General features: G+C 36.1%; 6 protein-coding genes and 1 long non-coding RNA gene across 10 annotated transcripts; 2 read left to right on the top strand and 5 right to left on the bottom strand.

The window, feature by feature from the left end:
- Positions 1-31,140: 31,140 nt before the first annotated feature.
- LOC140183842 (uncharacterized) lies at positions 31,141-34,332 on the bottom strand. Of its 2 annotated transcripts, none has more exons than XR_011880202.1 (3): positions 33,839-34,332; positions 33,645-33,737; positions 31,141-33,550 (listed from the first exon to the last, which is right to left on the bottom strand). It is a non-coding gene; the product is annotated as an uncharacterized lncRNA (long non-coding RNA). The 2 variants fall into 2 exon arrangements; XR_011880203.1 differs by having other exon boundaries at positions 31,141-31,829.
- Positions 34,333-36,234: 1,902 nt separating this feature from the next.
- LOC112791081 (uncharacterized) lies at positions 36,235-37,972 on the bottom strand. Its single transcript, XM_025833786.3, has 2 exons — positions 36,978-37,972; positions 36,235-36,651 (listed from the first exon to the last, which is right to left on the bottom strand). The coding sequence occupies exons 1-2, from the start codon at positions 37,411-37,413 to the stop codon at positions 36,611-36,613; spliced, it is 477 nt and encodes a 158-aa protein (XP_025689571.1). The 5' UTR covers positions 37,414-37,972; the 3' UTR covers positions 36,235-36,610.
- A 98-nt stretch (positions 37,973-38,070) lies between these two features.
- On the top strand, positions 38,071-41,845 carry LOC112791079 (uncharacterized). The gene is made up of 10 exons (XM_025833781.3): positions 38,071-38,720; positions 39,707-39,804; positions 39,934-39,979; positions 40,132-40,214; positions 40,304-40,368; positions 40,571-40,632; positions 41,040-41,099; positions 41,307-41,339; positions 41,480-41,545; positions 41,636-41,845. Exons 1-10 carry the CDS (start codon positions 38,202-38,204, stop codon positions 41,678-41,680), a joined length of 1,077 nt encoding a protein of 358 aa, XP_025689566.1. The 5' UTR covers positions 38,071-38,201; the 3' UTR covers positions 41,681-41,845.
- A 2,262-nt stretch (positions 41,846-44,107) lies between these two features.
- On the bottom strand, positions 44,108-52,442 carry LOC112791080 (uncharacterized). 3 transcript variants are annotated; one of them, XM_025833785.3, is made up of 3 exons: positions 51,736-52,442; positions 51,432-51,645; positions 44,108-44,822 (listed from the first exon to the last, which is right to left on the bottom strand). In XM_025833785.3, the coding sequence occupies exons 1-2, from the start codon at positions 52,363-52,365 to the stop codon at positions 51,436-51,438; spliced, it is 840 nt and encodes a 279-aa protein (XP_025689570.1). In that variant the 5' UTR covers positions 52,366-52,442; the 3' UTR covers positions 44,108-44,822; positions 51,432-51,435. The 3 variants fall into 3 exon arrangements, with proteins under 3 accessions (XP_025689570.1, XP_025689567.1, XP_025689569.1); XM_025833782.3 differs by lacking the exon at positions 44,108-44,822 and adding an exon at positions 50,538-50,682; XM_025833784.3 differs by lacking the exon at positions 44,108-44,822 and having other exon boundaries at positions 51,274-51,645.
- LOC112791076 (uncharacterized) lies at positions 47,525-50,436 on the bottom strand. The gene is made up of 2 exons (XM_025833779.3): positions 49,671-50,436; positions 47,525-49,590 (listed from the first exon to the last, which is right to left on the bottom strand). Exons 1-2 carry the CDS (start codon positions 50,281-50,283, stop codon positions 47,780-47,782), a joined length of 2,424 nt encoding a protein of 807 aa, XP_025689564.1. The 5' UTR covers positions 50,284-50,436; the 3' UTR covers positions 47,525-47,779.
- Positions 52,443-54,820: 2,378 nt separating the features above from the next.
- Positions 54,821-60,361, bottom strand: LOC112791075 (beta-galactosidase 6). Its single transcript, XM_025833778.3, has 18 exons — positions 59,954-60,361; positions 58,593-58,688; positions 58,389-58,501; positions 57,995-58,061; positions 57,782-57,874; positions 57,562-57,705; positions 57,378-57,472; positions 57,154-57,262; positions 56,984-57,068; positions 56,776-56,894; positions 56,512-56,682; positions 56,191-56,372; positions 55,981-56,072; positions 55,787-55,896; positions 55,581-55,685; positions 55,390-55,500; positions 55,156-55,301; positions 54,821-55,069 (listed from the first exon to the last, which is right to left on the bottom strand). Exons 1-18 carry the CDS (start codon positions 60,131-60,133, stop codon positions 54,946-54,948), a joined length of 2,142 nt encoding a protein of 713 aa, XP_025689563.1. The 5' UTR covers positions 60,134-60,361; the 3' UTR covers positions 54,821-54,945.
- Positions 60,362-68,263: 7,902 nt separating this feature from the next.
- Positions 68,264-70,292, top strand: LOC112791074 (protein ATAF2). The gene is made up of 3 exons (XM_025833777.2): positions 68,264-69,232; positions 69,320-69,597; positions 69,682-70,292. Exons 1-3 carry the CDS (start codon positions 69,073-69,075, stop codon positions 70,024-70,026), a joined length of 783 nt encoding a protein of 260 aa, XP_025689562.1. The 5' UTR covers positions 68,264-69,072; the 3' UTR covers positions 70,027-70,292.
- Positions 70,293-71,304: the final 1,012 nt, after the last annotated feature.

The raw sequence follows: 71,304 nt of genomic DNA, 5'->3' as shown, positions 1-71,304 counted from the left end.
GGACTCAACAAAAACGGTAGGAAGAAATGGAAAAAGGATGATAACATACCTGTGAATGTAGCGACTACCAATGCCACCGATATACCCGTTGCACCAACCCGCTCCCGACACCTTGATGTTCAAATCCACACGCACAACCTTCTTCAATTCGCACCTAACAGGTGAGATGCCAATGACCCATGATGCTTGTTTCCCAATTTCACTTCCGAAAAGTGCCATTCAATGTCGCCCATGATATAGCCCCCGCTTCCGAAACCTTGATCGAAGAATCCATGCAAATCACCTTCTCCGATCAATGCCTAACAGGTGTCGCGCCAACGACCCAGAACGATTGTCTCAGATTTCACCGAACAACCGCCAGCCACAAAAGGAGGTCAAGAGCCTTCAACAACAACCACTTCATCTGACTCCCTACACCACCCTTAGATTAAGTCTCCTGTTTGAAGTTGAAACCCTAACTGTATCTTTTATTTTTTTATTTTTTCTCGATAATTTTTTTTTTCAAACAGAAATTTCAATTTCATAATTTTGCCCTTCATTCATTTTACCAACTATTGTTATTTTTACTGTAATTAGTAAATTCACTTGGTCATAATGCTGGTCAACCCCAAGTTTTTACGGCACGTGTGTACAAAAAACACAGCACACATTACATGGTCACCTTAGCCACCTTAATTTTTTGGCCACCAAAGAACTCCCCTTTATATAATTGTTTTATTCCTTCGTATTTTTGTGATCTTTTATACTGATATGATCTCTGACTATAATATATTTCTCATAGGTTACCACTTTAATTTTTAGTTATTCTTGAATTCATGGTTAGCATTTATGATAGTTAGCTTAGCCATAAAAACTAAAAGATTCACCATTTGAAAACAACAATTTATATTAATTTTTTATTATTCTGTACATAATTTAGTATATAATTATTAATAATTAGTCTTTTTATTTATAATTATTAATAATTAGTTTATTTAGTATATAAATATCAATAAAAATATTTATTATAAGCATATGTTATATTTTAATATTTATGATTTTTTAGTTTACTTTAATTCCTAATCCTCTTCTCTCATTACATCATAATAATAGTTTAATCCAATTTAAAATATTCATACGAAAGTGTTAACATTCCCTTGCATGACATAGGTGATTAAACTAATATTTATCTATTTAGTCGATTTTGATAAATATATGCAATTTCAATTAAGTAATTGGCTGACCATAATTTGGTGTTTGGGTAACGTATATAATTAAAATATTTTTCCACAGGATATTATATTATAAAATAATTTTACTATAAAAGTTAACATGCAATATTTTAAAAAATTTAGTCGAAAAATGATTTATAGACTCAATATCATAAAATGTTTAAAATGAAATGAATAATAGTAAACAGCAAAAAAACAACGTAATTATGCTAAAAGACAATAACATCGCCCATGAAAAATGAATACAAACGAGTATGCAGAATAGCAAAAGATTGGATGAATAAATTTTTTGTATTTTAATATTTACCGTATAGGTTTATTAAATACTGTAATCTGTAAAAAGTTGTATATTTTTTGCTTTTTAAATATATTACTGATTTGGTAAAATTTTTAACTTTTGAAAGTATCTTACTAAAATTAACTTTTGAAAGATAATTTTTTAAAAATTGTAGTATATAAATTTGATAAATTAAATAAAAAATATTTTTTAATAAGTATAAATAACAATAATTATATTTAGTAAAATAATTTTAAAATTTAAAATATCATAATAGGCACAAATATAAGGATAATTTTTATATTTTTTTAATATATAAAGTGATTTTAAATTTTTAAATTTTAATAAATAAAATTAACTTTTAAAAACTACAAATATAAATATATTATCTTTTTTTAGTTTACTAAATATAATATTAGGTTTTTAAATTTTTGAAAAACATAAGTACCTCTATTAAACCACACTATAATTTCTGAAAAACAAGTTGTACCATTGTATTTTAGAAAACAAAATAGAAGTAATTTGTGATAATCATAATTTACAAAAATTCTTTCGTAAAATTAATTTGTGATAACCATAATATACATTCATTACAAATTCTTTATTATTCCGTGACCTGCATTTCGGTCCTTTTTTATTTTTACTCTAATATACTGCTGGAATAATAATATTGTAGGCCTATTAAGATTATTAGTCATTTTTGCTATCTTAATATATTTTTGCTAATCACTACAATAAGCTATAATATGCCAGCCCTTTTTACTATTGCTGAACCATCAATCAGTCACAAATGTCCACATGTCTTTCCCCTTTTTTACTATGTGATGTGTGGAAAACGATCCAACACAAAACTCACCGGCAAGTGTACCGAGTCGCATAAAGTAATAATAACTCACATGAGTGAGGTCGATCCCACAGGGATTGAAGGATTGAGCAATTTTAGTTTAGTGGTTGATTTAGTCAAGCAAATCAAGTATTGGTTGAGGGGTTTGTAATTTGCAGAAACTAAATTGCATGAATTGTAAAGGGAGAGGAAAGAATTGCAGTAAATTAAAGAGAACAAGGGGTAAAAGTGCTGAATCTTAAAGAACAAGTAATTTAAATTGCAGAAGCTTAGATTGTAAGAAATGTAAATGACTGAAACTTAAAGTGCAAGAAATGTAAATTGCTTGAATTATAAAAGGTATTGGAAATTGGGATTGCAGAATTTAAACAAGCAAAAGTAAATTGAAATAAACAGAAAGGCAAAAGATGAATTGAATTGAAGTAGATCTCAAACAGAAGAGTAAAATGCTTTGAGAAATAAAACAGAAAATGACTTGTGCTTAATTGCAGCAAATTAAAAGAGGTTGAAGATCTCAGGAATGGAAGAGACTAGAAAACAAGTCTAGATCTCAAATCCTTCCTTGATCCAACAAGAACAATTGCAATAGAAATAAAGAAAAGTAAATTGCAGAAAGAGTAGAAGAATGAAGCAGTAAACAGAAATGGAAATTCAATTATGCAGAGAAAGTAAATAAGAGATCTCAAGGTGAGATTGAAACAGAAATTCTTCAATTCTCCACCCAAGATCCAAAGCAAGAAAATTAAAGAGTGCTCAAGCAAGAACAAGGAAGAAGAGAGATCAATTCTCCTTCCCAATTCTCTAAGAACTCAGCTCTAAATTACAAAAGAAAATTCAAAAGTAAGTAAAAGATGTATAAAAAAGAAGGTTAAAAAAAAAGTCTTTCACTAAATTAAACTAGCTCCTATTTATACACTTTCTATTCTTGGATTTTAGAATTTGGATGGACTCTCAAATTTGGTGAAGAAATGAATTAAATTGGATTTTTAATGAATTTTTTGCCCAAGTGCACCTTCCAGGGGCAAGCTCAGTTCAAATACCAAACTGAGCGCCCAACTTGCATTGATTGACAATTTTGGTGCGCCAGCCTCCCTTGGTCATGTTGCGTGACACTAGAGCTCAGTTAGAATTTTGAACTGAGCTCTCCATGTCCTGGCCGTGTCAAAAGTGCGCATCATAGCCCCTTGGTGTGTCAAAGTTGTGCGCCAAAGTGTGGGGAGCTTGGGGAGAGTAGCGCTCAGTTGGGAAAACCAACTGAGCTCTCCATGTGCAGCGCCTTGCTTGGGACCTCAATCTCCCAAGTTCGAATCCTGGTGGAAGCAAGTGGGGGCTATTTTTCTTGGAAGAGTTGGACGCTCCTCCCTTGCTTTTCATGGAGTTCCCTGGTTCGATCCTCTTGGAGTGCATCTTGGCTCATTTTCTTGCAAGCTAAGTAGCGCTCCTCCCTTATGTTCCAAAAAGTTCCCAGGTTCGAAACTTGGCCCAAGCATCTTGTGTTATTTTCCTTGCAAGCTTGGTAGTGTGTGGTCCCATGTTCGAACCTTGGAGGAAGCATTTTGGCTAATTTCTCTTATTTTCCTTGCAAGGAGCGTTCCTTTCTCTTCTTTGGGTCATGAGTTCGACAGCTTGAGGTTTCACTCCTTGGAATTGTATCTTGAATTGATTTTGAGAAGTCCTCGATAAAGCTCACTTAGTGAACTGAGCTTTGTATCTTGCCTTCTCCTTTTATTCCTTGTGAAGCTCAGTTCATTTTCCCAACTTAGCCTTCCTTCTTCTTCAATGTTGCCATGCTTTTTCTTCCCTTGGGCACGCTTTTTGCTTCCTTTGGAACGTCCTTTATGCCACGCTTTTCTTCTTTTCTTCTTTCTTCACCTACAAGTAATCAAATCAACCAATCAAAGTATCACCAAATTCACAAGGTTTATAAATCAATTAATTATCAATTAAATTTAGCTTAAACCTCATGATTTTTTATCAATTAAAGGGTGGTTGATTGATTCAAAGGAACCATGCAATTCCACTCCAAATTACTAACTTAAAATGCAAGAAAGTGCATAAAACCTAATAAAATCAAAGAAAAAGACTAGTGAAACTAGGCTAAGATGACTTGTCATCACTATGTCACAAATATTTTATAGGTATAGAAAAATATTCTTGTCTACACCCTACCATTCACATTATCTTAATTTTTGTCACTTTTTTAATTTTATTGGGATCATTATGGTATATGGCGCGTTTATTGGAGTGCAAGATGTATCACCAAGGTGTGACGACACTGAGTAATAAATCGGACGGTCCGATTTGAGGGAAGAAAATCGAACGCTTTGATTTAAGGCATCGCAGGTACACAAATCGGACCGTCCAATTTGTGCACTGCATGCCACGCGTCACACATGCAAAGCTTCCCAGCCCTAGCTTGTATCTATGCCAAACACAAATCGGACCATCCCCTTTCACTCTCCCTTTCACCCGTGTCTCCCTCGTCCCCAACCCCACCTTCTTTCTTCTTCTCCTATTGTTGAAGCAGCATTGGTCCAGGGAGCAAAAACTTGGACCACCACCATCATCAACCTTCCTTCAACAATGCCAAGGAGACGAAGAGTAAAAGACGTCAATCGTCCGGAACTTCATATTGCTAATTATTTTGATCATCCTAATTATGTAAGTTTTTATTATCAAATATTTTGATTTAATAAAAATAATATTAATAATGTTAGAATTTAGTAAAAAAATATTGTAATAATAATTATTAAGATTATGATATGATAAAATGATTAGGTTATTAATTGTTAGAAATAATCAATAAAATAAAAAAATTTAGAAAATATTTAAAAAATTAGTGAATTAATTATTATGAGTATATTATTTAAATATTTAATTAAGGATTAATGATTTGATTTGTTGTGTGTTGTTAGATTATAATAGAATGGTATAGTTACTTGAAATGTTTGTTTATTATGTTAGAAGTGAATTTGCTTTTGAATTAATAATATTTTTATTGTCGGACGTTTGCATTTTCATGGCTGCTTTGTTAACGTAAGTAAATTTTGAACAACCGAGTTATTAACCAATTCTATCTATGGCTCTTGAAAGCCAATCTACCGACGTTGAAAAAAGATCCCCAGAAGAGAAAGATCTTCTGGACAGAAGCACAAAGAAAGTTAAGATGAACGAGGAAGGACACGTGGATTGTCACATGGAGGAGGAGAAGACCCCTCCGAAAACACAGGAGAACAATGTGGTATCAATACAAGATATGCAAGATGCTGATATAGTTCCAGAAACCGTTCCTTAGCAACCTTAGAAAGCCTCTTATAGAGATAGGTTGATGAATGATGGTTTTGAAAAATTAAACCCTGAAGAAATTGTTGAAATGGTAACAGAAGAGTACCTTTCTGATGATGATGTGATGGTCCATGAGGAAGTTTCTAAAGTTCCTTTCAATCCAAAGCCTAATATTGAAGTTACACTGGATGAGTATGATGAGTGGTGCAGGCCTTGGAAGCAATCTCTGATAGTGAAACCATTGGGAAAGAAGCTCAGCCTCCAAACTATGGAGAGATGGGCTAATTGAAGGTGGACAAAGAAAGGCAGGATCAAAGTTATGGATTTGGAAGGTGATTTTTTTCTAATTCGTTTTTCGAATCAAGGGGACTATGGATATGCGCTTTTTGAGGGACCATGGATGATTGCAGATCATTATCTGCTCATACAGCGATGGTGCCCTCTTTTTCTTCCATAGGAGACTGAAGTCAAGAAGGTAGCAATTTGGGTGAGAATACCAAACCTTCCAACAGAGTTGTACAATAAGTATTTCCTATGGAAGGTGGAGAAAAGTATTGGAACCATGCTCAAGGTAGATGAACACACCTCTATACACTCTAGAGGCAAGTTTGCATGAATTTGTGTGGAGGTTGATTTGAAAAAACAACTGGTACCATCCTTCTCAGCTCTAGGAAAGGATTTTTATTTGGTCTATGAAGACCTCCATCAAATTTGCTTCAATTGTGGCCGATATGGCTATCAGCTTGAAAGGTGTCCAGAAAAGGAAAATGAAGTGGCTGCTATTGGAGGAACAAAGAAAATGGTGAATGAACTAAACCACCATGAAGGGGTGGCAGCAGACGTCGTCCAGAACCAGCCGGAGTCTTGTGTTCAGGCAAACCAAAAAGGGAAAGAAGTTATTACAAAAGAAGATCAAGGAAAGAATCAACAGAATCTGACCGTTGCAAATGCAAGAATCAATCAACCTTCAATAATTGGCACAGAAGATCAGGATTCTAGAGTTAATACGGAAGAGGGCCCATTTGGACCATGGATGATAGTCAAGAAAAATAAAAAAGAAATAAGCAGAATTTCAGAAAAGTGAATGATGAGTGGAAAATCAGCGCTAATACTAACAGATTTGATGTGCTAATCAATGAGACATCAAATGAAAAAGGAAAGAATTCTGAAAAGGAAACAAATCAACAAGATAAGTCAAAGGAAACAAGGATTACGGATAAAGATAAGCATCATTATGCTAGAATAGCTAACATTGTGAAAGGCTAAACATCTAGAGTAAAAAATAATCAAATGCCTAAATCCCAAAATGGAAAGTCTATTGAAGTACCCAAGAAGAATGATGCTAGCAAATCATATATGGAGAAGAAGGAATTAGCTCAACAGGGGGGAGACTTAAATGAAACTCAAACTTATAAAAGAAATGACGGAAATGTAGATCAAGAAAATTTACCAACAAGTTGTTGAATGACATTCATAAAAGTTACCAACAAGAAAATTACCTTAACTTAAATGATCCTTAGGACCCAAAGGTTAGTGAGCTTATCACCATAACTATAGGAGGAGGAATAGTGGAAGAAAAGAACAAAGGTTATGGCAAGGATAAACCACCAGAAAAAGATCTTTCTCGTGAAAAAGATACTACCATGCTAGACAAGGAAAATAACCAGTCTTCACTTACTCCTAATGGAGGCGACATAGAGGAAGGGGCTCGAAAGCCTATGGAGACACTAATCCATTTATTTGTATAGAACAGGGAGTTCTTATCCTTAGCTCATGATTTTTTATTATATTTATTTTAATTATGAATATTATTACATGGAATTGTAGAGGAGCTTCATCAAAAGGGCTTCAATCTATTATTAAAGATTTAACTCAAAGATACAGAAGTTATTTTTGTATCCTTCTTGAGACTTATATTTCAGGTTCTAAAGCAGAATCAACTATCAAAAGGTTTGGTTTCAATGGCTGGTGCATTAACGAGGCTGATGGTTTTTCTGGAGGAATTTGGTGTTTGTGGGAAAAGGATGAATGGAATATTAAACCTCTCCATATACATAGCAATTTATTCACCTTGAAGTGAAATGGAAGGATGAAGCTTGTTGGAACTTCACTGCCATTTATGGTAGTACGCAAGTTAGTAAAAGAATGGAGCTCTGGCAATGTTTGGTGGATATAGCTGAAAGCATAAATGGACCTTGGTGTTGTGGAGGAGATTTCAACCTTATTACCAATCTTAATGAAACACGGGGTTCTTCTAACTTTCTCAAGATACAAATAATTGTATAAATTGTCTTAACACTTGTAATTTACATGATTTAAATTTTGGTGGCCCTCCTTTTACTTGGCAAAGAGGGAATGTTAAAGGACGTTTAGACTGTATGTTGGCAACCTAGAATTCTTTGCTAGATTTTTAGATGTGGGGGTTAAACACTTACCTAAACTTAAGTCTGATCATTTACTTGTTCTCCTTTATTTTCAGATGGCCGAAACCAAGGTTGGTCCAAAGCCTTTTAGATTCTTGGCACCTTGAATCCTCCACCAAGATTATAATAATATGGTGAACTAGTTTTGGGACAAAAATAGCAGCCTTTTGCAAAATATTCAAAGCTTCACTGACAATGCTAGAATCTGGAATAAGAAAGTCTTTAGACACATTTTTTGGAAAAAACAAAAAATTCTGAATATAATGGAAGGAATTAATAACTAGTTATCTTTCACTGTGAACCTGTTCCTTGAAAAACTACAAAAGGAGCTCTGGAAGGAGCATGAAGCTATAAATGTTCAAGAAGAGGCTTACCGGATCCAAATGTCAAGATTTAATGATATAAAGTTCGGAGACAAAAACTCTAGATATTTTCATCAAAAAGCCAATGGAAGAAAGAAGAGGAATAAGATTGTGGCCTTAAAACAGAGCAAGGAGAATGGGTAGAAGATGTAGTTTCTCTGAAGAATTGGGAAATTACTTTCTTTAAGAATCTCTACTCAGCAGACTCAAATCCTTCTGCTTTCCCTATTACTTGTTGCTTTGCGAAACTACAGGAAAGATTACATGGATATTTCCAGAAATGTTACAACTAAGGAGATTAAGGATGCGGTTTTCAGTTTGGAAAGTTGGAAAGCACCGGGCAGCGACGGACTATCGGCAAAATTCTACCAACATTCATGAAATATTGTTGCAAACTCCATAATCGGCTAGGTTAAGTAGATTTTTTGGGATCCGGATAACATTACTGAGGTTAATAGAACTCTGATTGCTATTATTCCAACAATTCCCTCCCTTGAGAATTTTGGGCATTTCAGGCCTATTAGCCTCTGCAATGTATGCCATAAAGTTGTGACAAAAATTTTAGCTTTTCATTTGAAAAAGTATATGCCTACTCTTATCTCCAATACATAAGCTAGCTTTGTGCCTGGAAGGATTAGTGTAGACAATATCCTAGTAGCTCAAAAGGTGGTTTATACAATGAGAAATAGGAGTCATGGTAAAGGAAAGATGGCTATCAAAATTGACATAGAGAAAGTAGTGCACGAAATCGTGATCACACTTTTCACAACTCCGCACAACTAACCAGCAAGTGCACTGGGTCGTCCAAGTCATACCTTACTTGAGTAAGGGTCGATCCCACAGAGATTGTCGGCTTGAAGCAAGCTATGGTCATCTTGTAAATCTCAGTCAGGCAGATTTAAATGGTTATGAGGTTTTGATAATTAACAGATAAATAAAACATAAAATAAAATAGAGATACTTATGTAATTCATTGGTGGGAATTTCAAATAAGCGTTTGGAGATGCTTTGTTGCTTCTGAACCTCTGCTTCCATATTGCTTCCATCCAATCATGTGCACTCCCTTCCATGGCAAGTTGTATGATCCTCTCGGTGAAAATGGTCCGGCTATGGTTTCTGTACGGTTAATCAACTGTCGAATTTCTCGTCTCGAATGAAAAATACCAGGCACAGCTACCGCAGGGCTAATCATCTATCGGTTTTCACTTGTGTCGAAATAGGATCCATTGATCCTTTTGCACACTATCACTGCGCCCAACATTCGCGAGTTTGAAGCTCCTCACAGTCATCCCTTCCCAAATCCTACTCGAAATACCACAGACAAGGTTTAGACTTTCCGGATCTCAGGAATGCTGTCTATTGATTCTACCCTATACCATGAAGATCCTAATCACGGGGTCGGATGCTCTGTTGTCAGCAGAGACGATGCGAATCCGTGGATCAGAGACCTAAGAGAGTATACTCCGGCTGGCGTCCAATGACTACGTTGAACATCATGTAGACCGCTTTGTGGTTGTCAGGCACGCGGATCTTGGCTAAGCAAGTACTGAAGATAGTGGGTGATTGTCACGAGTCACCCCTTCAGTCTGACTTAACTAAATTAAGTACAAGAGTATATCTTGAAGAAGAAGTAGGCGTGAATTAAAGGAAAAACAATAGTACTTTCATTAATTCATGAGGAACAGTAGAGCTCCTCACCTTAATCTATGAGGTGTAGAAACTCGACCGTTGAAAACACATAAGAACAAAAGGTCTAGGCATGGCTGAATGGCCAGCCTCCCAAATGGCATAAGAATTAGAAAACAGGGGCAGAAGACCTTATCAAAGGATCGAAAAGCCATCCAAAGATAAAATACAATAGTCAAAAAGTGCTATTTATACTAAACTAGTAACCTAGGTTTACAGAAAATGAGTAGATAGTGCAGAAATTCACTTTCGGGGCCGACTTGGTGTGTGTTTGGGCTGAGATTTGGAGCTTTCATGTGTACAGGCCATCCTTAGAGTTAAACTCTAGCTTTGGTGCCAGTTTGGGCATTTAACTCCAGCCTTGGTGCCAGTTCTGGCGTTTTACTCCAGAAAAGGGTCTCTGGTGGGCGTTTGAACGCCAATTTGGGCCATCAAATCTCGGGCAAAGTATGGACTATTATACATTTCTGGAAAGACCAAGATGTCTACTTTCCAACGAAATTGAGAGCGCACCAATTGGGCTTCTGTAGCTCCAAAAAATCTACTTCGAGTGCATAGAGGTCAGAATCCAACAGCATCTGCAATCCTTTCTCAGCCTCTGAATCAGATTTTTGCTTAGGTCCCTCAATTTCAACCAGAAAATACCTGAAATCACAGAAAAATACACAAACTCATAGTAAAGTCCAGAAATATCAATTTTTCATAAAAACTAACAATAATATACTAAAAATAACTAAAATATACTAGAAACTACCTAAAAACAATGCCAAAAAGTGTATAAATTATCCGCTCATCACAACACCAAAATTAAATTGTTGCTTGTCCCCAAGAAAATAAAAACAAAATAGGATAAAAAGAAGAGAATATACAATAAATTCCAAAATATCAATTAAGCTTAGTTCCAATTAGATGAGCGGGACTAGTAGCTTTTTGCTTCTGAACAGTTTCGGCATCTCACTTTATCCTTTGAAGTTCAGAATGATTGGCATCCATAGGAACTCAGAGTTCAGATAGTGTTATTGATTCTCCTAGTTCAGTATGTTGATTCTTGAACACAGCTACTTATGAGTCTTGGCCGTGACCCTAAGCATTTTGTTTTCCAGTATTACCACCGGATACATAAATGCCACAGACACATAACTGGGTGAACCTTTTCAGATTGTGACTCAGCTTTGCTAGAGTCCCCAGTTAGAGGTGCCCAGAGTTCTTAAGCACACTCTTTTTGTTTTGGATCACAACTTTAACCACTCAGTCTCAAGCTTTTCACTTGGACCTTCATAACATAAGCACATGGTTAGGGATAGCTTGATTTAGCCACTTAGGCCAGGATTTTACTCCTTTGGGCCCTCCTATCCACTGATGCTCAAAGTCTTGGATCCTCTTTACCTTTGCCTTTTAGTTTAAAGGGTTACTGGCTTTTTCTGCTTGCTTCTTCTTTTTCTTTCTTTTCCTTTTTTTTGCCATTTTTTTTCGCAAGCTTTGTATTTTTCACTGCTTTTTCATACTTCAAGATTCAATTTTATAATTTTTCAGATTATCAATAACATTTCTCCTTTTTCATTATTCTTTCAAGAGCCAACAATTTTAACATTCATAAACTTTACCATAAAAAATATGCATTGTTCAAGCATTCATTCAGAAAACAAAAAGTATTGCCACCACATCAAAATAATTAAACTAATTTCAAGATAGAATTCGAAATTCATGTACTTCTTGTTCTTTTGCAATTAGAAAAATTTTTCATTTAAGAAAGGTGAAAGATTCATGGAACATTCATAGCTTTAAGACATAGACACTAGACACTAATGATTATGTAATAAAGATACAAACATAGACAAAACATAGAGCATAAAAACCGAAAAACAGAAAAATAAGAACAAGAAAATTAAAGAACGGGTCCACCTTAGTGATGGCGGCTAGTTCTTCCCCTTGAAGATCCTATGGAGTGCTTGAGCTCCTCAATATCTCTTCCTTGTCTTTGTTGCTCCTCCCTCATGGCTCTTTGGTCCTCTCTAATTTCATGGAGGATAATGGAGTGCTCTTGATACTCCATCCTTAGTTGCTCCATATTGGAACTCAAATCCCCTAAAGAGGTGTTGAGTTGCTCCCAATAGTTGTGTGAAGGAAAATGTATCCCTTGAGGCATCTCAGGGATTTCTTGAGATGAATCTCTCCATCTCCCATGACTCAGAGGTGAAAGCCACTGCCTTCCCTTTCCTCTTTCTAGAGGTTTCTCCGGGCTTAGGTGCCATTAATGGTTATAGAAAAACAAAAAGTAACACTTTTTCCCACACCAAAATTAAAAGGTTTGCTCGTCCTCGAGCAAAAAAAGAAAGAAAAGAGGAGAAGAAGAAGAAATAGAGGAGATGAAGGTGTGTGGGAATTCGGCCAAGGGGGTTAAGTGTTGGAGATGTGTGAAATGGAAGGTGGTAAGGAGGGTTATTTATAGGGTAAGGGAAAGAGGGTAACCGTGTGGAGAATGGATGGGTTTGGGAGGAAAATGGTTTGAATTTGAATGGTGAGGTAGGTGGGTGTTGGGGAATAGTGTTATATAAAAGTGTGAAGAAGAAGGAGAGTGAGGTGGGGTAGGTGGGGATCTTGTGGGGTCCACAGATCCTGAAGTGTCATGGAATTCTCATCCCTGCACCTTCCTGGCGTTTAAACGCCCACTGTGTGCCAAATCTGGCGTTAAACACCAGTTCTGCTACCTTTCCTAGCGTTAAACGCCAGGCTGGTGTCCCTTTCTGGCGTTTAACGCCAGCCAGACACCAAACAGTCCTTTCTGGTGTTAAACGCCAGTCTGGCTGCCAATTCTGGTGTTTAACGCCCATAATGCTGCCAGACTGGGCGTTAAACGTCCATTCTGCTATCCTTATTGGTGTTTAAACGCCAGTAAGCCTGTCCTCCAGGGTGTGCTATTTTTGATGCTGTTTTTCATTCTGCTTTAATTTTGCAGTTATTTTTATGACTTCACATGATCATCAACCTATAGAAAACTTAAATTAACATAGATAAATAAAATTGAGTTGCCTCCCAATAAGCGCTTCTTTAATGTCAATAGCTTGACAGGAAGCTCTTACAGAGCTTCACAGATACTCTGAGCATGATTGTGGCCTCCTAACACTAAACTTAGAGTTTGAGTGTGGGAGTTTTGCTTGACTCTGTATTAAGAGAAGCTTTTCATACTTCCTCTCCAAGGTTACAGAAGGAGATCCTTGAGCCTTAAACACAAGGTAGTCCTTATTCAATTGAAGGACTAATTCTCCTCTGTCCAGATCAATCACAGCCCTTGTTATGGCTAGGAAGGGTCTTCCAAGGATGATAGATTCATCCTCATCCTTCTCAGTGTCTAGGATTATGAAGTCAGCAGGGACGTAAAGGCCTTCAACCGTCACTAAGACATCATCTACAATTCCATAAGCCTGTTTCATTGATTTGTCTGTCATCTCTAGTGAGATTTTTACAGCTTGTACCTTAAAGATCCCCAGTTTCTCTATTACAGAGAGTGGCATGAGGTTTATACCTAACCCCAGGTCACACAGAGCCCTTCTCAAAGGTCATGGTGCCTATGGTGCAAGGTATTAAGAACTTTTCGAGATCCAGTTTTTTTTGAGGTAATGTTTGCTGAATCCAGGTATTCAGTTCATTGATGAGCAATGGAGGTTCATCCTCCCAAGTCTCATTACCAAATAACTTGGCATTCAGTTTCATGATTGCTCCTAGATACTGAGCAACTTTCTCTTCAACAGTGTCTTCGTCCTCTTCAGAGGAAGAATATTCATCAGAGCTCATGAATGACAATAGTAAGTTCAGTGGAATCTCTATGGTCTCTGTATGAGCCTCAGATTCCATTGGTTCATCAATAGGAAACTCCTTATTGGTCAATGGATGTCCCTTGAGGTCTTCCTCACTGGGAATCACTGCCTTTTCACTCTATCCATGTTTGGCCATTTTGGTTATAGTTATGGCCTTGCACTCTCTTTTGGGATTCTCTTCTGTATTGCTTGGGAGAGTACTAGGAGGAGTTTCAGTAACTCTTTTACTCAATTGACTGATAAACCCCATTTGTAAGGTTTATCTTGTAGTGATTTTTGGGGATTTTATCACATTTTACCCACATTTATTCAACGAAATAGCATGGTTTTGTATATTCTCCTTTAATTGTGCTTGAATGTGAAAACATATTTTTTAGGTCTTAAAATAGCTAAATTTAATTCACCTTGATTCTATTAGATGCCTTGATATGTTTGTTAAGTAATTTCAGAATTAGGAGGCAAAGATTGGATCAAAGGGAATGGAGAAAAAGCATGTAGAAATGGAGAACTCATGAAGAAATGAAAGAATCGCAAAAGCTGTCAAGCCAACCTCTTTGTACTTAATTGATCATAACTTGAGCTACAAAGGTCCAAATGATGCAGTTTCAGTTGGGTTGGAAAGCTAACATCCGGGGCTTTGAAACGATATAAGATTTGCCATAGTTGCATCACGCATAGGGGTGCGCACGCGTATGGTATACGGATGCGCTGATGGTGGCACATGACCCACTTAATGCAATACGTGGCCAGGGATTTTAGAAGCCTTGTGGGCCTAATCCAACTCATTTCTGATGCTATTTAAGCCAAGGATTGAAGAGGAATTAACATACTTTTTTCATTAGTCATAGTTTAGTAGTTAGAGTTAGTTTCTAGAGAGAGAAGCTCTCACTTCTCTCTAGGATTAGGATTAGGATTAGTTCTTAGATCTAGGTTTTAATCTTTGCTTTCTTCTACTTCTACCTTTCAATTCTTTGTTGTTACATTCATCTTCCTCTATTCTTTTGTTGTAATTTCCTTTATGTTGTTCTTATACTTTGTTGTAGATCTACTTTTGTTCCTCCTATTCTCTTTAAATTCAATTAGAGGTAATTCATAATAATTGTGTTCATTTGATTTGTTGTTGTTTAATTCCTTGCAATTGAGTAGTGTAGATTTACTTTTCTTGCAATTTTACTATGCTTTCCTTTTATGCCTTCCAAGTGTTTGATGAAATGCTTGGTTGGATTTTAGTATAGATTTTGTTCCTCTTGGCTTTGGTAGAGTGATTAGTGACTCTTGAGTTATCTAATTCCTTTGTTGATTGTTAATTAGAGATTGCTAATTGATTTGACTGCCTCTAAAGCTAGTCATTCCTTTAGGAGTTGATTAGGACTTGAGGAATCAAATTGATTCATCTACTTGACTTTCCTCCATGGTTAGAGGTTAACTAAGTGGGAGCAATGAACAATTCTCATCACAATTGAGGAGGATAACTAGGATAGGACTTCTAGTTCTCATATCTTGCCAAGAGCTTTGTTAGTGTTAGTTTATTTCCTTTACCATTTATATTTCTTGTATAAAATCTCAAAAACCCCAAAATAACTCACAACCAATAACAAGACACTTTATTGTAAGTCCTAGGGAGAATGACCCGAGGTTCCAATACTTCGATTTATAAATTTTAGGGGTTTGTACTAGTGACAAACAACTTTTTGTATGAAAGGATTATTGTTTGGTTTAGAAACTATACTTTACAACGAGAATTCATTAGTGAAATTCTAAACCGTCAAAAATCCAATCATCAAAATGGCGCCGTTGCCGGGGAGTTGCAATGGTGTTGTGTTATGTTATTGGTTATTGTACATATGTGAATAGTGTGAATAGGATTGTCGTTTGCTTATTTTCTAGTTTTTGTTAGTTTTATTTTGTTTTTCCACTATGAATTCTCACTTTGGCTATGAGTTTGGTTCTAATTGTATTGTAGGAAATGTGAACTTCAATGATGACGCTCATTGTGGATGGAACACTCCAAGATGGGAGGAGCCTCAAGGAATTGATCACTCCTATTGGCAACAACCTCCAGACACTTATAGGTATAACTCTCATCCTAATGCATGTCAATTCAATAGCTATGGTGACTCCTTTTATGATAATCAAACACCACCATATGCCTATGAACCTTATCCTCAACATGAACTTCAACCATACTCACAAGCCTCTCCATACCAAGCACCTTCCTATAATCCATATCCACCATATGACCAATCACCCATACCATATTCTTATGACCTTTATGAGCAAAAACCTATAGAACCACCACAACTCTATCATGATTATTACCAAGAACCACCTCAATACTCACCATCTCCACAATTCTACGAAGAAGAACCACCTTCCTACCATGAACCCTCTCTCCAAAATAATGAACCTTCTTACTCACCCCAAACCCCAATAGACGATCCTCTCACTTTGTTACTTCAAGGACAAGAAGCCATGAAGCGGGATACACTTGAGTTTGTGACCAACTTGACTAAGGTAGTGCACGCTATAGCCTACCAATGTTTGAACACTCAAGGTACTTCCGTAGCCACATGCGAAAAACCTAAAGAAGAGCAAAGTATGAAGGAGAAATTGGACAATCCGATAGAGAAGGGAGAACCAAGTTTTGTGTTGGAACAATTGGAGGAGCCTATGATCATTGAAGAAAAGGAAGGAGTGGTCGAAGATTTAGGAGATGTTGAAAGTCCAAGGGAATGTAGCATCATGGAGCACTCTTCCAAGAAGCTTGATATTGATGTTGAGGAGGGTGCGCAACCTCCAAGGCATATCATCGTTGGAGACTTGGAAGAGGCTTATCAAGAGATGGATTCAATCATGAATGAATTTCTCTCTACAATGGAATCCTCTCCCATTGGACATGAAGTTGAAATTATAAAAGAATGTGCACAACCTCCCGTACCCTTGGTGAGCAACGAAAAAGAGAGTGAATTGGAGGAGAGCTACCAAGAGGGAAAAGTTAGCTTAGTGTATATTGAAATTGAAGAATATGAAGAGGTTGATCTAGAGATGGATTCATTCATCAATGAATTCCTATCCAAAATTGACTCACCTCCCATTGGGCAAGATGAAGTTCTTGAAGACAACACCAAGCCAAGTGAAAAAGGGGAAAAGGTTAAAATTGAAGAAGCTTGCGAAGAGGTGGAAACAACTAAAGAAGAGCCTAAAGAAGTAGATCTTGCATTGTCTAAGTGTGGGGAGGTCCCCCTCCCCAAGTCACCATCCAACACAACATTCAAGTGGGTAAAACTCTTATCCCTAAGCTTTACTTTCTCACTTGAATATGGTTTAATTGAAAATGATGGTCAACTTAGAGCTCTTTGTGGAGTTAAGAGTAGGAAAGAGTTGTGTAGTGGTTGGAAACATCATTCTAAGCTCATGACGGTTGTAAGCTCAAAATTCAAGAGCAATGGTTGGTGTAGAACCAAATTGCATGGGTCTAGGAAGTTATTTGGAAGCTTCTTTGAGAGTTCTAAGGTCATGCCACCCACATGGACTAATAATGATCAACTTAAAGATGGGTGTAGAAACAAGATATGGGATCCCGGTATACATGAGGATCAACTTTGGGAGCCCCAAGCTTGTGAAGAACTCCATCAACACTTGGTGCAACAAATAAGAAGTCTTGAGGCATAATGGAGAACCAAACATTGGTGGGAGTTCCAAGATGAGTACAAGCACAAGCCACCTTGAGAGGAGCTCCCCATAAGTCCAACTTAAGGACAATAAACAAAAGTGCTAGGTGGGAGACACCCTACCATGGTAACATCTTTTCATTTTCTTTCTTTGTAAATATTGGTAGAATTAGTTTAATTTCATGTTTTTATTAGTTTGTTAAGTTTAGTTAGAAGTATAATATGAAAAATAAGGTTTTAGGGTATTTTGGTAGCTGTTTGGAGGATTGAAAGGCTTGGATTGGTGCAAGAACTTAGAAAAAAAATTTTGAAAACAGAACACCATCCACGCGAGCGTGCACATGACGCGTACACACACCTGAGCATTTTTCAACCATCCACGTGGATGCGCACTGTACGCATACGTGTGGATGCAAAAATTCTACCTCAGCCAAAAACCCGAGAGTTAGGCCTGCACTATGCGAACATTGGGCCTAAGGCACAAGTCTGTGCACGCGTGCGCGCACTTGGCGCGTACGCGCACACGATCTTAAGTTCGCAATAAACGCGCACGCACACTGTGCGCGCGCGCGTCGATTGCACAATCTGCACCCCCGGTACTTTTACCCGAGAGTTGTGCCACTTCTGGGCCAACATTATGCCTCTCGCCTAACTCGACGCACGCGTGCGCGCATCTGGCGCGTACACGTCCTTAAGCCAATATGCACATCGACGCGTAAGCACGCATGACGCGTACGCGTCGGTAAAAAAAAAGAGTTTTTTTTTCTCCCCTTCCATTTTCTTTTGCTTATCACATTCGCATACTTCTACTCTTCCCATTTTCATTTAGTTTTTGTAGCATGTTTTCGTTTTTTTAAGTCATTTTAATAATGGTGTTGCATCTTCCTACTCAATTGTTGAGGATTCCTTGCATTACTTTGGTGCCTCTTGACTTGTTTCATATTGTTGGGTGATGTTTTTCTTCAAATCAATGCTCATTCTTTTGTGCACTTGTGTTCTTTGTGCATTGATAGGACCTTATATTGTCTTTCATGGCCCACTCTCTGTTGTTCGAACTTGATGCTCATCATGCTCTTCATGCTTTGACCTTACTCTTGCATCAAGTATCATTGATATGCCATTTTCTCTTATTGTTCCCTCCTCTACATGTTGTAGCTACCATGTAGTAGAGAACCATACTCCTACTTGGCATTAACCCCCGCCTATGTTCTATTTGCTTTGATGTCTTTGTCATGGGCTTAATATTCCTTTCCTTTTCGATCCTTTTAGGTTGGCCACCAAGGAGGGAGAAAGGAAAAGCTTTTAAATGGGGCAACAAACAAGTCCTCCGCACAACCTTTTGAAGGAGCTCATCAATTATAGCAACCCATCCACCTTGCTTTTCTTTGCATGCACCGAGGACGGTGCAATCTTCAAGTGTGGGGAGGTCGTCCGACCGATCTCCATGGGTAACAATTTCCTTTTCAACACCAAATTTTTATTTTCTTTGTTAGAGTAGCTATTGCATTTCATGATAGGTTGCATGTTAGTTAGAATTTGTACATATTTTTACCACTTCTTTCTTATTAGGACTACTTGGCTAGGGTGATGATTTCCTTTCCAAGAAACTGTTTTAGGGCACCCTACCAATTTGAAAAAGAAAATTCGTGGAACTTGCTTGAAAGAATTTATTTTGGAACATGGTTTTTGAGCTAAGAACACACAAGCATGTGAGTTTTGAGCCTAATTGCGTGGTTACATCTTATAACCACTTATCGTCCTTCTTGTGTGCATTATTCTCTTTCTATGATTGTAATCTTTGATTTGTTTGATTCTTTATGTCCATTATTTTGTGTATTCATTCATTTATATGATTGAGGCCATCACTTCATTAGCTCACTTACCCAAATGGCCTTACCTTTTATCTTCCTTTGTTAGCCAAATTTGAACCTACGATTAACCCACTTTGTTCTTAATTTAGCACATTACAAGCCTTAAAGCGAAAAATAATAAATGTCCTTAATTTGGATCTTTGATTGGCTTAGGCTAGTGTGTGTGAGTATCATTCAAGTATGGGAACCTTGGGACATTGGGTGAATAAAATGGTAGTTTTGTATTATTAGTGTAAATATTGAGAATTGGTACATACTCATGTATTGATCAAATGTAAAACCTTATGCATTGATGCTCTTGTATATAAAAAAATGAGAAAAAGAAAAGAAAAAGAAAAAAAACAATATGAAAAAAAATATAGAAAAAAGAAAGAAAAAGAAGAAAAAGAAAGAAATAAAAAAAGGGGACAAAATGCCCTAAAGTAAAGCTCAAATAAAAGTCAATGCATATGTGTTGTGAAATGAAAAAGAGAATGCATGAGTATGTGGAAAAGTGAAGAATGGGTAGTTAGGTTAGAACTTAATTGTATAGGATGTCATAGGTTAGGTGGGAAGTCTAAGCCTATCAAAGATTCAAACTTCAAGCTCACTTGACCAAATATGCATCCTACCTTAACCCTAGCCCCATTACAACCTAAAGAAAAGACCTCATGATACATGTATGCATGCATTGAATAATTGTTGATTGTTAGATGAAAAACAAATCTTGGAAAGCATGATTAGAGGAGAATTGAGAGAATCAACCCCAAACACCGAGCGACTAGAGTGCAAACACTTCCGGTGAGGGTTCGATGCTCAACTCCTTGATTCCCGACTTTCATGAGCGTTCTTTTTGCAAGTCTATTTGAACTTCATTTCCATACTTGAATTGGTAGGATTCATGAATCGTCATATGACCTTAGCCCTACCCGTTTATACATGCACTTGGAGGATTGATTTATTTTTAACCAAGTAGGTAAAACCATTTTGCATTTAGTTACATCCATTTAGATAATTACATATAGTTTAGGTTGCATAAAGTTTATTAACATTGAATAAATGTTGATACCCTTTGTTTCTCTCTTGGCTTAAGCATGAGGACATGCTTGGTTTAAGTGTGGGGAGGTTGATAAACCCCATTTGTAGGGTTTATCTTGTAGTGATTTTTGGGGATTTTATCACATTTTACCCACATTTATTCAACGAAATAGCATGGTTTTGTATATTCTCCTTTAATTGTGCTTGAATGTGAAAACATGTTTTTTAGGTCTTAAAATAGCTAAATTTAATTCACCTTGATTCTATTAGATTCCTTGATATGTTTGTTAAGTAATTTCAGAATTAGGAGGCAAAGATTGGATCAAAGGGAATGGAGAAAAAGCATGTAGAAATGGAGAACTCGTGAAGAAATGAAAGAATCACAAAAGCTGTCAAGCCGACCTCTTTGTACTTAATTGATCATAACTTGAGCTACAGAGATCCAAATGATGCGGTTCTAGTTGGGTTGGAAAGCTAACATCCGGGGCTTCAAAACGATATAAGATTTGCCATAGTTGCATCGCGCATAGGGGTGCGCACGCGCACGGTACGTGGACGCGCCGATGGTGGCACATGACCCACTTAATGCAATACGTGGTCAGCGATTTTAGAAGCCTTGTGGGCCCAATCCAACTCATTTCTGATGCTATTTAAGCCAAGGATTGAAGAGGAATTAACATACTTTTTTCATTAGTCATAGTTTAGTAGTTAGAGTTAGTTTCTAGAGAGAGAAGCTCTCACTTCTCTCTAGGATTAGGATTAGGATTAGTTCTTAGATCTAGGTTTTAATCTTTGCTTTCTTCTACTTCTACCTTTCAATTCTTTGTTGTTACATTCATCTTCCTCTATTCTTTTGTTGTAATTTCCTTTATGTTGTTCTTATACTTTGTTATAGATCTACTTTTGTTCCTCCTATTCTCTTTCAATTCAATTAGAGGTAATTCATAATAATTGTGTTCATTTGATTTGTTGTTGTTTAATTCCTTGCAATTGAGTAGTGTAGATTTACTTTTCTTGCAATTTTATTATGCTTTCCTTTTATGCCTTCCAAGTGTTTGATGAAATGCTTGGTTGGATTTTAGTATAGATTTTGTTCCTCTTGGCTTTGGTAGAGTGATTAGTGACTCTTGAGTTATCTAATTCCTTTGTTGATTGTTAATTAGAGATTGCTAATTGATTTGACTGCCTCTAAAGCTAGTCATTCCTTTAGGAGTTGATTAGGACTTGAGGAATCAAATTGATTCATCCACTTGACTTTCCTCCATGGTTAGAGGTTAACTAAGTGGGAGCAATGAACAATTCTCATCACAATTGAGGAGGATAACTAGGATAGGACTTCTAGTTCTCATATCTTGCCAAGAGCTTTGTTAATGTTAGTTTATTTCCTTTACCATTTATATTTCTTGTATAAAATCTCAAAAACCCCAAAATAACTCACAACTAATAACAAGACACTTTATTGTAAGTCCTAGGGAGAACGACCCGAGGTTCCAATACTTCGGTTTATAAATTTTAGGGGTTTGTACTAGTGACAAACAACTTTTTGTATGAAAGGATTATTGTTTGGTTTAGAAACTATACTTTACAATGAGAATTCATTAGTGAAATTCTAAACCGTCAAAAATCCAATCATCATTGACCCACTTGTACCTCCAAATTTCTGATAGAGGACCTTGTTTCATTCATGAAACTGAGAGTGCACTACAAGAAAATGGAACATTTGTAACAAAAAATTTGTATCAAATTTAAAATTATTACAAAAAAATAGTATTTTGTAATAATAATATGTGATTGTTACAAAAGAATAATGTTTTGTAACAACATTACAAGTTGTTGCAAAATATGATACTATTTTGTAACAACCTGTTTTATTTTGTTACAAATTATGTTAGCTTTTGTAAGGAGACGGTGTTTTGTTACAAAATATTGTAATATTTTGTAACAAAAAAAAATAATCTGCAAAAATTCAAAATATTTTGTAACAAATTTTGTTTTTTGTTTCAAAAACTCTAATTGTTTTGTAACAAAACAATTTTTTGTTTCAAAAACTCCAATTATTTTGTAACAAAAAATTAATTTGTCAGAAAATTCAATACTATTTGTAACAAATTAATTATTTTCACAAAATATAAATATATTTTATAACAATTTTTTTTCAAAATGTTAAACACTTTAAGAGTAAAAAAATTGTGTATATATTTTTTTTCAAAATAATTTTATTTTATAACATCCTGCATTTTTGAAAATCTAAATATAAATAAATTGTTATTTTATTTTTTAAGTTTAAACTTTATAATTTTAGAAATTATTTTATTAGAAATAATTAAATAGATTCGGAGATAATTTCATTATAAATCAATTAAGATTCTTAAGTAATTTTATTATAATTGAATATTTTGAGTAATTTTAGTAATTGAAAAATAAGAAAGAATTATATAGCTTAATTTAAGTAACTTTTATCATGAAAAAGTTATAACTTATTATTAATTTAAACTTCTTATTTTATAAACTAATCTATTAAGAGTAATTAAATTAGTTTTATTAATATTTAAAGTTAAATTAATTAATATTTTTGTGCAAATTTTATAATTTGTTATTTGAAATTAAAATTCAATAATAGAAGTATTATAGAATTTGTAAGACCTAGAAATTTTAGAAGTATTATAGAATTTGTAAGACCTAGAAATTTTAGAAGATTTTATTAAGAGCTAATTTAGATTTATTTATCATTAAGTATTTAATCTCTGAAATTATTTTATTAAAGATAATTAAAACAAATTTTGATTAATTGAGTTTAAAGTAATTTAAGGTTTTATCTGATTTTATAATTATCGAATTATTTTCTATATTTAAATTATAAATTTTAGCAAATGAAAAATAATAAAAAAATTTATATAATTTGATTTAAATAATTGAGATTTCAGAATTTAATACAAATAATTTTATAAATAAAGAAATTAATTATATTACCTTATAATTTCAATTAGATTATTTCATTTCAAATCAATTAATATTTTAATATAATAAATAATATTTTAGAGTAATTTTAGAGATTCAATTAGATTCTAGATTAACCTAAAATCCCTAATTTCACACACACAAAACCCTATTTTACCCTAAATTAAATCCTAACCTCACAGCCATCCACTATCCACCGCCCCCAAGGCCTATACATCCACATACAGAAGAAATGAAGAAAGGGAAGAGAGAAGTGGGAAGAACTGAGTGGGGAGGAGGAAAGGGAGAGCACAGAGAGCAGAGGGAGGATAGAGAGAGAGGACGTGCTACTGCCGTCGTCCAGTCGCCGCGCCATGGCCGCTGTTCATACGCCACCGGCATTGACAAGGGGAGAGACAGAGCTCGTGATGCAGGAGGAGAAGAGAAGCCATCGTCCCGCGTTGATTCCGGTTTCGCCGCGTCATCTCGCCGTCGAGGTCGCAACCACCATCGCCGCCGAAGCCGCGCGTTCGTCCCTGGTCGCGCCGCCGCTGTCGTCCAAGGAGCCGTCACCTCTGTTCATCGACATCGTTCAGGGAAGAAGGAAGAGCCGTGCGAGCGTCAGTGGAGGAGAGAGCCTCTGCTGCGTCACCACTGCGCCTGGGTGCTGCTGTCGAAGCCACTCCTGCCACCGCTGCTACTAGGGTTTGTCGTCGTCAAGCCCCACGTTGCCGTCGTTGGAGGAGCCGCCGCCGGTGTGGTCGGAGCCGTCGTTGCTAGTTTGGTCGGAGCTACTATCGCTGGTGAGAGAGAGAGGCTAGCCAGTTCTGCTTCTGGTTTCTAAAATCTGGCAAGAACTCCACTGCAGCTGCTGGAGTTGCTGTTGCTGTTCCTCTGGCTCCGTTTTGAACCGTTAAACCGCAACTGTTTTGGTAAGCCCTACCTTGTTTCTGATTCTACCTTGTTCTACCAATTTGTTTTATCTTAAAGCATGTTGCTGAAACTATTTGTATTGAATAAAGTGCTTATAATAAGTTACGTTGCCATTGCTGCCACGGTCGCCGGTGAGTCATGCACCGCCATGGTTAAGAATTTCTTAATTGACATGAATGACTTGAAATACATTTGAAATTAGTTAGTTGTTGTGATTATTCTGAGCTGTGATTGAATTTAGATGCTGTTGTGAACAATGATTTAGTTTAATTTATTAAATTGAAATATGCCAAGTTAATTATTGAAAAGCTCTCGTATGGATAATTGATGAATTGAGTTTGGATTATTGCTGTGAATGTAATTGGGTTTGTTGTTATGAGAGACTAATTGATAGAAATAAGCTTGGTTTGAGATTGTGAAATTTGTATTAAGTTTGATGATGTTTTAGTGTTTCAATTGGAGTATTGAATTCAGGTTATGGCTGTGAATGTTTTTGGGCTTTGTTGTGAGTGTTTGAAGCAGAAATTGATATTGGTTTTTCTGATTTTGATGGAATTGTTGAAAAGTTCTGACTCTATACTGAATTAATTGAGTTGTGTGGCTGAAATTATGATTGGAATAATTGAGATTTTTGAGTGGAACTTTGGTTGAATTTGTTGATTTTTTGAAATTGAATTATAAATTGTTTGATGAGAGATTATTGTGATTTATGTATTTTGATGGATCAAATTGAATATGCTGTTGAACATTACATAAGTGTGGAAATATAGATGTGATTGTGTCAAACGCAGCTGCAAATCCTGCTCAATAGTGCCTGTTTTTAGGGTAAATAATTTGATTATGGTGTTAAGATCTGAACTTCTGATTGTAAAGTTAATTGTTTATGGCTTCAGTCCTTGAATTCATTTAATGTTATCATAGTTTCAATTGGTGTAATATGTTGTTGGAAATGACATAAATACCTTTCGAATAGTTACTTGTGCTTATAGTGATTGCATTGTGTGTGCATTTGTTGTTGAATAATTTCTCACATTAAGTTGTTATTGTTGCTCTATACTTGCTGTTGGTTGCTGCTGATTTTTCCCCCTCATTGCTTGCTTGTTAAATGATTCTTAAATTCAATGAGAAGGGAAATGCTGCTGAGTTATTGTTGTTTGTGTTGGAATAGATGATGGTTGCTGAACTGAGATTGGTTTTATTGATAAATCTGTTGCTGAAATCGTTTAGTTTGGCTTGATTGATTTTCTGTTGAATTAATGGATAAACTGATGTGCCCCTACTACTTGCAAGTGTAATGGTTATTGACTTCAATGAATAGAATGCTACCTGAATCCATTACCTTTGTTCATTTTACTGTTTTGGGTGCTGTATGATGGGTCATTGATTGCTGTTCTGTTGAGTGCTGCTCTGCTTCTTACTGGTTGGATTGGTTTTAATTGTATCCTCATGTTTTCTTGCTGAAATTTGCTTATTTACTTGATTCTTATGAATTCATTATGATTTTTTGTGTTTTTAACTGTCAAAGAATTCATATGAAATTTGAATTGATTGATTGAAATTGTGAAATAGGCAAATTTATTGCTGAAATGCTGCCGGAATTTATCTTAATCTATTTTCAATATTCATCTTTGATTCAATTAATTGATTGAGTTGGTATTTAATTGCTTTTGGTTTTCAACTATTGCTAAGCTCAATTGATTGATTATCCGGCTAAGTGCTTCACTGTTTTGGTTGTTGGAAGCTGGAAGCTTCGGGTTTTGTTATTCACTATTTGGTTGTTGTCCTATTTGGTTGATCAATTAAATTGCATTGTGTTGTTTGAGCAAACAAGTTCTATTTGACGAATTTCTGTGTCAAAATAGACCCTTGTTTGCTACATGATTTCTGATTGCCTCAAGATATTTCTTTGCAAGTTGTGGTCATGCCTTTAACATTCTTTGCCCTTTTTTTCATACTAAATTACTCATATGCATTGAATAGTTCAAGTGAATTTTCAAATTGAACACGAACTTGAAATTCTTTTAAAAAAAGAGCCTCTTTTGCATGCTCTCACAAGGTTAAAGATTTATTTCTACCAATGTGGCTAATTTGATTTATTTTATTCATGCCTAACTTACCTTGAGTCACATAGGGCATGAATTTTTCAAGTCTTGTCTCAACCTTGTGACTTTTATGCTTCATTGGAATTTGGTGTTTGAATGTTCTTTGGCTTACATGTTTCTTTATGTTTCTAACTTAGTCAATACCAAATTGTTTTAATTTATGCCACTTACTTGTGATTGATATTTACTTGATTATGTGCTCTACACATACATGTGTATCTCTTATTTTGGCATTTTGAATTGTTGAGAAGTGAATACAAACTTGCTTGTTTTGAAAATTTAGAAACTTTTTGAACTTAAGGAACTTTTGACTATGCACCTAACTTTTTGTTTCGGTTTTTCTTATTTACAGGAGTGCTGAAATGGTGACCACATGCTACCTTGAGGGCTCAAGAATATTTTGATTCATAGAGACACTAATCTATGTTAGAACTTTTAACTTTTGGTTGAACTTGTGTAAGACATATAACTTGTAGAACTAATCAATGTACTCACTAATGTTATTTTGTTTTAAAACAATGTTAGATAAATAAGGCATGTTCAAATTATGTATGTTTTTATATATTATATAAATGTAGACTTGCTTAGTAAAATAGTTAATATATTAGTTAATTAAAAAAATAATTTAGTAAATTATGCATGTAATTTGTAATAAAAAAAAAGTTGTTACAAAATAATTAATTTGTTTTCGTAACTAAAGAAAAAAATGTTACAAAATTATGTTACATTTTGTAACAAAATTTTTTGATAGGAAAAAAATTTACTGTTACGAAAAATACCTTCAAGATCAAAATTTGTTACCACTTTTGTAACGGCTTCTAGTTTTTTGTATCAGAAAAAATTGTTACAAAATATGGTATTGAATTGTAACAGTTTCATTTTTCGTTACAAAAACTTTTTGTAACGGGACTTACTGCAATGGACCATTTTTTTGTTACAAAAAACTTTTGTTTCAAAATTTTGACGTTTTGTAACAATATTTTTTGTTACAAATGTGCCTTTTTCTTGTAGTGGTGGTCTTAGATAGATCAGAGACTATGTTTGCTAAGCCAAAGAGGCTCTGCTCAGAATTCTCTATCTGTTGCTGAGAAGATGGTGGAAAAGGCTTGTTATTGCCAAACCTATTTCTCCCACCATTATTGTTATTGAAGCCTTGTTGAGGCTTCTGTTGATCTTTCCATGAGAAATTTAGATGATTCCTCCATGAAGGATTATAGGTGTTTTCATAGGATTCTCCCATGTAATTCACCTCTTCCATTGCAGGATTTCTCAGGGTCATAAGCTTCTCCTTCAGATGAGGCTTCTTTAGCACTGCCGGATGCAGCTTGCAATCCAGTCAGGTTCTGAGAAATCATATTGACTTGTTGAGTCAATATTTTGTTCTGAGCCAATATGGCATTTAGAGTATCAATCTCAAAAACTCCTTTCTTCTGAGTCATCCCATTATCCATAGGATTTCTTTTAGAAGTGTACATAAACTGGTTATTTGCAACCATCTCAATGAGTTTCTGGGCTTCTGCATGGGTTTTCAGATGAAGGGATCCACCAGCAGAATGGTCTAATGACATCTTAGACAATTCAGACAGACCATCATAGAATATGCATATGATGCTCCATTCTGGAAGCATGTCAAAAGGACACCTTTTGGTTAATTGCTTGTATCTTTCCAAAGCTTCGTAGAGGAATTCACCTTTCTTCTGTTTGAAAGTTTGGACTTTCACTCTAAGCTTGCTCATCTTTTGAGGTGGAAAGAATTTGGTCAAGAAAGCATTGACCAACTTGTTCCAAGAGTTCAAGCTTTCTCTAGGTTGTGAGTCTAACTATATCCTAGCTCTGTCTCTTACCGCAAAGGGGAAAAGCATAAGTCTGTAGACCTCGGGATCAACCCCATTGGTCTTAACAGTATCACAGATTTGCAAGAATTTAGCTAAGAACTGATGAGGATCTTCCGATGGAAGTCCATGAAACTTACAATTCTACTGCATTAGAGAAACTAATTGAGGCTTAAGTTCAAAGTTGTTTGCTCCAATGGCAGGAATTGAGATGCTTCTTCTATAGAAGTTGGAAGTTGGTGCAGTATAGTCACCAAGCATCTTCCTTGCATCTCTTGCATTGTTGTTGGGTTCGGCTGCCATGTCTACTTCTTTTTCGAATTTTTCTGAAAGGTCCTCTCCGGAGTGTTGTGCTTTAGCTTCTCTTAGCTTCTTCTTCAGAGTCCTTTCAGGTTCAAGATCAGCTTCAACAAGAATGTTTTTATCCCTGTTTCTGCTCATATGAAAAAGAAGAGAACAAAAGGAGTAGTGGAATCCTCTATGTCACAGTATAGAGATTCCTTGAAGTGTCAGAGGAAAAGAAGAATAGAGAATGAGGTAGAGAGAGAATAAGAAGAATTCGAACACAGGGGGAGAGAGAGGATTCAAATTATAAGTAGAAGAGAAGTGTTAGCAAATAAATAGAAAGAGATGAGAGAGAGAGTATTCGAAAATTAAAACTAAAAAGATTTTAAAAAAATTTAAAACTAAAAAGATTTTTAATTAACTAATTGTTTTAGTTTAAATTAAAAAGATTTTTGAAAAAGTGGTTAGTGATTTTCAAAAATTGGAAGTGGAAAAGTGGTTAGGTGGTTTTGAAAAAGATAAGAAATAGTAATTAGTTGAAAAATATTTGAAAATAAATTTTGAAAAGATAAGAAGTTGAAAAAAAGATTTTGAAATCAAAATTTAAAAAGATATGATTGAAAAAGATTTGATTGAAAAAGATATGATTTTAAAAAGATATGATTGAAAAAGATTTGATTTTTAAAATTGATGACTTGACTAACAAGAAACTAAAAGATATGATTCTATAATTCAAAGATTAAACCTTTCTTGACAATAAAGTAACAAACTTGAAATTTTTGAATCAAAACATTAATTGTTAACAAGGATTTTTGAAAATGTGGAAAGATAAGATTTTAAAATTATGAATTAAAACATGAAAATTTGAAAAAATTTGAATTTGAAACGAAATTACCTCCCCTGTGTCATCCTGGCATTAAACGCCCAGGATGCTATCCATTCTGGCGTTTAACGCCCAGAATGCTACTTCTTTGGGCGTTTAACGCTCAGCCAGATACCTTGGCTGGCATTTAACGCCAGAATTCCTTCCTTACTAGGCATTTTTCTAAACGCCCGATTTTTTCTCTGTGATTCCTCTGCTGTATATTCTGAATCTTCATTTCTCTGTATTATTTACTTGAAAAGAGATATTTTTATTTTTATTTTTATTTTTTGAATTTTTAATGAGGAGAGAGAAAAATAACAAAATGACACAAAACATGAAAAATTAAGATCAGAACAAGTAATGCATGCAAGAACACTTTGAATATCAAGATGAACACCAAGAACACTTTGAAGATCATGATGAACATCAAGAACATATTTTTGAAAATTTTTAAGAAAAGAAAGATATGCAAGACACCAAACTTAGAAATTTTTAATGTTTAGACACTATGATTTTGAAAATGCATATGAAAAACAACATAAAACACAAAACAGGAAAATCATGAGATCAGACAAAGGAAATCATAAAGAACAACTCGAAGATCACAGAAGAACACAATGCATGAGTTTTTGAAAACTTAAGAAAATTAAAAACATGAAATTGACACCAAACTTAGGATTTGGCACTAGACTCAAACATGTATTTTTTTGAAAATAAAAATAAATAAAAAGCTTAAAAATAAAATTACCCAATCTAAGCAACAAGATGAACCGTCAGTTGTCCAAGCTTGAACAATCCCCAGCAACGGCGCCAAAAATGTGGTGCACAAAATTGTGATCACACTTTTCACAACTCCGCACAACTAACCAGCAAGTGCACTGGGTCGTCCAAGTAATACCTTACGTGAGTAAGGGTCGATCCCATGGAGATTGTCGGCTTGAAGCAAGCTATGGTCATCTTGTAAATTTCAGTCAGGAGGATTTAAATGGTTATGAGGTTTTGATAATTAACAGATAAATAAAACATAAAATTAAATAGAGATACTTATGTAACTCATTGGTGGGAATTTCAGATAAGCGTTTGGAGATGCTTTGTTGCTTCTGAACCTCTGCTTCCCTATTGCTTCCATCCAATCATGCACACTCCCTTCCATGGCAACCTGTATGATCCTCTCAGTGAAAATGGTCCAGCTACGGTTTCTGTACGGCTAATCAACTGTCGAATTTCTCGTCTCGGATGAAAAATACTAGGCACATCTACCGCAGGGTTAATCATCTGTCGGTTCTCACTTGTGTCGAAATAGGATCCATTGATCCTTTTGCACACTGTCACTGTGCCCAACATTCGCGAGTTTGAAGCTCCTCACAGTCATCCCTTTCCAAATCCTACTCGGAATACCACAGACAAGGTTTAGACTTTCCGGATCTCAGGAATGCTGTCTATTGATTCTACCCTATACCACGAAGATCTTAATCACGGGGTCGAATGCTCTGTTGTCAAGAGAGACGATGCGAATCCATGGATCAGAGACCCAAGAGAGTATACTCCGGCTGGCGTCCAATGACTACGTTGAACATCATGTAGACCGCTTTGTGGTTGTCAGGCACGCAGATCTTGGCTAAGCGAGTACTGAAGATAGTGGGTGATTGTCACGGTTCACCCCTTTAGTCTGACTTAACTGAATTAAGTACAAAAGTATATCTTGGAGAAGAAGTAGGCGTGAATTAAAGGAAAAACAATAGTACTTGCATTAATTCATGAGGAACAGCAGAGCTCCTCACCTTAATCCATGAGGTGTAGAAACTCACCGTTGAAAATACATAAGAACAAAAGGTCTAGGCATGGCCGAATGGCCAACCTCCCAAATGGCATAAGAATTCGAAAACAGGGGCAGAAGACCTAATCAAAGGATCGAAAAGCCATCCAAAGATAAAATACAATAGTCAAAAAGTGCTATTTATACTAAACTAGTAACCTAGGTTTACAGAAAATGAGTAGATAGTGCAGAAATCCACTTCCGGGGCCCACTTGGTGTGTGTTTGGACTGAGCTTTGAAGCTTTCACGTGTATAGGCCATCCTTGGAGTTAAACGCCAGCTTTGGTGCCAGTTTGGGCGTTTAACTCCAGCTTTGGTGCCAGTTCTGGCGTTTTACTCCAGAAAAGGGTCTCTGGTGGGCATTTGAACCCCAGTTTGGCCCATCAAATCTCGGGTAAAGTATGGACTATTATACATTTCTGGAAAGCCCAAGATGTCTACCTTCCAACTCAATTGAGATCACACCAATTGGGATTCTATAGCTCAAGAAAATCCACTTCGAGTGCAGGGATGTCAGAATCCAACAGCATTTGCAGTCCTTTCTCAGCCTCTGAATCAGATTTTTGCTCAGGTCCCTCTATTTCAGCTAGAAAATACCTGAAATCACAGAAAAACACATAAACTCATAGTAAAGTCCAGAAATGTAAATTTTGCATAAAAACTAACAAAAATATACTAAAAAGTAACTAAAACATACTAGAAACTACCTAAAAACAATGCCAAAAAGCGTATAAATTATCCGCTCATCAGAAAGCCTGTGACAGATTGGATTGGAGTTTCATTATAGCAAATTTTGAGGATACAGGCATCCTGGAGAATATCATTAACATCATAAAACATTGTATCACAACCTCCACTATGAGCCTCATGTGGAATGGCTCACCGTCAGACATTTTCTCCCCCACTAGGGGCATCAGATAGGGATACCCCCCTTTCCCCATATCTCTTTGTTCTATGTATTGAAAGATGATCTCATTCTCATAAATAAATTAATAGAAGATAAAAATTGGGAGCCTATTTCTGTCACACGAAATGGTCCTAAGATTTCTCTTTTACTCTTTGCAAATGATATTGTTTTGTTTGCTAAAGCTGACAAGGGACATGTGAAAGTAATAAAAGAAGAACTCCGTCTGTTTTGTGATAGCTCTGGTCAAAGGATTAACTTCAACAAATCATGTGTTTATTTTTCAAAGAATGTAAATCACAATGTAAGAAACCAACTTAGTCAAGACCTAGGTATTTCCCTAACAGCTAATTTAGGGAAGTATTTGGAGGTTTCTCTCATCCATGAAAGGTGCAGCCAATATCACTTCCAGCGTATTATTGATAGGATGCAATTATAGCTCTCAAACTGGAAGAAAAAGTCATTTTCCTTCGAAGGAAGATGCACTCTTATCCAATCCGTCCTCTCAATTATTCCGAGTTACTGTATACAAACTATGAAAATTCTAACTATTGTTTATAACAAGATTGATAAGATTTGTAGAGAGTTCCTTTGGAGTAGCAGTGAAGGGGAGAGGAAAATTCATCTGATGAACTGGGACAAATTTTGTCAAACAAAAGAAAAAGGAGGTATAGGTATTCGAAAAGCGCAAGGGACAAACCAACTGTTTCTCATGAAGTTAGCTTGGGGGCTCATCCATAAGAGGCAATCACTTTGGGTGCAAATTATGAGGGCCAAGTATGGTTGCAGAGAGGATATTATCCCGAAGGTTCATATGAAAGCAAATAATTCAAATGCTTGGAGTGGAATTGTTAAAGTTTGGGAAAATTTCAGTAGGAATATCATCTGGAGAATCGGTAATGGTCACAGGGTCTTGTTTTGGAAGGATCTTTGGGTGCCAAGAATAGGTAAGCTAGAAGACTTAGCTATACCACACCTGGATAGGGAAAGACTTAATGAGAATGTTGCTGCCTATGTCACGGAGCAAAGAACTTGGGATTGGGACACTATTCGACAATATATTCCTGAAAAGAAATTATTGATCATTTGCGTATTCTTAAAGCGCCGAATGCCTACATTGAAAAAGACACAGTGGGGTGGCTGCCTACCCCAAGCGGCGAGTTTTCTATCAAGTCTGCCTATGAGACATACTTTAACGGAGGTAGAAAAACTAACTATATTCACAAACAGGTATGAAACATTAAAATTCCTCAGGGACTAAAAGCTTTCAACTGGCTCTTAAGTCATAGAGCTCTCCTAACAAATTCTAATAGAAGGAGAAGAGGGCTTATAGATGACGATAGAGGTCCAAGGTACAATGAAGGGGAGGAAACCATGCTTATATTTTGCGGGATTGCCCTTACGCTCGCAATACCTGGACCAGCATGGTAAATAGATCCAATCAGACTGGATTCTTTAATTAGCCTTACCAAGAATGGTTAAAGAATAACTTGTATAATGGCTCTCACCACAAAAATGGTCAGTCTTGGACCATTATTTTCGTAACAGCTTGTAACACCCTTTGGAGGTATAGGAATGATTTAATTTTCAACAACCTAAATCTGCAGTACAACCAGGTTTCGTTCTTAGTTTATAGACTTGCAAAAAACTACAGTTCAACTTTTTCAATTATTGAAAGGGGTAGCAGGGTTCTGAGACATACCAAAGACGAGGAAATGGGTTGGGAACCGCCGAAGGAGAATTGCGTGAAGCTCAATGTCGACGGCTCGATTGTTCAACCGGGTAGTCAAGTTTCTTACGGCGGTTTAGCATTAACATTGGATGGTGTAGCATCACGATGGCAGAAATTTGGGGCATATATGTGGAGGTTAAGTTTGCTGTGGATTTAGGGATCATCAATCTGATGGTAAAATCAGACTCTACATGTGTTGTGGACCTCATAGAAAAGCCCTCAATTGATCTACATGCTAGCTCTTCACTTATTAGATCAATTAAGAAGATTCTTACAAGGTTGGACAAATTCAGAATTAAGCATATCTTCAAAGAAAGAAATTTTTACACAGATGCTCTTGTAAAGATGGGTCATTAGAAAGAGTCAAGAATTACGGATTATGTTCATCCCCCTCTCCCTGGTTGGAACATCTTTTGACTGACATTAGAAGAATGAAGTTCACGAGTGATTGTTTAGTGTTTTTTGTTTCTTTGGGCCTTTGGCCTCATCATTATAAAAAAAAATATGTTAGAAGTGAAAAGGAAAAAAAAACTTTAAAGTAGTTTAAATATAATATTTGTTAGAAGTGAATTAATTAAGGATTAATAACGTGTTACTGTATGTTGTTAGATTAGATTAGAATAGTTAGTTAAGAATGTTTGTTTGTTTATTATATTGGGAGTGGAGATGTTAAAATTGGTTAGATAGAATAATTATTTGAGCTGATAATTAAGGTACGTTATTATTATTGTTATAGTACCATGAAGAATGAAAACCGAGAAAATTTAATGTAATTTAGGTAATGAATTATGTTAGTAATACTAAATTTTAATTAGGAATTTAATGAATTATTTATGATTATTGACAAATTTGGTGGTATAAAATTTATATGTATAATAATAATTTAATTGAGATGTTTAATACTTTTTAAAATTATTCTGGTTATATAAATAGAAAAAAAATGAATAAAAATTATTATTTTAAAATAAATATATTTTACACATTAGAAAATGTAGTTTTAATGTATAGTAATAATTATATTTATATTTAAGATTCGTTTAAGGTTTGTTGGTAATTATAAGTATCTAATAAATATGAATGTGAACTTATTTATATAATAGATTTAGTATATTTTGATTAGTTAATAATATAGTTATTAATATGATTAATTTTTACTGGTTGTGATGTGATAATGTGAATTTGATTTTGTCAATTTTAATTTATTAATTAAATATGGTTATCTCTATTTTGTTTAATATTATATATGGTCACGTTTTGTAGGGCTCATGAATGGTGGAATGTAATCACCTAATGTCGCCAGATCTGTACAATTAAATTGTGGAGGGGTATTTATGGGAGACTGATTTTTATCATATTTTTTAAATTGAGTTGTCCAATGTCAGTCAGCATTGGTTAATGCTCTGATCGAGAGATGGCGCCTTGAGACTCACACATTCCATTTTTCAATTGGTGAGTGTGCTATGACATTGGAGGACGTGGCACTAATTCTTGGTCTTCCGATGAATGGTCTGCCAGTTACAGGACTGACCCTCAGTAGTTATGAGGTCTTGGAGGCCGAATGCTTGAATCAGTTTGGTGTGGCACCTAGGAAAACAAACTGTAGAGGAAGCTTCATAAAGTTGATGTTGTTTCGAGGACTAAAAGATCGTTTAGTGTTGGCTGATAATATTCACATTCAGAGGTACGTCAAGTGCCACATAATGTTATTATTTGGGACAATTATGTTTGAAGATAAGTCAGGGGTAGCGGTGCACTCAAAGTTTTTGCCATTGCTCTGTAACTTCACTGGGATCATACAATTTAGTTGGGGATCGGTATGCCTGGCACACCTGTATAAAGCATGTGTAGGACATCACGTGTCAACTGCAAAGAGATTGATGATCTACTGACACTATTGCTTACCTGGGCTTGGATCCGTCTACCATTTTTTACGCCAATTCCTGGCAATCCTCGACTGTTTCTGATTGCAAACAGGTAAATATAATTATTATCTGCTTCAAAATAGTGTAGCACGTTTTGTATTTTAAATTTGATTGTTAAAAATTAATTAACGGATTGTTTGGTGTCAGGTGGCGTAACTGGGAGCGTGCTAATTGGCCTTACATATTTCATTCTCTTGCTCACTTTAGGAGGTCATTGGATGATCTGCAAAAAAGACAGGTATGTTATAATAAAATAAGTATTTGTTTTTGTTTAGCCGTATTATTATTTGGTGTGTAATCCCCCTTTACTTTCAATGTGTACAGTTTATTTGGGAGGCTTATGAATTCATGCCGATAGGAGATAAGGCCCACACCATCACGTGTCACTACATGTTGTCACAAGTTACTAAGAAAAAAAGTGCCAAGCCTTAGATGTCTCTCCCTCCACTATTGCAAATGCAATAGGCACGATGGTGTTATTGCCATCCTGTGAAACTGCAACCAACAAACAACCTTTATATTTTCCATACAAATGAGTCTCGTCTACCTGCACTACTGGCTTGCAATGTCTGAATGCTCTAATATAAGGGTAACAACTCCAGAAGATTCGGTGTAGTATACGGATATTAGGAACCAAGATATACCCCTAGTACACAAGCATTGTTTCAAAATAAACGACTGCTGATGGCTCCTTGTGACACATGGCCTCAAACCATATGAGCAAAGCTTCGTACGAAGCTTCCCAACCTCCAAAAATTGACTCCGCTGCCTTCTGCTTTGCTAACCATGCTTTTGCAATAACTTATGGTGTAGTTTGACTTCACCATAAGTTATCACCATCCGTCATAACAGGAAACTTTGCTGCAATCACGCCACAAAATTTATATTTCAATAAATAATTCTTAAATACGTAGTGTCTTAATAATAAAATCTATCTATGATCCGTAAATCAAGAATAAATCATTCAAAAATTAATAAATTAATCAATTAGGTCCTCAAATGATATTTAATAAATTAATAATCACACAAGAATGCGAAATTACTCAACAAACATACATGTTTACTTGATAAACAAAAATTAAACAAGCAGTAATTATATGTTATATTTTATCTATTTACCGTTACGTTAAATATTTGTCTCAAACTCAACATTTATGTATAAATAATAATTTAAAATTATCAGATACCTGAATTTATATATTGAGGAAACTCCGGTGCATGCATGGCCTCCAAATCCAACGACCGCATGAAAGTCGGCTCCTCAAACGGATGCTGGTTTGCTAGTGCATTTGCCACATCCACCACATCTGCTGCCATAATATCGTCAGCTTGATCTTTGTCTACACTTGGATCAATAACCTCATAGTTACTTTCAAGCTCTTCCTCGCCATCATTGTTGTAATCTTTCAATTCAATGTCTCGGTCCGCTGCAGATTGCTCGAACTCAATATACAGTTCGATGAACGATATTCGGAACCGACTTTCAAGATACACTGAAAATAGTTCTTGCATGTTCGCTTCATCAGTTACGTATTTCATTTGAAATTGAACGAACTCACAAAATACAGATATAGGATATTTGTACAGAATACACGACATTCTCCTAGATATTTGAGAATCCATCTTCTCATAAATCACACCTTTTAATTCTTCAAATGACAGTGTGAATGGAATAATAATATCTAATGAATTTTCACACACAAATTTCACCCCTTTAAATATTTTTTTAATAAAATTTGACCATGATAATATATTTTTAACATAACTCTATCATCCATCATAATTTACTCACATTGTACACTCTCAATTTTGGTATTAATTTTTTTACTGAAAAAAAAAAGAGAAAGAATAGTGAAGAGCTTTAGACGATTTGAAGCTTATGAGAAGAAGAAAAAGAAGTGGAGAGCTCACTAAGGGAGTTTGTATATATAAACATTAAAATCGGACCATCCACTCGCTTTTGTGACCGTTTTAAATTTTTGAAGAACCTAAATCAGACAGTCCGATTAAAGGCACGGCCCACCAAAAAAATTTGTTTGAAATCGGTGGATCCGATTTCTTTGCCAAAAAAATTTTGTCCTGGCTAAAAATCGACGAGTCTAATTTTCTTGCACAAAAAAATTCGTTCCGCGTACATAAAATTGGTGAGTCCGATTTTTTTACAAAAAATATTAATCCAGCACAATTCAAATAATCCAATTTGTGTTCTTATCTCACTTCAAAAAAATAGGACAGTCTAATTTTTTTCCTTCAAATTTGCCTAATTTTGTTGTTAGAATTAGAACAAAAGTGAAATTCAAGTATGAGAAATACGGTTTGTGAAATGAAATGAGAAAAGGAAAAGTGAGATTATGGCCGTTGGATCTAGAGAAGGATAGAGTATAAACCGTTGATGTAAAATTAAATCAGAAATGGAGAGTAATATTATCTTTTTTGTTTTGCCGAGTGCAAGAAGAAGAAGAAGAATGGCGCTACGGATAGGTTCTTCCACGGCGCCACTCAACTTCAGCTTTAACTTCAAATGGCGCCCGCGCCCCAACTCAGTAGTTTCATTCCCAATCCACGAATCCAATCGCGTCAGAGCCGCTGTTATTCTCTGCCGCGCCGCCAATTCACACTCTGGTCCCGTCCAGAAGAAACGAAACTCGTCCGCCGCCAATACTAAGAAGAAGAAGAAAAACAAGAACAAGACTAACTCTGCACCCGAATCTGACGATTCTAACCCTTTGAGTTTCACCAAGTTTGATATTCCGCACGATTTTGACGATGATGGCCTCGAATTTGGCGCTTCTGATTCGGATTTCGATTTGGATTTGGATTACCGACCTTCTTCTTCTTCTCCCATGCCGCTGCCAGAACCGCCAGCTGGATTCCTCGTAGGCGACGACGGCAAGGTTCTCCTTACTTCAACAAATCGACTTGCCACCATTGTGAGTTCTTTTTGCTTTTCAGTTTTCTATTTTATGTTATTTTATTTTAATTATTGTTTTTTCTGTTGTTGTTTATGGATGAATTTGAATGCACGTGTCTTAGCTTAATCAATGATGGTGATGATTAGCAAATTGCTGTTAATGATGTAATCTTAGAGGTTCTAGTTGTAAGGCCGATTTGATAAAAGTTTTACTTTTTACAATTAGCTTATCAAAGTACTACTTATCAAAGTTCGCTTCTGAAAATAGTTTTCTAAAAGTTCTAACACCTATGTTTGATAAACCAAATTGTAACAAGCATGAACTAAAATAGGTTTTAAAATTGAAAATGGTCATAATAGATATAACTAGAGGAAGAATTTTGATAGTGAATTTAATTTGGCCTCAATTATTTAATTAAGGATAAAACTGGATATTTGTTAATATATGAAATTATATAAGACTTTTTCAATTTTGATAAGTACAAACTAACTTTAGAAAGTACCTCTTTAAATGCTTTCAAAGGCGTCCCCAAATTTTCAAAGCTTTATACAAGCACATGATATTTTTTATTTATTAAATACAAAGTGAGGTAGTGGTGCTTTTGCTTTTGAGAAACAGAAGTACCTCTTAGAAAAGCTTTACCAGGCCTAAGTTGTACACGGTCGAACTGTTTGGAGAGAAACTGGCAAGGTAAAAACATGAGAGTGCCTGGAGACATTGCCATTTTCATTATCTAACCTGTCATTGTTCCCCTATTTTGGAGTATATAATGTTTCAGAAATGAGAGCTGAAGAGCACCGATGTCTTAGTTAATGATTGTGTTGATTGCCTTGAGTAATTTTATTTTCGTTGTAGTTGACATCATGTGACACAGTGACAGAATGAATCAAGATTGTAATGTCTTTCCTTTTTGTGTCATGTGTCTCCGTGTTTGTGTGCTGGGTTTGTGGCTCGTTGCATTCCTTGGATGTATGAATTCTGAGTAAGTTGTTGACAAATGACAGGTTGATCCATCCAACAAGCTTCCATTGGAGTGTGTTATAAGGAGAGTCTTCAGAAGTTCCGATGGAGACGAGTGTTTGTTGCTCTGCCCAGTCGACACGTAAGTGCAAAGCTTCTAAATCTAGAACAGTGTTCCCTGCCCCTGTATGACTATCCCACAAAGCCAATATCTTATTATCCCTGCCTTCTGCTATTCTTGAATGATATGGATACAAAAATCATACTGCAGGCCAGTCCAGATATTAAAGAGCACGAATGTTGATGGATGGTCAGCTGTAAGTTTCTGTTTTTTCACATCCTAAGTTGTAATCGCCATCGTTAGTAATGAGACCTCATTGGTCACTCTCTATTATGAGAAAAAGTTCACTTTCCTCACCACCTGATGGATCAATCTCATTTGAGTTCATATTTCCTTTCTGTGATTTAGGTCAGTGATGAGGAAGTTGAATCTATTGTTCCAGCTGCAGCTTATGCACTTGCCAAGATACACATGCATCTTGTTCATAGTGGGTATGTTTGTGATTCTTTGTTATGTAGAAAATCATGAAATTGAGTTGCGTGTTTCATCTTTACAAAATATTTCTGCGTCTCCACATCAGGTACTGTTATACAGCACGTGGTGGTTTTTGCTACTCAGAAGAAGACATATTTGACTTTCACACAGGTGAGGATTTCTGTGCTCTCTGTTTCACAAATTAATTCCTAATGTTTCTATCTGGTAGCTGATATAAATGTATGGTGTAGTTTTGTCAATACCCTGTATTCAGGATGATGATAATCTGTAATTGGGGATTTTCTACTGCATAATTATTTGGGTTACATTACATGCCCAGAATCTAATGTCAGGTGTTTTCACCATTTTGCAGATGATGGTAAGGAAGTCGATGGTTTGCCAACTGAAGGTGTGGAAATTACGTATTTCAATTTGGTAAATCTGTTACCCTTCAATCAGACAAATATATTTGTTTGTTTCCTTCTGAAAGGTTTATTTTCAATAGCAAAGCTTTAATTGGAGCTCTTTTTTTTTTTTTCCCCCTCCTTTTGGTAATGGCTAGTTTACTGAAATGTACTAGTGTACATTCCATCTTTTCAAGAGTGTTACTGTCAAGTCCGAAAAAAAAAGTGTATTACTGTCATGGAAATCCCTTCTTGTATGACTCATAAACTGTTTATGCATTAGTGGGTCTTCTGGAGAACTCCTAGACCATCATCCATCACCATTTTACATCGTCATACGTGTATCTGTCCAAAGTTGTTCCATACCAAGCAAATGGCACTAGAGCAGTGGTCATATACTCATATTTACTGCAAGCTTATGTTTATCTCGTGTTACAGGAAGGTGCCCAGTACATGATTTATACGCCATCTGATCCACTTCTTTTTGTTGCTGTCAAGGTAAGCTTCCATATGGTAACTTTTTAGATGACAAGTGGTATCATATTATCGTGAAACAGTTTATCTCGCCAATTACATTTATAGTTGACTGGAAACAATCCAGAAGACTGGTGTGAATGAAGTGTTGAATACCATTCAGTTCCTAGTTTTTGGCAGTCTAGTTCAGTATGTAATTAATGTGGCCTCCTTTGTTGTTTCTCTGTTTAGGACGAGAAGGGGATGCTACAAATTGCCGATGATGTAAGTTCACAATATTACAGGCTGTTAACTTATGGTTCCAAACTCATATTTCTTGTCTATTATTACATCTATAATGTCACTGTAAGATTTAGCATAAGGCACTTGAATTGATTGAGGCTGCTGATAACATTTATAAATAGGACTTGCTTGAAGATCCTGCCATCATAGATGCGATAGATGAGGAGACGGAATTTAATGCCTTGGTGGTATGTGCTTTCATTCTACCAAGTTACCAGTTTACTTGGTCATTAATTTTACCCTATTCACTTAAACAACTTCTGTTATCATCCCTCCAGGAAGAAGAAGCTGCACTTCATGATTCAATGATGGATGAGAGTTAACTTATGTACTTTTTTTGGCAATCTTACTTGCAGTATTTAGTTTTCCACTGTCTTGTGTATATGATCAAATTTTGTAAGTGTGCTATATTTTATAGTTGACAATTGGGTTGATATAGACTTCACGTCTGGAGGATGTTCGAGAATTCCCTCACTTGAACCCCAAAATAATGTTTCTTTTAGATGACAAGCAAAAATGCATCAGGTATTAAAGGCAAATCATTGTATTAAGCAATGGGGAGGAAATATTTACGCAAATCAGCCAAATCAAAAACTGGTTCATAAATTAACTAGGAGACATTTCTATATAGTTTGAATCAACCTAATTCGAACTTCAGCTACATGTAATTCGAATCATACTGATTCGAACTACATACACACGCACACACCCAGTAATTCGAATGAGGATTACACCCACGCACGCGTTTCTAAGTAATTCGAATTTGGTTGTTTCGAATTATTCATTTTTTGGCTCTAGTAGTAATTCGAATTGGAGTGTTTTGAATTACACTTGCTTCGCCTATAAAAGGAGTTTGAACCAACCTCATTCGAACCACTTTTCCATTATCAAGCCCCACCAAATTCCAGAGAAAACGACCTAGATTCGACTCCAACAAAGGCTCGAGCAAGATATTCAGTCCATGGGGCATAATGCGGACAGATCATATCGTTTGGATGGAGTAACTCATATAGCCGGGGTCATCAACGATGAGGTTAGTACGTTTTTTTTTTTTACGTAACACCCACCGCGGGAGCTCGTTGTACGACTCATCCCAATCACCATAGATGTGGGCAACGACCTTCTGCTTCACTAACCAAACCTTCCTATACGTCAGCCTGAACCTAAAGTGTGCCACCGTCGCATTCAAGAGCACCTTGATGCTGACGGATGCATCAGCTCTAACTATTAGCATGATGAATGCCGAGATCACATGATAATCCAGACTCCTGTTGTCGCTAGAGATGGACGTCGCGAGACACATATGTGGTCCGTTGTACCGTTTTACTTCCCAAAAATCCTTGCGCTACCGGAGACTAAGCCTAATCAACCATGTGCACCGATTCCCAAACTCAGAACACTTCCCAGCATACCGGCGATAGTCAGATTCCACCACCTTATACTGTACCCTGCGTCGGATGCTATACATCTTCACACTTAACACAGCTTCATCTTCATCCTGAAATTACTGACCAACCTGAAACTGTGAGACCTGCAGAACCCTGGCCATCTCTAGCACCAAATCCAGCAGGCTCCCCAGGAACCCCCTCCTGTCTCATGGCATCCAAGTCCAAAGATGAAAAGTGCGGAGGGTACTGCTATGTGCCAGAGTTGAACCACCTCTAGCCCCAGCTGGCTCACTCGCTCCAATATCATCGCTACTGTCATCCGGATCCACATCATCATCATCAACATCATCCAGAGCAATGCATCGCCCAGACCAGCCGGTGCAGCACATTGTGAAAAAGTCGGCACAATATCCCTTATTCCAACCTCTCCGCCTCCACTATAGTTGAGATCAACAGCGAACGACGGGGAGGCAACAGGCTCGATCGGAGGTTCATTCCCAGGGACAGACGAAGATACACCAACAGGTCTGGAGCTAGAACCGGCTACCGTGCCTATAGTGTAGGTATTCCGGTTCGAACCCCCCGAGCTAGATATGACATCAACCAACTTTGCCAGCAGCTCAGGTGTCCTAACCTCGGAAAACTGCCGACGACAATGAAACATGACCTGCAAGTCCTCATCACTCCCGATCGTGAAACAATCATACTTCACGATTTTTTGCAGCACTGAGATCGGAATGCGATAAAAAAAATTTCTTAACCCGTTCACGCCTTGTAGACCAAGTTTCTGTAGTACAGAATTAACAAGGTCAAAATACTGAGAGGATCCTTATCGGTGAACTTCACACCAGATCTCCCTCTTAATCGATCCTCTGTGATGAACTAACACTACGAAATTCTCCTCACTAGCTATTTTCTCACTCTAATGAGATCAATTCACGTTCACACCATATTTATACACGTAGCCCTGTATAATTCGAACCAGACTAATTTGAATTATACTTTGTGTAGTTAGAATCAGTCAAATTCAAATTACATAGGAACACGTGCTTGGGTGTAATTCGATTCACCTTAATTCGAATTTGTAGGTGTGTGCATGTGTAATTCAAATCAATATCATTCAAATTACATGGAGATAAAGTTCGAGTTATATTGTTTCGAACTATATAGAAATATGAACGATTGATTCATGAACCAATTTTTGTTTTGGCTAATTTATATAAATGTTTTCTCCACATGACTTAATACAATGATTTGCTCTAATTTTAATTTATAGATATCATAAACATGAAAACACGAATGTAGACGTAATACTTTTTATTATTTTCAACATCTACAGGACGCGTTCATGGATAGTGTGAATGAATAAATACGTCTAATACATTAATAAATGAATATAATAATAAATGAATACAATACAAAACCAGTAAGAGAGATAGAGTGCTACATTTACTACCTCTGAATATCTCTCTGGCATATTTGTACTCTACCATAAAAAGTAATGTACACCAACAAGAAGTGACAAAAAGTAAAAATAATAATAAAATTGTTCTATATAATTATAAAATAAAGCGGTGGCTAAAAAATTTACGGAAATTATTATTCTTATGGAAAAGGTGTTGGTGTATTGGGAGAATATTGGGGGATGGGGGGATTTACCCGATGGTGGAAGTGGTGGTCAACACGCAGGGGCGTGGTGACCAAGCCAGGATTCAACGTGGCTCACCACGCAGGGGCGAGATGACGGGGCCGGAATCCGTCGTGGCACACCACGCGGGGGCGTGCTGACGTGGCCGACATGCAGCGACTGGCACCACGCAGGGGCGTGGTGGAGCTGGCGTGGCAGAGCCCCGATGCACCACGGGGGGCGTGCTGAAGCTGCTGGCATGCAGGGGACATGTATCACCCCGGTAAACAGCATGCAGCAGAGGTTGGAGAGCTTGAAGCTCTATATAAACGAAGAAGGAAGCTAGCCTTATGCATTTTATGGAGAGTGGGTAGGAGAGCTTAGTGTTTCTCCATATAAGCAGCTGAGAAGTGTTCTTCCAAGGAGGTTGTTGTTGCTCACCGTTCCCAGCTGGAAAAAAAGGGAAAAGGGAAGAAAAAAAATATTATTTTATTTTTATTTTAAAGAATGGTTCGTGATTATAAAGCTCCAGAGGAACATATTGTAAATTATTTGGATCATCCAATCTATGTAAGTTGCTAAATTATAAGCTCGGAAGGGTTGTGTATTTTTATTTTTATTTCTGTTTTTTATGTTATTTATTTAGTTTGTTTTTGCTAATTTTAAATTATTCCGCTGTTATAAAAATAAAAAAAAATTAATTTGCTGTTATTTAATTTAATTTTAAATATAATCTTTTTTTGTGTATAATTAGTTAATTGTTATACAATATTTTTTTATAATACGACAAAGTTAAAATTTTTTTAAAAAAAAAATTTTTTTACGGCAAAAATATAAAAATAATACCATATATAGTAAAATAAATAAATAATATAAATGTTGACCAAATTCAAAAGTTTAATACATTGTTAAAGTAATAAATAAATAAATATCAGAAAAAAAAATATATAGCTTGTTTGTAATGAAGTAAATAAATATGTAAATATTATTATTAATATTTGTTTATTAATAATACATGCATATTTATAGGTAATATAACAAATATAATTTTATTGATGCAGCCGAACAGAAATTTGTTGGTGCGTAAATTGGATCCGCCACAGAGTTGGAACCCGAGGGTTGAAAACTACTTACGTGTCACCGGATTCTACCACGTATCTAGGATTGGGATGATAAGAGGATCTCACCCGTTGTTAGCTGCTCTGGTTGAAAGGTGGAGGCCGGAGACTCACACTTTTGTGTTGCCGGTGGGTGAGGTTACGGTGACATTGGAGGATGTCGCACATATATTTGGCTTACCAATTGATGGAGAGCCCGTGAGTGGATGGACTGACAGTAGTAGTGATTTCGTTCAGAGTCACAGCATGGAAATATTCGGTCGTCAACCGGTTCTCAGTCGTAATTCAAAATCCTATATAAAGCTCGGTTGGGTTCGAAGTGTCAGAGATGCGGAGCCGTTGGACACTGAAGAGTCCATAAGGAGATACGTGAGATGTCAGATTTTCTGTCTGTTAGGGTCGACTCTATTCACAGATAAGTCGACCGCATATGCCCATGCGAAGTATCTACCATTGCTTCGCGATTTCGAGCGGATCCATACTTATAGTTGGGGTTCAGCATGTCTGGCTCATCTTTACCGAGCACTATGCCGTGCATCACGATATGATACGAAGGAGATGGATGGTCCTCTTAACCTGTTGTTTGTTTGGGCATGGGAGCGAATGCCGTGTATTTCACCCGTACCGAGGCATATCCTTCCACCTGCTGAGATACCAGTTGCCATGAGGTAAATATTTATGGTTCTTGTCGGACAATATATTCATTATGCATGTTTCAGTTACGGTTACTGACATAGATTTTTTCATTGTATCATGTTTCAGGTGGAGTCATGCGGAGCGGAGTACAGCGTGGTTGGAGAAGACTGTTGTGACATTTAGGGTTGATATAGACTACATGCAGGAGGTAACTATTTATGGTTTTAATGAATGCTAGATCCAAAGATTAATGTTATGGTTCTGACATTCGAATTATCTGTGGCAGTTTGAGTGGCGGCCGTACCAGGGAATGAACATTCCCGTCGAGTTACACAGACATCTTGATGTGTGTGATATCGTTGCTCCGTTGTTGTCGTTTGAGTGTATCGAGTGGCACCCTGCGGATCGAGTGATGCGTCAGTTTGGGTTCTTACAGCCCCCACCGCGAGCACCTAGGGACATTCCACTAGAGCAGCATTGCATGGCTCTTCGCGGAGTGCAGCTTTATGACTGGACAGTTTTGCTTGGGGATTGGATAGCGGAGTGGGGCAACAGGCGAAACACTCGTATGCGGGATCTACACCCCCTTCCGACATGGGACTTCATACCGACCCCGGAGTATCGGGATTGGTACGTGCGCTCATTCGGACATCTGCTGAGATTGTCGGCATATGTTCCTCATGCACCTGCACCTCAGCCACCGGAGCCACCTGCACCTCAGCCACCTGAGCCACCTCAGCCACCTCAGCCACCTCAGCATGCAGTGTTTGAGCCGGTTCCTTATTATGTACCACAGCCACCTCAGCCACAGGACCATAGTGCGTCCAGCCACCACTCTCATCACTCTCAGCACAGCCACCACTCTCATCACTCTCAGCCGGTACTGACGATTCCAGCCGGTACTGATGATTGGTTCGACTTTTCCATCGGCGGTCACGGAGATCAACAACTACAGAATTGGGCCAATGCTAGTTTGGGTGGTTGGTCAGATTTTAGTGCTCTGCATTCATCGTCGGGTACAGCTGATCCACGTGGGGCACCAGTTGGTATGAGCCATGGTTTGGAGCATCCTGCTTCCGACCACACGTCGGAAGGTGCATCGTGTGATAGTGGATTCCTTCGGCGGACATACACACTTGTTGACGAGTACAACCCCGGTGCATCTGCTCCAGCAGAGGCAGGTGGATCGGCACATCCAGGAGAGGCGGGTGGGTCAGCAGATCCAGCAGGGGCGGGTGGGTCGGCACCTCGTGTAGAGACAGGTATGGGTGACCCAGTTGCAGGTCACCCATATGACCTTCGGACGGAGCGACATCCACCTGATAGGTATACTCCGTCAAAGCCAGGTCTGAGCATGATGGATAAGGCATTGCACTGGATGGGTCGTAAGAAGTGAGCATCGGGTTGGGTTTTTAAGATTTGATAGTATGTTTCACTGTATTTTAATGTTCTGTATGTTGGTTGATGTTATTTGTAGTTAGAATATGTATTGTAATGTTCTGTGTTTCAATGTATTGTAATGTTCTGTGTTTATCATGTTCTTAACCATCAACGGATAATATCAAATTTAAAAATTCAAACACGACTTAGACAAGAAAGAAAATTTATTATAAAAATGCAAATTCAAAAATACAAATACAATGAAAATAAAAGTCATTCCCCCCCACCACTCGATCCGGCACGCTGAGGACATCGACTCCGACTATGTCCCTGGGCACCACAGAGACGGCATATCCGAGGACCACGCATGTCGCGTGAGTCCATTTCGTTCAAGTATCTGGTCAATTTTGGTCGACCTTTTGACGTTCGCCTCAAGGCGGGATTAGCGACCAATGTGGGTCCCTCATACGGAGGCCATGTCTCCGCATCACCTAACGGTGAGAACTCAAATTTATATACCTTACGAACTTCTGACATCTTGTACACGTCATGCACATACACGTGCCAATCGATTCGCTGGTTAGCACAGCAAGCAATAACATGACGACATGGTATTCGTTCTACCTGAAAGTGCCCACAGTCACACGTACGTCGTGCAAGATCAACGACTAACACCTTTCCACTAGTCATTTCGCGCACCTCAAATACTTCATTCCGTCTGTCAAAACGGTGCACGACTATATTCCCAGCCTGTTGCATACTTGCCTCTATCCGCTGCTGTGCGAATACGGAGTAAGTATGTCCCGCACGTTTGCGTTCGTAAGACTCAGCACTCTTCCGCACAAAAAGTTCATTTAACCGATAATATGTTGCTCGAACTAGTGCCAACACAGGTAGATTACGGGCACCCTTCAACACTGAGTTAATGCACTCGACAAGGTTCGTCGTCATATGGCCCCAACGATGTCCCTCGTCGAATGCCAATACCCAATGTCTAAGCCCAATGGCATCGCACCACCTGGCATATGCCTCACCTCGCTCTTCCAACCTCTTATAGTTGATGTTATACTCCTCCACCGTTCTTGAATACCCAATATTGACCACAAGATTCTGCAAGTGAGGGACTTTGAATGCGCGTAGGAAGTTGCTGCCGATGTGCCTTATACAAAACATCCACCATGCTCTTGGAGGTTGCCAGTCACTTCCGGAACGATTTACCGCTGCCCGAATTGACTCATGCCGGTCCGAGATCATACCCACACCATCTTTTTTAACAACATGCATTCGCAGATTCCTTAGAAAGAAGTGCCACGCATCAGCTGTCTCCCCCTCCACTAAAGCAAAAGCAATAGGCACAATGTTCTGGTTCCCATCTTGTGCAACAGCTACCAGAAGTGTACCTTTGTACTTTCCATATAGGTGTGTTCCGTCAACCTGTACTAGGGGTTTGCAATGCCTGAATGCCCTAACGCATGGATTGAAACTCCAAAATACGCGATGAAGTATTTTTACCCCTTGAGCCTCTTCATTCCCATTGTAGAGTGGGCGTGTTTCTATCTGCACAACTGACCCAGGAATCTTCTGAACCATAACCGAGAGCCACCACGGCAAGGCTTGGTAACTCTCCTCCCAATCACCGAAAACATTCGCTATGGACTTCTGTTTTGCCAACCAAGCCTTTCGGTAACTGATGGTATAGTTGAACCTTGACTGGACTTCGGCTATTATAGTTTTCACCTTTATGGACGGGTCAGTCTCGACCAATGGCCTTATAGCCTCAGCAACTGTGTCCGAGTCCAACTTGGAATGATCCTGTGAAATCAATCCAGTTGTGCACGTGTGCCTACCGTTGTATCTGCGTATCTCCCAACAACCTTTTTTCCGTATCAAGCTGGCTCGGATAAGCCAGTCGCACCCACGCCCGTACATCTTGCACTTTGCATAGAACGTTTGTGGCTCAGACTCATACACTTCGTAGTCAACTCCTCTAGCGATAGTGTAACTTCTAATTGCTGCCACGACCGACTTTCTAGAACTGTATTCCACTCCAATCCGGAACTCTCTGTCCTCGGGATCAGGAACGCCTACAGAAAGTGCCCATCATCGTTTACTAATCAATCCAAAGTATATATTAAAGATAACATATTATTTGGTCATCACGTACCTATGTTTGAATATTTCGGAAACTCCGGTGCATGCATGGCGTCGAGATCCAACTCACGCATAAAAGGTGGCACGTTCATCGGTTGACTAATCGATGGGTGAACCACTACATTATGAGCTGCTTTCTCAACTCCCACATCACCATCCTCGTCTTCGTCGCCGGCTTCATAAGTAGCTTCGAAGTCCTCTTCGCTGTCACTATTCATTCCCTCGTACACTGCTGCTCTATCATCCTCCACCTCTAATTCATTTTGAATCCCTTCCGCCTCTACGGTTTCAAACTCAACATACAGCTCAATATGTGGCTGTCGCATCTGCGTCTGCCGGTGAATTTGAAACATATTATGCATAGTCACTTCGTCAGTAATTGGCATGGTATCAAACTGTATTAGACCACCAAAAATTACAACCGGATTCCGGTACAGAATTCTGCTCACTCTCATTAACGTTCCGTTCTCCATGCTTTGGCAGAGACCATTCTGAAGTTCCATAAACGTCATGGTGCATGGAACCACAAACGAAAACGGATTCTGGCTCACAAACCTCACTCCCTCATGAGTATTACGTATTATCTCACCGTCGCGATACACTACCAAGTTTGTAGTACCCTCCATTACACCAAAAATACACTCAAAGAACACTCACACACTTCCTCAGAATGAAAATGAAGCTGTGCACTGCCTTATATAGAGGGTAGCATTCACTACGCCCCCACGTTTTGATTGCCTCAGGCGAATCACGTACTGCCACGTGTCATCACGCCCCCACGTGCCACATCATCACGCCCCCACGTGATGCACCCCACCACGCCCCCACGTGCTTGCGTGGCCAAATCCTGGTGCGCCACATCATCATCACGCCCCCACGTGATGCCAGCGTGGCTAGTTCTTGCTCCGCCACATCATCATCACGCCCCCACGTGATGAGGTACCACGCCTCTGCGTTTTGCCACCGTGTCTCACTCATCCGGCGCCACGTCATCTCACCTGCCACTCCACGCAGCCACCACGCCCCTGCGTGTTAAAGATAGGTCCACCATCGGGTAAATCACACTACTCCTCCATTACTAAGCAAAACACTAATCTAATTTCCATATAAAAATTATTGAGCCAAAAATTTAAATATAGGAGTAAGATGAGTGATATACTTTAACATCATATTTTTTTTTAAACTATAAAAAATATATAAATTAGAGGTCTAATTTGTATTAAAAAATTGAAGTGCATAAATCAAAAGTTTGATTTGTATTTAAAAAATTAAAAAAATTTAGAGTTAGTTCGATTTGTGTTTAAAAAATAAAAAAAATTTAGAGTACTCTAAATTTTTTTAATTTTTTAAAGGATCCGAGTATTTTCTAAATTAAATCATCCTACATTTTAAAAAAATACCACAATAAATTATAATTCAGAAAAACATCATTATTAATCCAATATTAAAAATAAAAATGTGTAAAACTGTACAAATAATATATATTAAAAAATATATAAAATACCAATATATTATCTATTAACATATTGTTAATAATAATTAATTATTATATTTTAAACACATATATAAAGAGACATATCTAGAAAATATATTTATAAAAATACTTCTATTAAACATAACCATAAAAAAGACATTTTTATTAAACACATCTACAAATACACTTTTATAGCCATGAGTTGAAAATATTATTGGTAACGTAGCGGCGGAATTGATTAAAAAAACTAAATGCATTGGGTTGGATTATATAAACGCAGATAAAGGAGCAAGTGTCTACCAAGTTATTGCGACTTGTTTTGTTTTTCTGGCGAATGGGATTTGTCCACCACATAGTCTTGGTCAGCCTTAGCGTGGATCTCTGCCCTGAACTGGAAATACCTCTCAAACGCTCTTGGAAGGAACCTTGGAATCAAGAACCCAAAAAGATTCAAGGAGTAATAAACTAGGTTGGTCAACCCTAGAATCCTACCGAACCAAAACCATGCCACATCCTGCAGCATCCACCCATTCAATTTAAATGGTATGGTCATAATACAAATAGTGTGATAAATAGCAAGAGTTTAGGGGATTATAAAAGGAACCTTGAATTGTAAATTTGGCGGGAGAGTGGTATTGAGCCACTCTGATTTTAACCAGTCAATATCCACTGAGATCCTTCTAATTGTGTACATCAACAGCACCAACGCCCTCACTGGCGCTGAAAATATGGACAACCCACTCATTATGTTCTCGCTCAGTATCTGAAAAGATAGCAAGAACAGGTGTGGACTCGCTGAACGAACCGCATGCTGGTCCCCTCTTCCGAACCCACCCAACACGTACGCAAGAGGCAAGAACATTCCCACGGCTGTTCCCACCACCACATATGCCTGAAACAACCTACTTGCGTGGAAGATCTGTTGGGGTGGAGACCCATACGACGGGAAGGAGAAGCGCGAGAGTGCGAAGGCATAGATGGTGACGAATGCAGGGAAAGCGAGATCCATGAGAGAGACGAGGCCACTTGCTGAGAAGACTAGTATAAAGGCTACGAGTTGAAGCTCTATTACACGCAGTGAACCCATTAGGTTCATGCTACCAAGAGGAGGAGAAGCAACGTCGTCATGCTCGTGTTGAAATAATAATCTTCTTCTCTCGCGGGGAGGGGTTGTTGGAACCCTTGTGTCTTCTGCTCCTGCTCCAGACACTGCTAACGACGACACGCCCGACATAGTTTTTCAAATTGAAACAAGGATCAGAATGTGATGAAAGTGACACTTGCAGATCGGAAGATTTATAACTACATAGTTTTCAGATAGAGATAGATGAAATGATATATCCATAAGACGAAGTGTAAATAATGATTCGAACATGATCGCTGATACCGCCACGTGTAGTGTTTTGCAACTTGCCACTTGCTTCCTTATCCACGTGGATTGCTCAGTGCCCTCCACGCATCACCTTAAAGAGTCATGGCATCTCATGCTTTGTAAGAGTAATCTTTCGGCGGTAGAAAAGTAATTTAATACCGCCCAAATAAAATTTGGATCCATACAATTTACTAAAAACTCATATTATAAATTCTTTTATGTAATTTCTTAGATAATTAAAAATAGTAGAAAAATTTTTGTCTTATAATTACTTATAAAATAATTTATAGAATTCTTAAAGCTAAAAATTATATCAATAAATTTTAGGGTAAAACACTTTCATAAATCAAAAGAAAATAAATTTTACGAAAACCCTCAAATCAAAATTCCTTACGTGCATGTACCAAAGCATATTTTTATATAAATTAAATTAATTCAATTCGATTTAGGCATTGAATAAAATTCAAATTATTAAGAATAAGAATAAATCGAATTGACATGATTTCAATATTTCATTTAGTATTATAAAAATTTATAATGTACTCTTATTAACCCATGCATAATAAAAAATTTCAAACTTTATAAAATGCAATTTTTTCACGTAACCAATTTTAATTTGGGAGATTCGCGTAAAATTCATTTTTCTTTGATTTATGGAGGTGTTTTACCCAAATTTTACAATAATAATTATAATAAAAACTGATTTAACTATAAATATTTTATATATATTGAATTATTTATTTTAAAAATATTTGAATTTATAAATTTTATTTTATGTACAATCACATAAGGATGTAATTTTTGTATTTTTACAGTATAATTTAAAATGAATAAACAAAGCTTGTCATATGTAGTTTATTTAGCTAATTTTTTTAGTATTGTTGTCTATTGTATTTGATTAATTGTATATATAGTATAGTCACACAAAAAAATTATATATATAGTACTAAATAAATTTATAAAGCAAATACGCATATTAATCTATTTGTTGAATAATGATACTCTATGATATAATTTTAATATTATTGTGCCAAAATTGAAAATGACTGAAGAAATTTTTGACTATTTATGCGAGAGATTGTGAGATTAATAAAATAATACTAATAAGAGTATAGTTGATTATACACTATAAATAAATCACAATAACATGTAATTTGAATATTTATAAATAAAAATTATTGTTATTGTTATTTTAATATAGATGTTAATTGTATTTGGATGTTATTTTATAATTAAAATGCTTAATGATACTTAATAAATTCAATTAATTAAAAATATTAAATAATAAATATATTTTTTGTAAAAAAATTATAACATATAAAATTTTTTTCTATTGATTGTTATCTACTTATCTATTTAAAATAGTTGACATGGCTCAATAATAAAAAATTGTTTTAATAATTATCACCTATTTAAAATAATTGATATGTTACAATAAAAAATAATTATATGACATAAATTTATTTCATAATAATTTAATATCAATTTTTGTATAGGAATCACTTAAATAAAGATGTTTAAAATGTGTTTTTTTAAATATATTTTTAATAATTAAAATTTAATATATATAATTGATTAAACCGTATTATTTTTGTTAAAATGAGGTCAGAAAAATTAATTTGACCGAAAAAATGGTGAATCAAATTTTAAATCGGCCTACATTAATATTGTTTTTATAGAAAATGACTAATACCCTTATTATAGAAAATGACTAAAATATTCTTCTTATATATATTAATTTTGAGAATTCTAAATTCTACTCCTTTAATTCTCTATCGTCATAGGGTTATAATTTAGAGTTTTCAACAATATATATATATATATATATATATATATATATATATATATATCTTAATTTTACTTTAAAATAAAGCGTGATTTTTCACTATTTATTTTATAAGTGGGGTCAAAAGAAAATATGAGAGAGAAATTATTCAAAAGTGAGATATTACACTTTATCTTCTAAAGTGAAAATTCAAAATTTAAAAGATTTAAATTTATATATATAGTATTTTAGTCATTTTATATAATAAGAGTATTGTAGTTATTTTCTATAAAAAAATAATATTAATTTAGATTAGTTCAATATTTGATTCACTATTTTTTGGATCAAATTAATTTATCTGATTTAATTTTAACAAAAATGATATAATTTAATCGATTATATGTATTAAATTGTAATTATTAAAAAACATCTTAAAAAAAGTTTTAGACGTGTTTTATGAGGCACCCTTTTTGTATAATCAAGATAAACAGTAAAAATAGAAAACAAGCATAGATCAGACAGAGCATAAGACTTTAATTTTACCCTTCTTAGTTCCGTTTAATATGGGACATTTCTCGTCTTATTTCTTTTTATTGCGTTGATGTTAATTTGGATATCACAAAGAATCAATCTGAGTGTCGAAATTTGAAGAACGTTACAGAGAAAAACAGGCATCTCTATGAGGATGAAAGAGAAACAGAAACAGTGTTGAGTGAGATACGAAGAGGATTTCCACCTCCCTCCTCAAACAAAACCAAAACATTTCCGCTGTCCTTAAGGAACGACCGCGGCACGTGGTACCTGTTACCATATATCGTAACACACACAAGCCATTATTCTTATTATTTGATGAACAACTAAGGTTAATAAAAAAGTAAGTAACTTACAGTGTTTGAGAAGGTTGGTCATTGAAATCATGGAATGAGACCCAATAGCGACCAATGCTTTGTCCATTCACCCAAGCTTCGCCTTTTCCCATTGACTCGAGGTTCAGTGCAACTGCCTCATCTCCCTCAGGTGAATCAAATACATTCTACATGCAGTTTATTGTATCTCTTTAATTACTATTCATCAATAATTTCTCTCTGCAACAAACACTTTCCAATTCAGGTTTACAGTACCTTGTACCAAACGAGTGTCTGATTAGTAGGGTTGTCCCCTAGTTCACACCATTCATTAGAATCGCTATTCTGTACTTCATATATTTCTAACTTCTCCCCCAGTAATCCTACCTGTAATGCACAACAAGAGACCCATCATGAAAATAATGCCACATTATACTTCTCAATAACTCAACAAAAGTATAAACAACCTGATATCCCCATGTAGCATTGGTCAAGTCATGGGACTCTTCGCTACACCGAATTTCCACTGTGGTTAAACCAGCAAACCTTCTTTCAAGAAATGCCCCTGAATCCTTTTCAATAATTTAAAAAGGGACAAAAAAAAGGGTACTTTAATTTTGTTATGAAAGATAATAAGGAATATCATATATAAAGTCCATTTTAGAAACATTACCGGGAGTCCAACCATAACGCTGAGAATAGAAATATTGTGTGTCCCTTCATTTAGTTCAACGGGGACCTCTAAGATGAAAGACTTGTCATTGTGATTTCCATGAGCCCCTCCTATACCAACCAACCATACATAACGCTGAGTTATTTGAAATTCTTTTGTGAAGGGTTCAAATTAATGATTCAATAATTACTTACCTATGTATGTATCGTCCACAAAAGCATGGGCAACATGAGCAGCAGACTTAAGATGAAGTATTGCTTCACTGCAAGGCGAATTTTGTTCAAACCTGTTCATAAATTTAACTGTTTTCGTCATTGGATTGCTCCATTATAATAGTAAGGAATAACATGATATATATGTTTGATAAATTAGAGAATATTTTGTTGGGGATCTAAACAACTAACCTTAGAGTATACCAAAGGTAATCCGTATTGTCTTTGGTTAGGTTCATATGCTCGAGTAGTGAGTCTGATATTAAGCAAGTGTCATCAAAGTTTTGGATGACATCTTGAAATTGATCCCATTTGTCAGCAGAGCTGAAGGTTTGTACTGGATTTATTACTCTTGTGTTGCTGTTAGTATTTACCTGTGCATGAATTCATATTAAAGATACTGATCAAATAAACACAACCATTTTATTTAGTATATGTTGTAAGTTATATAAAATCACTAAATATCTTATTAATTAGTCTTCTATTAATTGTGATGGAGTAGTTCATACTTACAGTTGCAGTATTGAAAGTGACATTTTGGCAATCTGGTAGGATACTCATTGATTTTTGTGGCAATTCGTATGATCTGTTTTGGAATTGAACAGTAACTTTATTCACACTGTCATTATTTACAAGGAAAGCAACACATCCTCCGTCTTCTTCTTCTTCTTCAAAAACATAACCCTGGTTGAATTGAAACCGAATAAAATCAATGGAATATTTGGGGATTGAATTATATTGGTGAAAAATAAACCTGATGTGATAGATGGTAGTCACCTCCTGCAGTTCACCTAAGGTGAAATTCTTCTGCATCCCTTGCAGTAAGGTGGTAGAACAAGATTTAATTGCAGCATGCATCTCCTTAAGATGGCCCCACTTGGGTTGTCTTAATAGACCTATTGGGGGGGGGGGGGACAAATTTATTAGAAGGCCGTATAAACTCTTCAAGGGAATAATTAATTAATGTTGTAATAATACTAATTACCATATTCATCAAGTGGAGCTTGATCATAATAAGATGTTATAACATAGGCTGAGCTTGATCTCCCAAAATTAGTTCCTCCATGGTACTAATAAGTTTTCAAACAATGCAATAACTAACGTAACCAATTACACAGAACAAAGTTGAATATATTAGTATACATGAGTAATTACCATATAGTAGTTGACATAGCTTCCATTTTTTCTTGCAATAAAAAGAGTGACATGGAATGCAATATCTTCTGCAGACCTTATGTACGGCTTACCACCATAAACTTGATAGCTTCAAGAGAAAAATAAATAACATGACAGGAGAAAATTAAATTAAAGAAAACAGTAGTTAATATTTTGCTTAATATAAAATAAGTAGTGCTAGTTAGTTGAGTGAGGTAACCTACAAAGAAGTCCAATTTTCTGTCCAGAGTGCGGGCTTATTGGGGGAATTCGGTCCAGTAAAGGTTTCGCCACATCTCATTCCATTACATGCATTAATCTTAATATGTAATACATGGTAGAAGCTAAGTAGGATTAATAATTATATCCTAAGTAAGTAAGTAAATAATTAATATAAATGTGACTAACCAGTGGATCAGGAGCGTCGGTTTGCTTGCACATAACCCAAGGTACGCCAGTTTGGAGGGAGGCAGCCATATCAGCAGCCCAACTAACATACCTGCTTCCTTCTTCTCCAAATGAATGTTCTATGTTTTGATATTCGTTCTCAATCTAATACGTTCTTTTATCATTATAATTTCCATTAATTAATCAAGTGTTGTTGGCTTGTTGGGGGCTTCGTTCATACCTGCGATAATATAATTGGACCTCCTTGAGAAGCATATAAGCCCTCTGATTGCATCATGCTCACTATTTTCGTCGTAAAATTTTGCATGTACGCCTAAACATACATAAATATATCAATTATTTCAAACACCTACCATAAATATGGAAAAAGAAAATTAAATAACATAATGTGATCATAACAAAAAAATTAGACAAAGTTAAAGTGCGACGTGACCTTGAACGGTTCATTGTCGGTTCGGTAAACAATGTCAGGAACATCATGTAACCAAAATGGGAATCCCCTACATACCCCAAGTTCAATTCAGTTCAGGATATGATGATGATAATAAGTATTTCTTAACCAGCTTTGTTGGTTTCATAAAATAAATAATAAAGAAATAATAAATTAAAGTCTCATTAAAATTTATTATTTTTAACCCTCATTCTTAGTTATCAATTTAATTTCTTTAATTTAGTACTCTAATAATATATTTTTAACCTATATTTTTAAATATTAATGATTAATAATCGATTAAAAACAATAATTCTACTGGCTTTATAGTATTTCTCGTAGTAATACGATGTTGTCTTGCATCCAGCTAGAAAGAAAGAGTGAGAAGGGAAATTACCCGTATGTCCATTCACTTTCGATGTAAGGCCCAATTCTGAGGCACACATATAGCCCTTGAGCTTCAATCTCCTTTATAAATCTCACTAAATCGTATCTGCCGCTGAAATCATACTGTCCTATGTATGTATTTTTATTTATTTATTCATTTCATCCACGTTACTAGCTTTTACATTAAAATACGTATATACGTACGTATACGTACCTGGCCGGGTTGGGGTTCATGGATATTCCAAAATACATAGGTTTGAATAACGTCCAGCCCTCCTTCTTTTGCTTTCGCTATCAAATCGGGCCACATCTATAATCAAAACCTCATATATATTATATTAAATATCCACCAATTTCGATTCAAAAGTCAAAACCCTTCTGTCTTTTTAGAAAACTAAATCAATATTAACTATTTTTATTATAAAATTATTTTTTAATTTTATTTTTTGAAGAGTTTAAAATTAGAATTTAATATTTAAAATTTAAAATTTAATATTTAAGATTTAATAAAATTCAAAATAAAAATCATTTTAAAAAAATTTGGTTGATATTACTTGAAAAATAACTGGTTGTACTTGACAAATTATTAATGTTAATATCCTGAATCTTAGTTTTTCTTTTGTCCTTTTTTTCACAAGTGAACAAATTGACTTTAATGGCACCTTCGTCCACATCTCATCACTAAAAAGACAATTTTTTGTGGTTTATGTTTCACTATGTTTGTTGGTTTTGATGTCATGCAAGAAAATAAATATGTATAAGTGCCCCTCGTAGTATATATTGCTGTTTTATTTTGGAAAATTCACTTTGTCTTTTTCATACCAATGTTTAGTTTAAAAACTCAGAATTATTTATCTTTAAGATCACTTTCCTAAGGCTAAATAGTAGCTCAGTAGTTAAGATGGTGGAAAAGAATTAAAAAGAAAAGTAAAATTAAAATGTTTGTTTGGATGTGTAAAGCCTTGTCATGTGATTGATACCTTAGATTCCGTCCTTAATATACTAATATTTCTTTTTTAATTTTAGAATAATATTGCATGGTTCTAGACATTAAAAACTAATAATAATAGCTATATATAATGATTTTCTTTCTCTTGTATTTTCCTAATTATTCCCTCCACACATGACATACCCGGAAGGTTGAAAAAATAATAATCATAATTATAGCTTTCATAGTTTGAATTTTGAATTTAATTATAGTATTAGGTGGCAGCTACAGCTGTGTTTTTGGTGTTGGTGAAAAACAGTCAAGTTGCAACAGTGATTACTACAAACTAGTTGAGTAACAGTGAATTAGTTTAATTTACAAAGATTCCAGACACAAGCTAGTGTCCAAAAGAATGCAGCTTTTGGATTGGGTCAACCAACAATGCAAGCAAGCTAGCTAGCTAATTAATAAGTTAGATTAATATATATAATGCCAGTTTCATATTTCAAATAATAGATTTGAAAACAATATAATGTACCCTCAAACATATCATTAATGGAAGAAGATGAAAACAAGAAGAAAGATAATGAATAAATATAATGCAGCTGAACTGTGTGAGAAGAATGGCATTACATGAACATAGATACCTGAGGAGTGCTGCGGGGATAGTGAATGGAACCAGAGAAGAGAATTTTCCTATGGCCACCAATGATAAGAGATCTTCCATCATAAGTCACCTCTGCATCTTCATTATTTCCTCTCGTGACTCCTATTATGACCATTAATAATATCATAAATAAACACACATGAACCCAGTAGCTTCCCATCTATACATACAATCACTCTATCTATCTCTCCTTAATTCTCTCTGAAATATTTAGGTGCACTTGTGCATATATATTACATTCACATAGCAAGCTAGCAAATTAAACCAGTATTGTTATGGTAAAGGAGGGAAGTGGCAGCAAGAAAAAGAAAGTGAGGACTTTAGGGACATGTGGGAACCACAATTCACAATTGTGAGAGAAAGAAGGTAACAAAGCTGTTGCATGTGCAACCCAAACCGGATTCACTGCCCTTATTATACTCTTATCAACGGGTATGTCACTAGCGAATAAGGAAATGACACTTCACACTACATACACCACCAATACTTGAAATATATGCACCACCATTACCTCATCTTCCATAAATCGGAAGCCATTTTTTTCATATTTTATAGAGTAAACTTTTTATATTTTATAAAATATTATTTACTCATTTTAAAATAAAAAAAATAATAAATGATAAATAAATATGGTAAAGAAAAAATTATTATTTACTCCTTCTTTGTATTTTTTTTTGTTTCGGGTATTCTAATTTCATTCCTAAACATATATATATATATATATATATATATATATATATATATATATATATATATATATATATATATATATATATATATATTAAAATATTTTAATGTGTATTTAGATATAATTATAATAACTTCTTCTCAATTTTTTTGTAAATATTAGAAATAAAAATTAGTGGTTCATGTTTATATCCTGTCCTACAACTTAGTCAAACTTAAAATAAGTAAGGCCCAATTAATAGATATTGGCTAGATTGACACCTACCCGACCTCATAGAGATCGGACACTGGTGCGGAATTTACAATCACAAACTAACTTGTAAGTGCACTGGGTCATACCAAGTAGTACCTCAAGTGAATGAGGGTCAATCCCACGAGAACTGGTGGATAAAGTAATAATGGTTGATTAATTTACTTAGTTAGACAAGTAGAAAATGGTGTTTTAAGAGTTCAAAAGCATTAACAGTAATTTCAGAATATCAAAAACAAGCAGTAAACAAGTTGGGAAAATAATATGGAAAAGGCAGTTAAGACTTCAGAGTTATCTATTTTTCAGATTGACTTTTCTTATTGATTTATTTTAATCATGCAAGATTCAATTCCTGGCAAACTATATGTGACTAGACCCTAATTCCTTAGACCTTTCTAGTCTCCTCTAACTTTCATCAACCGCCAATTCCTTGGTCAATTAATTCCAATTAGGGGGTGAAATTTAATTCTAGTTATTATGCCACAAAAATCCTAATTATCCAAATATAAGAGGATTATATGTCACGTATCCCATTAATTTCAGATAATTAGAATTTACGAGAAATTGTTTTCAAGCTGTTGTTCAAGTAAAGAGCTTTTCCAAGTTATACAAGAACTCAATTAGAAAGAGGGTCATACTTCCGTTCTATCCAAATTCATAAGATAAAGAACGAAAACAATTATTGAATTATAAATCAGGATATGAATTAAAATAGAAAAATAATAAAATCAATCTATACAAATAGACAGAGCTCCTAACCTTGACAGTGGAGGTTTAGTTGCTCATGGTTTAGAGAGGAAAACTAGGATTCAGGTAAACTGTAATTTACATTATCAAAAATCGAACCCCCAAAAGAGAAGTTTCTTTTCTCTTTTATATCTAATCCTAATAATTTTAAATTATAATTTTTAAAACTAAATAATATCTTTTCCTATTTAAAAATTAAAGTTTAATTAGAATTTAATTAAAGCAATCAGTGTTTTCTGCATTTTCTGCACGTGGCGCATGTCACGCGTACGCGTCATTGGTCTTCTTCACGTGTCACGCGTACGCGTCAAGTACGTGCACGCGTCGCTGTGCACATCTCCAAATCACATGCACGCGTCAGGTACGCGCACACGTTGCTCCTCGCTGGTCATCTCCTTTAATTCTTGTACTCCTTCCATTTGTGTAGGTTTGAGTGCAGAGATGTCAGGATTGACAGCATCACTCGCCTTCTTCTCTTTTTCTGCAAAACCTCTATTAAATCCAGCTGAATGCTACCTAAAATAAACAGAATTTCACAAGACTCAAAGTAGCATCCATAGTGGCTAAAGGATAATTAATTCTTGATTAAACTCAACAAATTAAATACAAATTCACTAGGAAAAGATAGGAAAGATGCTCACGCATCAGAAACGACGACGTTATCCTAGTCCTACTTGTCCGAATCAGTAACTAACTTCTACAATCTCTCCTATTCATCTAGAAAGGAGATCTCAACAATTTTTTTACTAAAAGAGAGTAACCAACCCACCACCAAAAGTGGAACTACTCAAAAGGTGGTTATTGACTTTATATCTACAGTTATAAATATCCTAATACCCTCAGGTATATTTCGAACCCAATCTACTAAAGACATGCTTAAAACCCTTGCTAACTTAAGTTTCGGAGTCCTTCGCAGTTACCATTCTCACCTCCTCACGAGATATTCGGACGGCGATATCGTGACACCAGTAAACGTTAATCGCTGCCCTAAAGGTGTCTGGACCTTGCGTTCAGACCCAAAAATAACTCAATTTCAGGTAACCTTCAAAACATTGGCGCCGTTGTCGAGAACCTAGAAGTCTACACCCAACCATGATCACCTCAAAGATGCATAGTCATACGGCATCTGAATCTGACCCAACACATCACAATGAAGATCGGGTGCTCATGATACCTTCGTGACAAGATAAAATAGACGGCCATAATGGAGAGGGGACTTCACGGAACCCTCAACCCAGAAGGATAAACTAGGAGGTCCACCAACCGAGGACATGATAAACCAGAATCCGAAAGAGCTCATGGGTCTAGTACTTGGACACCATGAAGGGTTGGAACAACTCGAGTAGGAGCTAGAGCGACAACGAGAATCTAAAAGAGCCCTAAGAAGAGAGGTATGACGACGAACAGAATTAGATGAAAAGCTTTTGAAGCTGGAATCCGACCTCAAGGATAAGAGAACTATCTGAGGTTATTAGGAAGAAACTCCTCTGACAGGTGAAGACCCCTTTATAGAAGAAATCATGCGGGCTAAAGTTCCTAGAAACTTTAAGAGCCTAGACATGGATCTCTATGATGGAACCACCGATCCAAAACATCATCTGAGTAATTTCAAAAGCCGCATGTACTTGACAGACGCGTCGGATGTAACTCGTTGTAACGTTTTTTCGAATACATTAACCAAGGCGGCCATGAAATAGTTTGATAATTTACTACCTAGATCGGTCGCGTGCTTCGATGATTTGGGAAGAAGCTTACTTACCTAGTTTTTCATTAAAAAAGATAAGGTCAAGCATGCGCCAACTCTCTTAGGAGTAAAGCAAAAAGTCAAAAAATCTCTAAGAATTTACATGAAAAGATTCAATAAAGCATGTTTGAAAATCTAGAACTTACCTACCAAAGCAGTCATCATGGGATTGGTCAATGGCCTCAAGAAATGACCTTTCTCTCAATCAATATCCAAAAGACACCCGACCTCTTTATATGAGGTGCAAGAATAGGCCGAAAAGTACATTAAAATGGAAGAAACTGCTCGTTTAAGGGAATCGACCTCGAGACAATACAACCAACATCCGGCTGGAGACAAAGAAAATAGCCAAAGAAAAAAGAAGAGTATAGCTCAGACAAAATTCGACGATGCCATAACTACACCCTATTTGTGAGTATCCCTTGTTGATGTGTACAGGAGATCTGTCGTACAAAAAATATTTCACCTCCCAGGCTGATAAAAAATAAAAAAGGTTGAAGTCGGTCAAAATACTGTGAATACCACAAAATCTACGACCATTCCACCTAAGGGTTAGGGTTAGTGTTAGAGTTAGGGATAGGGTTAGGGTTAGGGATAGGGTTAGGGTTTAGGGTTAGGATTAGGGTTAGTGTTAGTGTTAGCATTTAGGATTAGGATTAGGGTTAGAATTAGCATTTAGGGTTAGGGTTAGGTTTAGGGTTAACATTTAGGGTTAGAGTAAGTGTTAGGGTTAGGGTTAGGATAAGGGTTAGGATTAGGATTAGGGTTAGCATTTAGGGTTAGGATTAAGGTTAGGGTTAGCATTTAGAGTTAGGGTTAGGGTTACAGTTAGGGTTAGGATTAAGGGTATCATTTAGGGTTAGGGTTATGGTTAGCATTTAGGGTTATGGTTAGGGTTAGGGTTAACATTTAGGGTTAGGGTTATAGTTAGGGTTAGGTTTAAGGTTACGATTAGGGTTAGAGTTAGGGATAGGGTTAAGGTTAGAGTTAGCATTTCGGGTTAGGGTTAGCCTTTAGGGTTATGATTTGGGTTAGTATTTAGGGTTAGGGTTAGAGTTAGGGTTAGGGTTATTATTTATGGTTAGGGTTAAGGTTAGGGTTGGAGTTAGGATTAGGGTTAGAGTTAGACTTAGAGGTAAGATTAGGATTAGCATTTAGGGTTAGGGTTAGGGTTAAAAAAGTGATTGAGAAATTGGCTAGAAAAAGTCGGTTGGATATGTACTTGGCAAACAGGTCAAATGATCAAGGCAAAAAAAAATGAAAAAGACAAAGCTCGTCGTGACTGACCACCACGAAGTCCTAAGAGGCATATCCACATGATTGCTGGGAGATTTGCAGGAGGAGGAGTGACAAAATTCTCCTGTAAGAGACATTTAAAAAAAGTCTACCAGATTGGTAACGAAACTGAGATGCTTGACTTTCCCATCATCACCTTTACAAAAAAGGACGCCCAAGGGATAATATGTAAAACTCAACTAAATAATAAATAAATAATTAATTAATTAATTAATTATGGGAAAAAAAGATTAAAAATAAAAAATTTATAATTTGAAAATTTACTGGTGAAAATTTAGCTTAAAAAAAAAATTAAAGCGCAAAAATATAATTAATTGTGAAAAAACGCGTACTGGAGTTAAAATTTAACAGTACTGGCTTAAATATGTTCGACATTGCGTGTGAGAGAACTAAAACTGTAAAAATGATGAGAAGTATATTTAGAATAAAAATTCGGACACTCATTTTAAAAAATTTTGGCTCAAGATAGGGCCAACGGACAAAAATTTTTTAAACAGATCCACATTTGACCTAAGCCCATGATATATAAGTCCTTCACTTAGCAAAATTCAGCACATCATGAGAGAGAGAGAGAGAGAGAGAGAGGAACCATGGCCTGGCTTCACCATTCATTTAAACTTTCAAATCCACATAATTCACAAACCGTAGCTCCAATCGACGACCCGTTTGCACTTACGCATTCGTCTCGACTTCTTCTTCATTTCTACCTAACTATCGTGGTAAGAAATTTCAAAAATTTTGGCCCAAAACTTAGCCAAGTCCAAAATAAGTAAAGCCCAATCAGTAGATATTGGTTGGATCGACACCTACCCGACCTCATCGACGTCGGACGCAACGATGTTATCATAGTTCTACTTGTCTGAATTAGTAACTAACTCCTACAATCTTTCCTTTTCATCTAGAAAGGAGATCTCAACAACCTCCCTACCAAAAGAGAGTAACCAACCCACTACTAAAAGTGGGACTACTCGAAAGGTAGTTATTGACTTTACATCTACAATTATAAATACCTTGACACTCTCAGGTATACTTCGAATCCAATCTACTAAAAACTTGCTTAAATCTCTTACTAACTTAAGTATTGAAGTTTCTTGCAGGTATCTCCTCCACCTCCTCACAAGTAGGGAGGTGAAAACAGGCCAGGTTAGGCGAGACTTTACTCTTAACAGGCCGGGCCTGTCATCTAGTTAATTGGCCTGAGTCTGGCCTAGAACGTGCTATAGGCTTTTTTTAAAGTACTAAACCCGGTCTGTTATTCAGCTTGGTCTAGCCTAAAGCCTGTTAAGAAGCTTGATAATTTTTTTATAAAAATAAAAACATTATTTAAAAAAACCTAATTTTTAATAAAATATTTATATGTAATATGTCATATTTAATATTTAAGAATTTTTAAACTTTTAAAATATATAAAAGTATTTATAATTAAATATAATAAATTTAAAATATCTCATAATTTTGTTAATAATAAAAAATTTATTTATATATGTAATTATGTGTTAACAGACCCAGACAGGCCTGACAAGCCAATAAGACTAATTAGTGAGCTTAGTTCTGGTCTATTAACATATTAAAGTTTTTATAAGTAATCGAACCTATGTCTATTTTATAACAGGTCAGATCAGGCCAAGCTAAACACAGGCCAGACTGCAGACCCCTAGCAAGCTGTCTGACTTTTTTTCACCCCTACTCACAAGGAACTTAGATAATGACATTGTGGTACCTGCCCCAAAAATATCTAGACCTTGTGTTCAAGCCAAAAAACAACCCAGTTACAGATAACCCTTACAACAGTTACTATTGGTCTTTGAACACACAAGAATTCCCATAACAAATGAGATTGCAGAGATGCATTGCGAATTTAAAGAATAAAATGTTGTCTAGTTTTTTCAGTCAGCATATAGTCTGTAATCCTATTTTTCATTTTATAAACAAATCTCCCCTTTTTATTGGGTTCCTTTTTTTTTTTTTTTGGTCGGTGGATTGGACAACCCCCAATCCTAGGTACCCCAACGGATTGGACAACCCCCAATCCTAGGTACACAATACACACCCACACACTCCTCACATACTTACCAATTTTTTTCTCCTCGGATGCAGCTGATAGGACTCGAACCCGAGACCTTTGAGGTGGGGAGGGGGCGAAATGCCGTGTGAGCTATGGCTCATTGGCCCCTTTTTATTGGGTTCCAAGTGAATATTTTAGTTTTAGTTGGGCCTAAGTGAATCCTTATAAGTGCTTTTTGTACAGAAGTGTTAAATAAAAAATCTATTGGTTAGAAATATCAAATAAACGTAAACAAGCATTTGCTGAAATATGTAAACATATGGACCAACTCAAAAGTCTAGAGGCTGTTAGGACCCCGACCCATTTAGAAGATCAAATAAAAAAAGAAAAGATGAGACCCATAAACAAGGGGCGAAACTTGTCATACGTGGGTCCCCAATTTGACACAGGGAACCGAAGTCAATGATGGCAGCTAGTGCGATTGGTGGAGAACCTTCGCCGAAGGTGCCATTTTAACTAAGCAACAAAATGTTCATTTCTCTCCGACCTATTGGCTCTCTCTTCTAGTTCAAAAAGATTCACACTTGACATGACATTTCTTAACCACGTTCATTAAACTGTATTTCTTTCTAAAATAAAACAATAATTTATGTATTAGGCCATTTCCTAATACGGCGGCTAGAATTATAATAATATATATGGAACAGAACTCAATGGTACTAGCTAGTAGTAGTTAACTTGGTGGCCAAGCATAGAGGTAGTTGCCATATTATACTACTAGTATCAAGAAACACAAAATTCAAAGACCGAGGGAGATGGATATGGAATCCTTTCAAGATCATTCATAATAAGCAGACAGATTCTAGCATGAGCGTTTGTTATCTATTTTTAAGTCAATATAAATAGTTTGTTACCTAAAATTCCTATATGTAATGAGTGTTCATACTTCACACTTGAATCTTGATCACTAACGCACGTACTTACGGAGACTAATTATATATTATAAGGTAATATTGCTTGACAAAATTATTTCAAAATAATAAATTATTCTAGTAAAAAACTTTCAATTCGTGCAAGTCAAAGGAGTTTCAGAGATAATTTGATACAAGGTGGGCCAATTGAAAAAGGAAAATAATGACAGTATCCTTGACCATAGATGGATAAAATACAGGATTTGTTAATTGAATTCAAACCAAGGGGAAGAAATGTCATGTCTTACCTCAACCGTTGTTGGACCCACCCAAAATGTTTGCCCAAAGGCCTAGCTTAGAGAAACAATCCTTAAGGTAACATCCAGGCAGCTTCCTCCCAAGACCAATGTCCTTGTCCATACTGCTAAGTCACACATCACGTCACACCACATGAACTTAGGTTTTGCAGATCCATGCATCATGCATGTTGATGTTACTACTGTTTGTGGATCAATTTTCTTTTTCTAATCCCACGCACTAGTATATAGGTTAAGAATGTTCTCGCGTCATAAAGTTCGCGGCTAAGAATATACCAAAGATATGGCATGCACGCTTAACCTTTTATTAGTGTGAGCTTTAATATGTCCAATGTCTTTGACCAAGTAATTCCTATGCTATTAAAAGCTTTTAATACAGAGGAAATTTGTAGGAAGAGTTAAAAATTAATATTAATTCTTAAAAACTTAAAAATACCCTTAATATCAATTCCTTAGTTTAATATTTTATTGTATATCATATTACCTAATTAAAAGTATAGCGGTATTGGCTAGTTGAAGACACCACCACATACATAAGTAATGGACAATGGTCAAACCATTAATAATAGTGAAGGTTGAAGAAGAGGGACTTTGGCAATATAAATAAATAATCATAAGAGGAGGAATATTATTTCTTTGAGGGAGGGACAAAAACAAAAAGAAATTAGGTGGAGACATGGAGGGAACAGGATTGAATCATTTTGGGCAATATAAAAGGAAATTCAACAAGGTGACATGGCTAACCCCTGTAATAAGTGAGCGCTGCCGCTACACTACACTACAATACAAGTAATGAGTTCAATCTTCAATCTCCATTTCAATTTTGTGTATTTTGAAGAGTCAAATGTTATAGTACAGGCGGCGTGACATGACTGGTTAGGAGAAGGGTGCAGGTTGGAGAGCACACAGAATCCACATGATTTACAGTCAACTTGACTTAACCCTTTTCTTTTGCTGATCTAAGCAGTGACAGAATCACTATCCCTGCTTCCAAGTTGCAAGTTCCAAGTGCCAAATGCACACGTGTCAATTTAATTAACCCTCCCTATATAGACCTCAGCTTCTCCAAGCCTCTCTCTCACGTTCCAACTTCTAAGTTCTAAGTCGCAAACAAGAAGAAAAAAAGAAAGGAAGAGGCCGCAATGAAGAGTGAATTGGAATTACCACCTGGATTCAGGTTCCACCCCACTGATGAGGAACTTGTGAATCACTACTTGTGCAAGAAATGTGCTTCACAGTCAATTGCTGTTCCTATCATCAAGGAGATCGATTTGTACAAGTTTGATCCATGGCACCTTCCAGGTACACTACTTTATTTCTCAAGGGGAAACAAAGACAAAAACAAAAAAATAAGTACTGAATTCTTTTTCTATCTAAATAAATGTACAGAGATGGCTCTATACGGCGAGAAAGAGTGGTATTTCTTCTCTCCCAGGGACCGCAAATATCCGAACGGATCACGCCCAAACCGGGCTGCGGGTACAGGGTACTGGAAGGCCACAGGTGCCGATAAGCCCATTGGAAAGCCCAAGGCCCTGGCCATCAAGAAGGCACTGGTGTTTTACGCTGGCAAAGCCCCTAAAGGAGTGAAAACCAATTGGATCATGCATGAATATAGACTCGCTAATGTTGACAGATCCGCAGGCAACAAGAAAAATAACTTAAGGGTATGTCGTGCTCTATGCACCTTAATTTCAATCTCACAACATTTTAGATTTGGTAAAAAATATAATGATTGGGAATTATTGCAGCTTGATGATTGGGTGCTATGCCGAATTTACAACAAGAAAGGAAAGATTGAGAAATACAACCATCTTGGGGCGGCGGATCACAAATCAGCATCTTCGTGGGAGGAGAATGAGAGGAAGCCGGAGGTGAAGGAGCGATTGCATATGGATACGTCGTCGGATTCGGTGGTATCGGCGGATGTGACGTGGGAGAGTAGGGAGGTGCAGAGCGAGCCAAAGTGGACTGACCTGCTTGACCAAGTCTTTGATTTCCAGTTAGGCAGTTTCGTTGATTTCTCATCGGCTGGAGATGACCCTTTTGCCCCCCAGCTCTCTCCTTGGCACCAGGACACGTTCATCACATTTTAATTCATTCTTTCCAACACAACAAGAAAAACTAAGATTGTTTAGTTTAGCCACCATGACTCATTTGGATTTAACTCGGGAACCAAGGACGATGAGATCATATATGTAAAAATAAATAAGAAAAATAATCTCACCAATGCCAGCTAGTTTGTTTTCATGTTACCATTGTTGGAGTGTTAAGCATCTACTCCTGTGGAAAATTCTTCCTACCATTTTTTAAAATATATGTTATTATTTAATTCAACATATTCAAGGAATGATTTCGTTTATTCATGTCTGTTTTTCTTTAATTTTTTTTTAAAATAAAAACAACTTTGGTTAATCGATTCTATAACTCAGTACTAGATTATTGATGTAAAAGGAAATGGTGGCAAAGCGAGCACGAGCACACGTACACAAGGAAAAGTTTCTAACGTTGAAGAAAGATTTTGATTTAGCAAACATGCAACGTATGAAACAATGTGCAAGAAATGCACCTCCCATTCCTATGAGCAATAACCCTTGTCCAGTCCATCCTATTAAGTACCTTTCAATTCCATTCCTTCTTATTCAGGTTCTAAAAACCCAGTTGTCCAACTCATCGAACCACTACGTTTAGAAGTTAAAAATGCAAAAGTTCAATTGAAGTTAAACCAAATATAATATTGAGAAATAAGGCACAGGATTCGGTGGTCTAGAAACCTTTAGACTATTTAGTGGTCCAAGTAGAAAACATGTTTTTAGAGTTTTTTTATCAATTGTTACGTAGTTCTTGAACTAATTTTAATTATAAATCAACCCTATATATTTTATTTAATTATAAAAATAGTTTTTTATTTTATAAATTATTATTTTATCAATTATCAATTATATTTATTAACAATCAAATACAAAAATAACAACCAATTATATCCTCCATTCATCATAATAATTCCAATTGATTATAAAATTAACTTTGATCTCCTTACGTTCGTTCATGGCTTCCAAATCGTGTTTCCTTGAAATTCAATCGATTGGTTTTTCAAAACAATCGATTGAATGATAACTCAATCGATTGGTTTACACTATATCACAAAACAATCAATTGAAAGTTGTAAGGTAGAATGGTAAAAAGCTTATACCAATCGATTGTTTATACTTTCCAATCGAATGAATGCCTCAAAACAATCGATTGTTGTTGTTACTCAATCGATTGAATTCACGAAAACAACATGGATTTGCCAAATACAATCGATTGGAAAGTGATGACATTGAAGTTTTAGTCAAATTCAATCGATTGGTAATGTAATCCAATCGATTAGA

Source organism: Arachis hypogaea, chromosome 3 (assembly GCF_003086295.3).
Source record: "Arachis hypogaea cultivar Tifrunner chromosome 3, arahy.Tifrunner.gnm2.J5K5, whole genome shotgun sequence".
Classification (NCBI taxonomy): Eukaryota; Viridiplantae; Streptophyta; class Magnoliopsida; order Fabales; family Fabaceae; genus Arachis; species Arachis hypogaea.
The sequence above is the reverse complement of the archived record's forward strand: the minus strand, read 5'-3'. Positions and strand labels throughout refer to the sequence as shown.

Bases quoted from the DNA above. Each gene is read 5' to 3' on its own strand.
- LOC112791079 (XM_025833781.3), top strand. From the start codon at position 38,202: ATGGAGAGTAATATTATCTTTTTTGTTTTGCCGAGTGCAAGAAGAAGA. The intron at 40,215-40,303 runs GTATGTTTGTGA...TCTCCACATCAG, and splicing joins ATGCATCTTGTTCATAGTGG to GTACTGTTATACAGCACGTG. The intron at 41,340-41,479 runs GTAAGTTCACAA...ATTTATAAATAG, and splicing joins TGCTACAAATTGCCGATGAT to GACTTGCTTGAAGATCCTGC.
- LOC112791075 (XM_025833778.3), bottom strand. From the start codon at position 60,133: ATGGGAAGCTACTGGGTTCATGTGTGTTTATTTATGATATTATTAATG. The intron at 58,062-58,388 runs GTAATTTCCCTT...TGGGGTATGTAG, and splicing joins GAAAGTGAATGGACATACGG to GGGATTCCCATTTTGGTTAC. The intron at 55,501-55,580 runs GTTGTTTATACT...TGTGCATTACAG, and splicing joins ATGCTACATGGGGATATCAG to GTAGGATTACTGGGGGAGAA.
- LOC112791081 (XM_025833786.3), bottom strand. From the start codon at position 37,413: ATGGATTCTCAAATATCTAGGAGAATGTCGTGTATTCTGTACAAATAT. The intron at 36,652-36,977 runs GTATCTGATAAT...GCGTGATTGCAG, and splicing joins TCCTCAATATATAAATTCAG to CAAAGTTTCCTGTTATGACG.
- LOC112791080 (XM_025833785.3), bottom strand. From the start codon at position 52,365: ATGTCGGGCGTGTCGTCGTTAGCAGTGTCTGGAGCAGGAGCAGAAGAC. The intron at 51,646-51,735 runs GTTCCTTTTATA...TGGATGCTGCAG, and splicing joins CGCCAAATTTACAATTCAAG to GATGTGGCATGGTTTTGGTT.
- LOC112791074 (XM_025833777.2), top strand. From the start codon at position 69,073: ATGAAGAGTGAATTGGAATTACCACCTGGATTCAGGTTCCACCCCACT. The intron at 69,233-69,319 runs GTACACTACTTT...ATAAATGTACAG, and splicing joins TGATCCATGGCACCTTCCAG to AGATGGCTCTATACGGCGAG. The intron at 69,598-69,681 runs GTATGTCGTGCT...GAATTATTGCAG, and splicing joins ACAAGAAAAATAACTTAAGG to CTTGATGATTGGGTGCTATG.
- LOC112791076 (XM_025833779.3), bottom strand. From the start codon at position 50,283: ATGGAGGGTACTACAAACTTGGTAGTGTATCGCGACGGTGAGATAATA. The intron at 49,591-49,670 runs GTACGTGATGAC...CACTTTCTGTAG, and splicing joins TCCGAAATATTCAAACATAG to GCGTTCCTGATCCCGAGGAC.